Source organism: Haliotis rufescens, unplaced genomic scaffold (assembly GCF_023055435.1).
Source record: "Haliotis rufescens isolate VD_foot unplaced genomic scaffold, xgHalRufe1.0.p SCAF_1, whole genome shotgun sequence".
NCBI classification, from domain to species: Eukaryota; Metazoa; Mollusca; class Gastropoda; order Lepetellida; family Haliotidae; genus Haliotis; species Haliotis rufescens.
Genome location: NW_025963779.1, coordinates 71,987,650 through 72,059,151, shown reverse-complemented (window position 1 = coordinate 72,059,151; position 71,502 = coordinate 71,987,650). Strand labels below are relative to the sequence as shown.

Here is a 71,502-nt window from a genome sequence, read left to right as displayed (position 1 = left end):
GAGCAAATATAGAACCAAGGTTAGACAGTGCCACTGATCTGTTCATCCAAGAATACCAGAATTTTCTTGAGTATAGTGCGCACTTTTTTAAAAAAAAACCCAGCTGTGTAGAAGGGGGTGCGCATTATACAAGAAATTATGAGTTTGGATGTTTTTTCCCCCATGGAAAGACATTACCGTGAGCACGAAACACCGGAAATACCATGTCAACAAATCCATACTGAAGTACGCAAAATAATCATGTAATTACACTGTCTGGCTATAAAAAGTGTTCTTTGTATATCTGGACTTATGTTTGTAACTTATTTCATTAATTTTATTCAAAATTCCTTATAATATTGTTTTTATTAATAACGGCGAAATCGTGTGTGAAGCGATCGGAAGATCGCACAACTCACCGTTAATAGCAACCATGGTCAGAATACCGTTATTGACGCCTTGAAACGAACTTTAGTTGACAGAGAATGGATACATATATCATAAATGACATACTTTGACTCGTTAAAAGTCATATTTGTTTTTGTTTGACGATTCTATGTCAACATGAAATTCTTGCGATCACGTGCGCGTGAGCCTTGACGGTGACTGGTCAGACTGGTTCCATGCAAAAAATAATACCCGGCAATAGCGATCAGCTGCTTCGCTTAGGGTTATTATTATTTTAAATATGTTTAGTAAAGGCTGCATATAATTAAGAAAATAATGGAATATATTATTCCTGATAAAAAAAATAGTTTCAGATACAATTGTTGCCGATCCTTGCATTAAAAATCCTATAAAGTTATATCATTGGGTGTGTCTTGACCGAATCACCGGTCGATTCCAAGAAAACGTGTGTACAGTTGATTGCTGTTTCCAGCTTAGTTTACGAGAAAATACGCAAGGTAATCTTAATCCCTAGATATAAAACAATGCCTAGCAGAACAATAAATACTATTTAAACGGTAAATAAACATTTCTGGTGATTTTTTATCTCAAATTTCGAATTTGTACTGACGAGGTTTCTCAGCACCCGTTCGTTTGCCGGACTTCGCTGAAAGGGTACGGTGTAAATTTTTTCTGCGCATAATATTCAAATTTATTTTTTTCCAAAATATTGAACCCGCTAGAGGGGGGTGCGCATTATACATGGGTGCGCACTATACTCAAGAAAATACGGTAGTGAAAATCTAGAAGGACTAGTTGTCTTCTCTCCAAATCTGGTTATATACTCAGCATCATTATTGACGCATCACACAGATTATATGAGATAAAAGTATTAAAAAAACCATCACATTTTCAACTTCCAAGAGTGCAGTTTAGCTGCATCTGGAATGAACCTTATTATACCCACATTGACTGTTACTTGTCTTGTAGTTTACATGCAAGGGCTAAACCACTGGTTGCAGGCAGGAGTGTTTCGGGTAGCTTCTTCCATTACCTTCAATCTTGCACCCGTTTTTTTTAATGGTCATTTGTTTTATGGTCGTTTTTTTTATGTTCTTCAACTGTTAATTACACTGTCAACAAACTCGGACCTATTGACGCTTGTTGTCATATGTAAGTAAGTATAAGAATTTATGGATGAACAACTTCTTTATTACAATTTAGAGCAACGTTTCGGTGTAGGTTCTAAGACCGTTATCAAGCAAGGTGTTAGAACCTACACCAAAACATCGCTCTTATTGTAATAAAGAAGTTGTTCATCCATAAATTCTTATCCTTACTTAGTGCTCCAACTTCTAAATGCCTATCAAAGAAGTTGTTGTCATATGTTCATGATTTGTCACCCTATGTCCCTAGGTGTCCCTTCAAGAATGATCTGAGTATATTATATAAACCACTCTTCTGAAACGAGATGTGGACTAGTTGCATATGACCAGAGTAGGGCTGGGACGAGTCCAAATTTACTACCCGGATACCCGGATACCCGACCCCTTATTACTCGACCCTACCCTGTACTTGCTGTAGGTCTCAAGAATTGAGTACAAAATGTCCGATTGGGAATAGTTTGACATGTACTTGGTTATTTCACAGAGGCTCCTGATGAGTAAGACACATTCAGGATTAAATTGACAGTCATTCATTCTACATATTCCTATCATCTGAAGAAGCTGTAAATTATCCTGTTGATTAAAAAATGAAATAAAGATACTAGATTTGAGAAACTGGCATCTGTGAAGTATTCTGTATTAAGTTTGAGGATTTTAATATGTTGAATGTATCTGGTTACTTTCAGGGATCTGTTCAGTGAAGAGGACATGGAGTCAAAGGTTGAGGCCATCGAGGGAATCTCCACCCTGCTACAGGTAAACCTGACACATCAACACGTTCCCCCTTGCTACAGGTAAACCTGACACACATCAACACATGTTCCCCCTGGCTACAGGTAAACCTGACACACATACACACATGTTCCCCCTTGCTACAGGTAAACCTGACACACATCAACAAATGTTCCCCCTTGCTACAGATAAACCTGACACACATCAACACATGTTCCCCCTTGCTACAGGTAAACCTGACACACATCAACAAATGTTCCCCCTTGCTACAGATAAACCTGACACACATCAACACATGTTCCCCCTTGCTACAGGTAAACCAGACACACATACACACATGTTCCCCCTTGCTACAGATAAACCTAACACACATCAACACATGTTCCCCCTTGCTACAGGTAAACCTGACACACATCAACACATGTTCCCCCTTGCTGCAGGTAAACCTGACACACATCAACACATGTTCCCCCTTGCTGCAGGTAAACCTGACACATCAACACATGTTCCCCCTTGCTACAGGTAAACCTGACACACATCAACACATGTTCCCCCTTGCTACAGGTAAACCTGACACACATCAACACATGTTCCCCCTTGCTACAGATAAACCTGACACACATCAACACATGTTCCCCCTTGCTACAGGTAAACCTGACACACATCAACACATGTTCCCCCTTGCTACAGGTAAACCTGACACATCAACACATGTTCCCCCTTGCTACAGGTAAACCTGACACACATCAACACATGTTCCCCCTTGCTACAGGTAAACCTGACACACATCAACACATGTTCCCCCTTGCTACAGATAAACCTGACACACATCAACACATGTTCCCCCTTGCTACAGGTAAACCTGACACACATCAACACATGTTCCCCCTTGCTACAGGTAAACCTGACACACATCAACACATGTTCCCCCTTGCTACAGGTAAACCTGACACACATCAACACATGTTCCCCCTTGCTACAGATAAACCTGACACACATCAACACATGTTCCCCCTTGCTACAGGTAAACCTGACACACATCAACACATGTTCCCCCTTGCTACAGGTAAACCTGACACACATCAACACATGTTCCCCCTTGCTACAGGTAAACCTGACACACATCAACACATGTTCCCCCTTGCTACAGGTAAACCTGACACACATCAACACATGTTTTTAAGCAGATTTTTTGTCAACAAAAAGTTACACCAATATGTTTATTTTGAAAGTAAATTTCAGTCATTACTGAACAGGCTAGATTTTAATAATTTGTTTTATTATTGAAGAGTTTCCCATTTTGAATTTGAATTATCATATGGTCAGTCTGTTGGAGTAGCAGTGTTGTCCTGATTTCAGGGTCCATTTGAAGTGGGCAACTTGATCCTGGGCACACAGGGAGTCACACAGATTATGTTTGCCCTGGCCAACAGTGAGAGCAGGCTGCATCAGGTGAGACAGTCATAACTATTAGTCAATCAGTCTTTGTTTCTGCACTACAGATGCCACAGGACTAAAGTCCCGGCCAATTGATTAGTGATGACTGACACTTGTAATCACCACAGGTTCATTTACAACTTTGGAAATCTCTACCGTCATATTTATCATGTCGGCCATTTTGACGTCTAGTACTTGATGTTAATGTATTACGAAGTGCTGTTAGAGTGACTGACTTACAGAGGTAGTGGGGCGGTCGGGTAGCCAAGTGGTTAAAGCGTTCGCTCGTCAAGTGGTTAAAGCGTTCGCTCGTCACGCCGACGACCAGGGTTCAATTCCCGACATGGGTGCAATGTGTGAAGCCCATTTCTGGTGTCCCCCGCCATGATATTGCTGGAATATTGTTAAAAGCGGCGTAAAACCATACTCACTCACTCACTCACAGAGGTAGTTTTTACAGACCTTTCTCATGTTATAATGATATTATTTGAAGATGTTTGTTGTAAACAAACTACAAAAGATATCACTATAGAACAATATGGGCATACTCGGGGTACATACACTCGTGTCACCTCTCCTAATGAGGAACTACTTCATTCTGTGATACAGCTGGTTGTTGTATGGCTGTCAGTGTAAACATGAAGTCGCACATACTAAATAACATTGTAAAAAATAGTGATGTAAAAGATTATAAGAATTGACTTTTACTTTGTATGAGTTCATTGGAGTATGAACATTCTCAGAGTGAGGGTCACACATACAGTTTGGTCCTCAACTCACACAAAGTGAAAGTCAGTTCTTAAATGTTAATATATTCTTCTCAATTTAAGAAAATAATTTTGAATAAAATAATGATTTTTCCCAAATTGCTGCCCAGGGGCAATAATTACTTTTAAATCCTAAATAAATCCATATATGTGTCACTGTGCTATTTTCATTGTTCAGGGGCGGTCGGGAAGCCTAGTGGTTAAAGCATTCGCTCGTCACGCCGAAGACCTGGGTTCGATTCCCGACATGGGTACAATGTGTGAAGCCCACTTCTGGTGTCCCCCGCCGTGATATTGCTGGAATATTGCTAAAAGCGGCGTAAAACCATATTCACTCACTCACTTCATTGTTCAGTGTTGTGGGCCGAGAACCGCGTGTTATATAGAAAATGTAATCATATTATTTATATTGTTTGATCACAGAGGGTTGCAGTTGAAGCTATAGTCAATTCAGCCTCAAAGAAGGAGCGATGTTCTGGCATCCTGAAAGACGCTGTGCCCATTCTGAAGGGTCTGTACCAGTCTGCCGATGATCACATCCGAGTCCGAGCGCTTGTGGTAAGGACCTTCCAGTTAGCATCTTTAAATATAGACTGGATATTGACTATTGGTTTGGACGTCACTTGTTTTTCCATACTAACCTCTCAGGAGGTTTCACATTTTCCTAGTAAGACCTCATCCGATGTATTGGAGCGGTTGGGTAGCCCAGTGGTTAAAGTGTTTGATCGTCGCGCCAAAGACCCGGGTTCGATTCCCGACATGGGTACAATGTGTGAAGCCCATTTCTGGTGTCCCCCGCCGTGATATTGCTGGAATATTGCTAAAAGCGGAGTAAAACCATACTCACCCACTCACTCATCTGATGTATGAGGTTTTACTGTTTCCTTGAAAGACGTGATGAGTGGAGTAGCACATGAAATCTGGACTTAGTGTTTCAAATGTCCAATGTTCCAAAATCAAAGACAAGAATTGAAACTTTTTAATTATGCATGATGGGAATCACGACCACAACCTCCTGATCAATAGTCAAACACTGTAACCATTGCTCAAGTACTGCATTTAGTGTATATTTTCGATCTTCCCTAGGCAAGGGAGTTAACTGACTGTAAAGGTCCAGTTTTCACCCTTGCCAAACTATGCTAGAATTTCTGGTCTCGATCGTAGTGCCACCAGTGGCTATTACGAGTTATGTGCCTTCCATGTCCCTCCTATTGACTAATCAGATTCCACCTCTCATGTCACTTGCGTTTGCTCCAGACTATATGGTGGCGCCAAGTCAAGACAATCTGATCGATAATCAAGATCTATATTGAAATAAAACGGGTCTTTATTCGCAAAGTGCATCAAATCACAATAACCTTGATCATAAACATGAAAAGATTTGGAAATATCTGTTGACGCCAAGTTGTCGGTACACAATTGACCGAAATCTGCATGGCAGTTTACGAACCGGATGTTGATTTCGATAAGTGATTTTGATTGGGCTATGCATAGACTCGTTAGTCCAGCCAAAATTTAACTCCATAATTCCAGCCTAATTCGGCAATGGTTGAAACTGGACTTTTATAGTCTCAGGAAGGTGATATTCCCTGTCCAGATATATTTTACAAGCATTTCTTTAGGTTATCGTAGATTACTTTTATGATAAACAAATATTAATAAATGCTGTTTCGAAGGTTCATAAGTTGGATAAATCACAACTCCTAGGTTTTTGTTGCAATGGAAAATCTGGCCGAAGTGACCGAGTCTGTAAAACTTGGGGTGTTAGCCTGAAGATTTACAAGCCAGGTCTCTGCAGAACTCACATAATTATTAGAAATCTGTGACTAGACAGAAGCTTGTAAGAATATTTACATCAGGTCAATAAGCTTGGTTGATGATGGTTTATAGGCTTATACAACTAGATACGGTTGCTGGGCCCACTTGCACAAAGCATTCTTAGCGCTAAGATGATCGTAACTCCCATACTTTAACATAGGCTTACAATAGTCTTAGCGCTAAGATCGCTTTGTGCAAGTGGGCCCTGGACACCAAGCCTGTGCCAGAAACCTATTATCGTGTTTATGTTTCTTGATTTGTCAGCTCCATGCTCGTAGGTTCACCAAAGTGGCAAACATCTAAGACATGCACCATGTCAAGGTTATATAACTGACATGCTGTTCCAAGCGACGATTAACCCGACTCACTCACTCATTCACTTATATAGTCAAAAGGTTTGGCATGACCAGTCACAGGACAGTCCAGGGACTGGGATTAGCACATGCCCTTGAAAGAATGAATCTTTGTACATCAATATTTGTGTTTGAAGATGTTTATGCTGTTGGCCTTCAACATCTGGGATGCTAGATATTTCATGGTGGGCTTTCTTTCACAGGGTCTGTGTAAGCTAGGCAGTTTCCATGGCAGCGATGCCAGTGCTAAGCCAATGGCTGATGGATCCAGCTTGTCACTGGCCAAGTCATGCAGAAAGTAAGTCATCCATTCCACAGGGAAGCATCATTGCACAATTTCATTTCTTAAATTTATGTAGCTTGAAACTGATTTCCAATAACCAGATTTTTTTATCGATCAACACAATTTTGATTATCAATAATTAGAATATGTATCCTCAAATTGCACAACTTGACATAGATAGTAAGCAGATATAGAAGACAACGCAGGACTGTTCTAATGAATTATTTCAGATTACCATGACAGCTCTATGAACGAATGTGGTGTTGGTGTATTTTCTAGATTCTTGACCAACCCTGCTAAAGATGTAGACCTGCGGAAGTGGGCCACAGAGGGGCTGGCGTACCTCACCCTGGACGGTGATGTTAAGGAAGAGTTGATAGATGATGTCGAAGCCATCAAGTCCATCTTTGAAATAGCTAAGGTAATAGCTAACAGGCTTGTTACATAAAGACCCATGAAGATCCGGGGTAGAATAGGTCTTCATCAACCCATGCTTGCCATAAAAGGCGACTGCTTGTCGTAAGAGGCAACTAACGGGATCAGTTGGTTCGGCTCACTGACTTGGTTGATTAATGTCATCGTATCCCAATTGCGTAGATCGATGCTCATGATATCAATGACTGGATTGTCTGGTCGAGACTCGATTATTTACAGATCGCCATCATAGAGCTGGAATATTGCTGAGTGCGGCTTTAAACAACAAATAAACAAACAACATAAACAGGGTTCAATAACTATGCATGCTAGATGATACTAAAATAATACAATTATTAGAAACTGTTATTGTGTGATTACTGATTAAATGTATTGCATATTCTGTAACCAGTGCCCATCCCCTTGATAGCATTTAGCATTATGTTCCCCACCTGCCAAACAAGATAAAAAACTGCAAGAGATTGATGTACAGATACTTGAGTATGATTAATCTTAATTAAAAATTAATGTTTTGAACTTGTAACTGCCCCCTTGTTGATGATGAACTTGCAGATGTTGCTTGTGTTGATGTAGAAACCATTCCAGACAAGAGCATCTTAGTCATGCTGATGACATATTGACTGTGTCTGCAGGTTAAAGAGAAGAATGTGGCGTATGCCGCCATTACTATCATGGTGAACCTCACCAACAGCTACGACAAGCAGGACATCATGCCAGAACTCATTGAGCTAGCCAAGTTCTCCAAGCAACATGTTCCTGAAGAACATGAAAAGGTTTGTGGAATTGTTTTATGAAAGTTTGATTTGACTTTTTTAGCAATTTACGTAATTGATAAGCATCTTGCTGAAAAGTTGCTGTTCCGTGTAATACAGTAGAACGGGGATATAACGAACACAGATAGAGCGAAGAAACAGATACAAAAAATCCCAGATTAAACTCCATTATATTATCATATACAATTTACGAACATAAAGAACTCACTACAGCGAACTAACATATATAGCGAACAGATATCTGATCCTCCAACAAGCCCAAATACCACTAATTAGTGACGTGTATAGCGAACGGAGAAATCTCGTTCAGTGGCTATACGCAATCAGCGGCGAATCTACACATTCAGCGGTGACAAGTCAACCTTGTTTAACTTGCTTAATGTTAATCTTACTTGTACATGTAATTCGACTAATCTTGTCTGTAAAGCAAATTATGTGTATTTATCCAAGGTAGCTGATGTTTCAGAGCGAAAACATATGTAACAAACAACGTATATAACGAACTGATTTCTCCGGTCCCTTGTAATTCGTTATATCCATGTTCTGCTGTAGTTAGAGATTGAGTAACTTTGTTGGGATATAATGGTACTGATCCTGACAAAGATGTCGTCAAGAAGTACTGTAATAAGTAACAACAGCTGCATAAGAATGTCACATGGACAGCAAACACACTGAAATGGTTCACTGGTCCAAGAGTGACATGTTTTGTTCGATCCATGTTGTGATATTTTTTTAGTGGTTGGCTGATTGATGAAAGTGACACTTCGGCATGCATATCCACTATCCTTCTAAACCCTCAGGACCGCCTCCGTGGTCTAGTGGTAGAGCGTCCGCCCGGAGAGCAGAAGGCCCGGGTTCGATCCCCGGCAGCGTCATACCAAAAGACGTTAAAAGATGGTACTTGTTGTTACCCTGTCTGGCGCTCGGCATTAAGGGGCTAAAACAAGGACTGGTCGGCTCGGAGTCAGTATACTGTGTCTGAGTGGGGTATTCATGTTAAACTGCGGCATGGTATCTCAGTGAGCTAGCACTATAAATTGGCATCAGTCCGGACTAGTACAAGCAGCCACACAAACACACACACGTACATGCACGTCGCTATATAAGTGCAATAATCTTGGACGCGACGTTAAACCCCATTTCACCTCACATCACCTCTAAACCCTCAGCATCAATTATTTACAGGTCACTCTCATACAGCTGGAATATTTCTGCGTGCAGCATTAAACAACAAAGAAACATACAAAATATGTGGCATACTTGCAGGACAAGATGGAGTTTATCCAGTCTCGGATCCAGAAGCTGGCGAAGGCCGGCGCTGTGAACGCCCTGGTGGCCCTGTCGACCACGGAGAGCAAAAACAGCAAGGAGCTCATCGCCAGGTAGGCCTGTCAGAGAAGTGTAGCTGTGTCTTAACAAATGTGATCAATGTCAACCAGAAATAAATGCCTTAGACCTATTTTAACTTGTGAAATACTTACAAGATGTATCTTTTCTTTTGCAGAGTGTTCATGAGTATTGCTACAGAGGAGAACCTGCGTGGTCTCATTGTGCAGCAGGGAGGGGCCAAGGTGGGTGTGACTCAGAAGGATGTAAAGTTATAGAGGGGACTCGAGGGTAGGTCTCTAGTTCCTTATGGGGGATGGGGGGATTCAAGGGTAGGTCTCTAGTTCCTTATGGGGGGTGGGGGGATTCAAGGGTAGGTCTCCAGTTCCTTATGGGGGGTGGGGGGATTCAAGGGTAGGTCTCCAGTTCCTTAAGGGGGGTGGGAGGATTCAAGGATAGGTCTCCAGTACCAGTCAAATGCTTGTTTGTCTGGTCAAGATTTGCTAGTTGGTACATAGGTTTGGAAAATTCCTGAATCATCTCAATAAGCCCTTAATTATACCTCGAGGTATTTTTAGGTAGTATTTAGATGGTCCTATTATTTTGCAAACGAGTCCCATTAGCAGGCAGTGACAACCAACTGATTTAATGCAGTGTTGTAATTATTTTGAATGTTGCCAGGTACTGCTACCGCTTTCCCTGCAGAGCACGGACATTGGGGAGGTACTAGCGGCACATGCTCTCGCCAAGATTGCTGTGACAATGAACCCAGAGGTAGCCTTCCCAGGCCAGAGGGTAAGTGGGCACATACCCAGCATGTAGGCATGTCAGGCTTTGTCTGTTTAGGAATGTTGGTCATGTAACTACCCCAACTTCTATATATTGTGTGGAGGTCACATTTTGTATTGTTCTAAATGTGGTGATGTAGACCGCAGTGGACACCCGGTACGTCTTACTTTAAGAGAGATTGCCTCTGTGGATGAGTGGATAGTGCATCTGCCCAGAGAGAGGAAGGTTGTGGTTCCATCCCCGACTGCGTCATACAGTAATAGATTAATAAAGATGGTACTTGTTGTTACCATGCCTGTTGCTCAGCAATAAGGGGATGAAATAAGGACTGGTCAGCTTGGAGTCAGTATGCTGTCTCAGTAGGGTAGCCATGTTAAACAGCGACATGGTCTCTCAGTGGGCTAGCACTCTAAAACCAGCTTGAGTCTTGACTAGTACAAGCAGTCAGCTTGGAGTCAGTATGCTGTCTCAGTGGGGTATCCATGTTAAAAAGCGGCATGGTCTCTCAGTGTACTAGCACTCTCAAACCAGCTTTAGTCTTGACTAGTACAAGCAGCCACACACACATGCATGGATGTCACTGTATAAGTGCAGTAATCTTGAACATGATGTTAAATCCCATTTCTCCTCACCTAAGTTAGATGGACCACAAGAGTTTCTCGATAAATAAATAATATGTCCATTATAAAGAAGATGTGGTAGAAACATAGCTGGAATTCATAAACCCGATTGTGATATCTTTACTGTATACCATACTCTGTAGCATGTATACTACATGCTGGTATGTCCCGTGAAGATTCTGGGTTAGAATAAGTCTTCAGCAACCCATGCTTGTCAAAAGATGCGACTAACAGGATCGGGTGGTCAGGCACGCTGACTTGGTTGATGCATAGATCGTTGCTCATGATGGCAATCACTGGATTGTCTGGTCCAGACTCGATTATTTACAGCCCGCTGTCATATAGTTGGAATATTGCCGAGTACGGCGTTAAACAACAAACAAACAAATATGCTGTAATAGGCATGAAAAGATGACATGATTGATTATATATGTTATGTACATCCATATCTTGAGAGAGGAATTGTTTAACTCCTTTCAAGAATCCATGATTGTGATATCCATTGTCATTGTTACAGATGTATGAGATTGTCCGGCCATTGATCAGCTTGCTTCAAGTGGAAAGGTCCGGGCTGCAGAATTTTGAGGCACTTATGGCTCTCACTAACCTTGCCTCAGTCAGTGATTCCGTCAGGTGAGAGAAAGTTTTTATTTAATCAGATTTCCAACTTTGTGTGTCTTTTGGATCTTAGTTATATTTCCTGAGGGAATAGAAATCCCTACGTATGGCATTGGTTATCCTACTCTGTACATGTTGTCGGGGGGCACAGGTGGCCCAGTCGTCTAAGGCGCCGTGATTTGTTGTGCAGAGTTGCGTCCCTTGGGCACGCCAGAATCCTATGATTTTGGATTCGAATCCCGGTTGCCCTGATTATGTTTCTAGGTTTGTCAGCACCATACCCGTGCTCGTGGGTTTCACCGAAGTGGTAAACGTCTGAGACCTGCATAACTTCGGGCTTTCGTCCCACATTAAGCTGACACACCGTGATATAACTGGAATACTGTTAAAAGCGGCGTTAAACCCAACGCACTCACTCACTGTACATGTTGTCAGCAGGAGTAGGATGCAAACCAGTCAAGCAATCCAAACATACACTGAAAATAGATTCCTGACAATAAACCGCAAAATGAAAGGACTTTCTACACACAACAAAAGTGACTTCCTGTGGGGATTCTGGGATACAATTGGTCTCCTGCAGCCTATGCTAGTCTAAAGAGGCGGCTTTATCAGCTCCAGGTGGTCAGGTTTGGTGAATTGGATGATAGTGTGTCATCATATCTCAATCACTGGATTATCTTGTCCAGATTTGATTATGTGCAGGCTGTCATCATTTAGATGGAATATTTCTGAGTTTGGCTTTAGGCAACAAACAAATATTTCTGTGTTTGGCTTTAGACAACAAACAAACGTAAAAGTAACGCAATGCAAATACAGACAGGAACAAGTTTGTATGACATGGGCTTCAATGCATCAAGTGACCTATTCGCTAGTGATTGTGATACTCCCATGCAGAGTGATAGTAATCAATGCACACAGAACTGAAACATCAGGACAAGTGGCATGCTTCAGTCAGTAAGGATGGTTGTGTTCAGAGCTTCAGTTTATCATTAAACAGTGTGAGTGAATGTTGTTCAATGCGACAGTTCGCAATATAGCGGCTGTATCATGGAGCCTGTACATAATCAAGTCTGGACCATACAATCCAGTGATATCATGAGCACCATCCCTATTGGGGTATGACATCATGAGCATTGATCCATGCAATTGCGATACGATGACATGCGTCAGCAAGTCAACGAGCCTGACCCCCGATCCTGTTAGTCTTCTTACAACAAGCATAGCCCCCTTTACGGCAAGCATGGGTTGCTGAAGACCTATTCTACCCGGGATCTTCAAGGGTCTGGGGTATGATGGCACCCAGTCAACCTAGTTACTGAGTCTGGCCACCAGATACAATTCAGTTGCCTCCTATGACAAGCATAGGTTACTGGGAACCACTTACACCCTTTAATCCCCACAGGGCTTTAGACTTAAAAGTCATTCAGTTTTTAGGACAGTGTACAGACAAAATGAAAACATCAGAATATGAAAATGACACCTAGAAATATAAAAAAAACCTGCAAATGTGATCTTGAATTTGCAGGAAATGTGGATAAGATGTTGTGTAACAGACTTCTACCAAGTGTTAGTGAAGTACAGGAAACACTTGCACGAAATGTTGTGTTCCTGAAATATTGGTATTAGTTACCAAGTGATGATGATTATAATGATACCAACTTTTTTGTCTTACAGAAATCGTATTGTATCTGAAAAGGGAATCCCTGCAATAGATAATTACATGTACGAGGAACACGAGATGTTGAGGCGGGCAGCCACGCAGTGCATGTGCAACTTGGTCATGAATGAAAAGGTTAGTAGTAGTAGCAGCAGCAGCAGGAGTAGTACATAAAGTACCGGTAGTAGTAGTAGTAGTATAATTGTGTAAGAATAGTTTTGGGGATGAGTATGGTACAGTAATATACTGCTATGTTATTACCTGTGTTGTACCAGCAGAAGAAAGTAGAATGTCTGCCAGTAATTGTAGCAGACCGCCCAGTGTGATCTATTGGGTGCGGCACGTAGTCCTGTATGCAGTGCACAAATCAGGTGAAAGTGTAACTAGTATTGACTGACATCTTGTCTCAGGTTATCAAGCTGTATGAGGGGGAGAATGACCGTGTCAAGCTGATGGTGTTGTTCTGTGGGGAGGAAGACCCTGAGCTGAGACTGGCAGCCGCCGGCGCCATTGCCATGATCTCATCACTGCCCTCAATAGCCAAGAAGATAATAGAGGTGGGTACTTCAGAAGTGGCCTTGAGGTTCTTTCTTTCTAAGCATCATCTAAAAATCTGTCTTCTGACTAATCTGTTATCATTCAACAGTATCCAATCTCAATGAACAAACCAAGCGTTTGACACAAAACAAGTACTTATTGTGTAAAATGATTGTTGCAGGTTAAAGGTTGGTACGAGATCATCCAGGGACTGGCTGTGGAGGAAGAAATCCAACTCCAACACCGGGGCTGCCACATCCTCAAAAACATGATGGTCGACCGGGACACCGCTGAAAAGATTGTAGCTTCTCAGGACTTCGAAGTGTTGATGGCTATCACAATGTTGAAAGATCCCCAGCGGGAGGCCGCCACAAAGTGTGCGAAGGAGGCACTGGATTTGGCAGAGGAGCATGGTCTCATCAAACCCAAGGCCTCCGTAGAAACACTGGAGGAGGAGGAGGAGGACTGAGAAGGGCAGACATCTGTACAGCGTGTCTTGTCAGCAGAGGAAAGATGGTTAAACTGAAGTATTCCTGGTGTTCCCAGGGTAGCGGCCTTTGAGGAAAGTGCCGTTCCTGTGATGCTGCATCCACACTGGAGGGTCAGGGGATGGGTATTGTGCTCGTGACATATATTGAACTCAGCTTTGTCTCAGTATATTTAGAAGAACACAATTCTTTGGTAAACATCAACCTGGGCCTGCTGACGAGCAAAATTGAATTGGAAAATAGTTTCATTATTGGTGACACAAATTAACACTATTTTCTTCAATGGTGCGACTGTTCAATTGACTCACAAGATGTCAGTGTATCAGTCGATGGCCTGTCTAGGAAACAAGGCTGAAACAGTGTTGATCTAGTGGCAAAACAAACAGTCATGTTCCAAGAAAGCTTGATTTGCTTCAAGACAAATAGCATGTGCAATATATGTGACCATATTTTAGTGTGCTACTGAGATGATTTGAAACAAGTTAACAAGTTGGATGTGAAATAGGTCTCCCAACTTCACAACACACGACAACTTCACCATGGGGAGTCCAAACTTGGTACCAACACTTTCAGCAAGGTGTGTACAGTTGCCTGCAGTGACAGGGGTACCCAGCTGTCCAGCTTTTGCTGTTATTATACTGAGTGTAAATATTGTAGCATGAATCAAAAATGTGCCAAGAAATTCAGGATTTGTCCCTTACTTCTTACTGTGTGTACAGATGTACTGCAGTATTGTTATCAGTTGTCGAAACATCATTCTTACACCATTTATGATTTCATTGTATGTTAGCATACACAAGTATTATGAGAAAACTGACCGATATAATATAACACATCTTGATGTAGATAGGTATAACCTATGTGAATATTATTGAAAATGTACTTCATAAATAAAGCATATTTATATTAATAATGTTAGATATTCTGGAATAATGTATTCATTCACTTTATTATTTATTAATAGGTAAATCAATTGGAACATGCCATGATTTATTTATGTTGGGCTACCTACCATGACTACTCTATCCAGGACATGCGTTTCTTACTAATCAGTGCTATTTGGTAGCCATTTTGTTTTTTGTCCTTAACATGGTTTGATGGTATATTTTGCTCATCAGATTTTTATCATGTTAAATATTTTTATAGAAATTAATCTATGAAGCCCTTGAGTTAGGCATGGATACATGGTACCTCTTAGTGGATTATACACCAGTCTCTTGTTCCACCTTTTGTTAGTGATCAACATTTCTTGCAGTAGCCTTTCTTGTAGACAAGGAGATCAATATGATTGCCATGGAGATCAAGATATGTGTTCACTATTACTTCAGATCTGATCCAGACAGTATGTTTCCCTTTCAGTGCCTCATTTGTAGCTGTGTACATAGTCATCTATTTATCTATGCAAATATGAACAACTGTTCTGAAACCAAGGTAATCAGCTACAGACAAACCATTTGTTAACACAGAAATATGGCCCACGTATTCTTGCCTTCACACATACAGGGAATAGTTTAAATATGTACCGGTACTCTACAAGTGTACTGTGTTTTCTATTGCTCTGTGGGGGTTAAAGCGTTGGCTCGTCACGCCGAAGACCCGGGTTCGATTCCCGACATGGGTACAATGCGTGAAGCCCATTTCTGGTGTCCCCCGCCGTGATATTGCTGGAATATTGCTAAAAGCGGCGTAAAAGCATACTCACTCACTCACTCACTATTGCTCTATGGAAGAGCTGCCAGGACTTTGTTAATTGGTGCATTCAGGTCCCAAGGACAGGTCATTCCTACATTGAACCTGTTAGACAAGGATCAGTAGTATTTTCATGCATCTAATGTTTATCAAAGTCAAACTTTATAATGTAAAATGTTTAAACGTTTTTGCTTGGTCTGTTCAATTTGACAAGTAATGTTCATAAGTTGGTCAGTTCATGCCAAGATGTGTGTGCGGATATATGTGTACTGTTTTAGTGCAGGTAGTTGCATATTTTTAAAGTAGCATTAATATGTATTTATCTCAGAGAGGGCTTTGTTATCATTACAACAGAACTGCAGTGACCAGAAATTACAATGCATTTGATGAACTATGATTTGAGGAGTTAGTAGTTACCGTACTTCAATTTACCTGTAATTAAGTTGTAACGTTTTATTTTTCCTATCCAGCAAAAGCTCAAGCCAAAAATATTTCAACTACACATATTGTTAGTCTATTCTTGGTGATGTGGCTTTTTATGGTCAGTTGAATCAATAAACCGAAAAATGTTAAAGGTGTCAATATTTATCCCAGTTGAATGCTGTGTGTAGGTGGTCCCCCCTTTGCCTGGAGTGGGTTTGGTGGCCGAGTTCACCAGTTGGTTGTAGCTGTCCCACCATGTCACCGACTACGAGGCACTGCATGGTCCTGGTGCTCAATGAATACTCTACCATATTAGAGTGTATGCCATTTTTCATAGCATGTGTATAAAGTCTATCCATCATTGGTTGTGTGTGTGAATCTGAATGACTGAGCGTATTTATTATGGATTGTCAATAAATTTTGTAGAAACTGATGATTGTGTTGTAACTTACAATGGACATCTTTGGAGTTGAGTTAGTTCAATAGGAGTAGTCTCCCTTGATTGGCTGGACGTAGGCAGGGATACAATTTATCAATTTGATGACAGAATCGTACTACACTTCGGGAGGCAACTCGGTACAGTGAATACTTCCTAGGTAGCTGATTTACATCGGAAGAATCTCCACCTCTTTGACCAAACCCAGCTGTGGAGTGGTGAATACATACTCCACAGCACACAATACACATTCATTCATCAATGTCACGAAGTATACTTTGAAAACACAAAACAAACAACATACTATTTAGTATTTATTCAAAACAAAGTGTATAAAATTTCAAAACTCTAAGTTGATAAAAATTATATTATGCTAGAATTACACTGACACCTTCAAAACAAGAACAAAAACAAATTTATTCAAGGCACAGAAGCTTACATATATCAGTTATTAGGTTATCAACAATATGTCCCATGTCAAGGGAAATACCACCCCCAAAAAGTTCTACCAATGTGGAAGGTTTCCTTTCCGGAGTGTGGACGCTGGAAGAGTAACTACCCCTAAATATACAGGTTATGGACATACACTTTGTCACTGAACACATCAGGTCATGAACCCTCCAGTAAAGGGCACTTGAAGTGAAGAAAATGATGAAATATTTTGCGAATATCAATTTTCCTAGATACATTTAGTCAATTTCCGAGAGAAATATTCATAATATATTTGTAAAATGTTTTGTTAGTTTGTTTGTTGTTTAACGTCGGCCTCAGCAATATTCCAGATATATGACAGCGGTCTGTAAATAATCAAGTCTGGACCAGAAAATCCAGTGATTGACATCATGAGCATCAATCTACAAAACTGGTATACAATGACATGCATCAACCAAGTCATCGAGCCCGACCACCCGATCATGTTAGTATTCTAATGTCTAAGTGAAAGTGCTGAAATAACACATTCCGTAATCATAGCCTAAAGCTACCAGCGCAGCAGTGGCAACTGTTTTCATTGGTTATTTCGTTTGCCATGTTTAAATCTTTTAATTCTTAGCCATTATACATACATGTATACTGTTTCTGCTATTTCTGTTAATCCTACAAAAATAACAACATTGCATACATTGGTGAATGTGTGAAACGACCCTTGATCTTGACATTGTGAATAATTAGGATAAGAATTAAAGATAGGTAATTAGGGTTTTATTACCAACATCCTGTTTCGGTAATAAACCACCAGCTGCCCTCAACATCAGTGTTGTTACTGAGGTGACATAAGTTGTGGGCAAGGTAATCCAATGGATGAGCAGACAAAAGACGTGTACCACAAAATCAGGGAGAAGCAGGCAGACTGCATCAGCATTATCATCATCAATGTTGAAAATGTGCAGTGCGTCAGACACCAGGAACCCATTTTAACCTCCAGTAGGGGAGTTCCTCACCATGGATGAATTTTTCGTTTGAGGTGTGATTTCGGTTCAATCCCATTCTGCCTACATCCCAATTTGCTGACAGAAAATAATGTAGGCACAATGTGAACTCAGTTATATCCCTGTTTGTGTGAATGGACCGAACGACTATTGTTTGACTTATTTTTTTTTAATATCTGTTGCCCAATCAATCAGACTTGTACTGTTGCAGCTTCCTGTATGAAATGTTAGTCACTGAAAGAGTAGAGGAATAAACTACTTATTACTGTTCAAACAAGCCAGTTCTTAAGCTGAGCTGAGATATTAATAAATATGACTGTATTTAAGAGATCAATGCTCTTAACATTAGACTGAATATATATTTATTACTGTATAAACAACAAAATAATATAGAACCAATCACATCAATCGATTATTTTTCAGATCAATACAGTTTAAGTTCTAAGTAATAATATATCCGTGACCTTTATATGTGTTATGGTTGTTATTTCATTTCACAAGTGTTTCCCATTGTCCTACACTGTTTTGTTGTCTCAGTATGGAGTTTATCTCCTATCGCAGGTCAAACAGGAAACAGTCATGTTCACTCATGCATCACTTTCTGAGCATCCGACCGTATCATTTCATGATTTTACTGGAGGCAAAATGGGTCTGTAGGCACTTTGTGAAGACACCGTGATTTCACCTGTCGTTTATTTAAAGATAGAATTACTAAACATCCTTGGACGTATCTTTCAATACAGGAGAAAGGCTATGCTAAATACAGTTTCAAGCAATAAGTAAGCAACAATACAACAAAGCATACATAAGAAATAACAACTTCAATTTTTGTTCACCAGAAAGTTGTGAAATGTGTCTCACATTCAAGTTTGTGTTCCTTGACATTCTCGTTAAAGTCAAATCTTTTACTCTTTTACTCAGAGTGTTATTGTAAATGCTTCAAGTTAAGATGGCGAGATTCAAGTTTCTCTTAAGATGAAGTGTTTAAAGTGTTTGTAACTTGTTTGATAAACAGCCAGCTTCCAAGAGAGAGTTTGTGGATATCAACTTCTTTATAATGAGGAACACATGATGGTATGGTCTTGCTTGTTGATCATGTGTGTTAAAAAATTGCCTTGTGCTTAGGACTTTTTGATTTAATTAATGTGTGCCACCATCTATCTGCAGTGGTAGAAACTAACATTGTTAGTCCACTAGTCCCTATAATGATAACAAATAGAAAACCCTTAAAAATGGCAAACTTCTACAAGTCCTTATGATACCTTACCTATTGGGCAGTTTGGCAAGGACAAAAGGACTAGTGCCAGTTTCTAATGCTGATCTATGACATTACCACCTCCCAACCCCTATCAAGGCTAATTAACCACTGCCCTCCATGTGCCCATAGCTAAGTACCAATCAGTGCTAATTTAACATTTGGCTTCCAATGGTGCACCAATCAGCGATAATTAGCTGTTGGCTTCCCTTGCTATGTTTCCACCGGTTCTTTTTACATGTACATATATGTTCTCTGCACCTCAGCATCATTTACCCGATGAGGGAGCAAGCATAAAGTACAAAACATGTTCCTCATAACAAAGAAGTTGACATCCATAAATTCTCTCTCTCATGTCTTTCACTTCTTCCTATTCAAATACTAGTCAGCCCCCAAGTTAAGATGTGAGATTCAAGTATCAGTTTGACATGTACCGATACCATTTTATAATTTCCATTGCTAAAAACAGCAACTTTTCATGTGAAACAATTTCCTGGTGGGTGTGTTCTGACCACTGTTATCACTAAGGAATCCCGACTGCTTCACGGTGGTTCCTCATGGCATGGGCGTTCCAGTCCAGCTGTGCAATCAATCGGTTTACTCCCTTCATCATGTGATCATTCAGAGGGACGCCCTTTTCATCCAAGGCCTTGTGTACTTCAGGGATACCAAAGATATTGGACACACTCAGACAACCAAGCTCACCCAGAAATGCTCGGAGCTGCATGGCTGACCTCATGCCTCCATAAATACCTGTGGAGACATCAGTCAGTCAGTCCATCATGTCAATGTGTTTTGGTTTGTTGGTTGTTTGATGCCACACTCAGCAATATTCCAGCTATATGACAGTGGTCTGTAAATAATCGTGTCTGGACCAGACAATCCAGTGATTGACATCATTACCACGATCAACGCAAATGGGATATGATGAAATGCATCAACCAAGTCGGCGAGTCTGACCACCTGATCCCATTAGTCGCCTTTTACGACAAGCATCGTCTTTTACGTCAAGCATGGGTTGCTGAAGACCTATTCTACCCCGGATCTTCACGGGTCCAATAAGTTATGGAAAGGGAGGGGTGTATTTTGAGATCACATGTTAACATACAAGTGCTACATGAATGAAAACATTTCCCGCATTTGGTAGTTATTTTATTGTTAAATATATCACCGAATCAGTTAGACACAGTAGTGTAATATGTTCACACTCTCATATTGCATGGAATTTCGAAACCCAAGTATAGAAGCTGATTAACGTAAGGCTAAGAAAAATAAAAGTCTTGGTTCTCAGGCACCGCCCACATCATCATAAAGTCTGACGCACATTTTGTTTTTATTTCCATTTTCAAAACAATAATTTAAAATCCTAATACTTAAAAACAATGTGATCCAAAATAGCACACAGTTACTTCCCTTTACATGTGCAGTGCTTTACTGCGCATCTCATGTTATGGTCATAGCAGCAATAGGAGTTTGTAAGCTTGTTTATGTAGGGAGGCTCTGTCTCAGGTTGATGGTACACAACTGTTTATTTGGTTACATACTAGTTTGAACCAGCAAAAAAAACAACACCTACACGAAATATATTTTCAAAAATCATTGCCTGAGAACCAAATCTTTATTATTTTTTTAAGCCTAATAGAAAGCTTTTGTCTGTTTCCGGCTGCCTACTTCTATGAGAATCCCAAGACGAAAATGTTTCCAATAGTTTGCCAATACCTCCTGCTTTTCCTGCTGAGCACTGAGTTGTATGTGTAACCTTGGTGATCAACACTGTCAACACCTGGTTTGCTTGGAGACCATATCATTCACCGGCCTCAGTGATATCTCGCACACTGCAAACTGTGATGTAACTCACATACCGTATTTGCTACACTACAAAGTGTTCCACTCAAATAAGCTCCCCATGTCCGTCTTCTGCGTCAGCCTGTAAGTAATCTTTACCAGTGCCCCATAGTACCATCGAAAATTTACATGACAGTCCTTACTTTCTGTGCATATGACAGATTGTTTACAGAAAACAAACGAATGTGACTAGGAATATATACTACCAAGTAACTATTATAGAAACATTCATGTTTCATCCATGTCTGAACCAAGTTTGTTTTCTACCACATGATCTCTGACAATATTTTTAATTTCTTGTGTATGGTTTTTATACACACCGTCCTTTGTCAATTTTCTAAATAACCAGGGTGTTTATTACGGCAAATATTGTACTACTCATTCCATCCAACAAGTACTTACCAGGAGAATAACACACTATTCCACTGGGTTTATAGGAATAGCAGCTGCCCCCGAAGTGGTCCATCATATTGCTGAGTGCAGGGGGAATGCTGTGGTTATACTCCGCAGAGACCACCACATAGGCATCTGCCTCCCTCACCTTCGTCTCCGCCTCACACATCCATTTGGGGGCCTCACTCTTGTCCTTGTAGTGGTGCAACGCCTTCTCTAGAAGGGGGAACTTCATCTCCACAGGATCTGTAACATATGTTGTTGTTTTGGGGTTGTTTTTTTGTTTAACGCCACACTCAGCAATATTCCAGCTATATGATGGCGGTCTAAATAATCGTGTCTGGACCAGACAATCCAGTGATTGACATCATGAGCATCGATCTACGCAATTGGGATACGATGACATGCATCAACCAAGTCAGCGAGCCTGATCACCCGATAACATTAGTTGCCTCTTACGACAACTGAAACATAAATACTTACATACAATTCACATGAAACTTGTACTGATTTATTGAATGTTTCAGCTGCATTCTGCTCTTTTAAGTCAAACATGATTTATGCAGTGGATAAAAATGTACTGTGTACATGACACAGTGCTTAACACTTTTGTATTGCCCCATATATAAATTTACTGCAAAATTCAAAAATAACCTTTTGGCACTTAGCAACCAAAGTTGAATTATGCAGTGGATAAAAATTCCCCAACTGTTGACTAAAACATTTATTGTGAAAACATCAAACACTGAAGTACCTTTACTCAAACTGACTCAAACTGAAACTAAGATGCATGACAGGTGATTGATATCATGAGCATGGATCTTCGCAATATTGGTATAGGATGACGCATCAACCAAGTCAGCGAGTCTGATCACCCGTCACGGGCCCATGGATTTCACACAACGGATGGGGGTGTTTTCTTAATTCATGCTAATGTCCCTATTCCTTTTCAGTGTTTTCACATGATTCAGCAGGTTGGTTTTTCCTGACTGTCTTCTCTCATACAACACACTGATATGACTTTGTGAAGAACTGTGATCTGACAGCACGGTCCAGACTCGATTATTTACAGACTGCCTTCATATGGCTGAGTGCGGCGTAACAAACAAACAAAGCACTCCTCGTGTCTTGAGTCCTATCGTATGCCAAGTGTACACATGAAGACATAACATCAGAGACCATATATTATATGGTCTCTGATAACATGAAGGATTTACCGAATACTGCGACTTCGTGGTTGGACTTCTCAAGAACATTCTTCATAAAGCGGGCAACTCGCAGACCCAGTCGGCCCTCTCTGCAAGATCCCAGGAAAAGTACAACTTTCAGTTTCTGTCCCGTTGTTGCCATGTTTCTAGAAAGATTGCTGAAGGCAGCGTACATAACAGTCTATCCCGCTCCAGTTCCCAGCGTGCGGACGTGCGTGAATGTCTGTCTGGGTGACTGAAAAGTAAACATTCAGCTTAGTGAAAAAGTCGAGTCATTGCTAGGTGTGTCCAGAGATTGTCTCCCTTGGTTGCAGTTTCTCGCCCGAGACGAAACCAGCGCCATTTCAATATTTATTCCCTAATTTTATGATGCCAATAATGTATTTATTGGTATCACAAGAAGGAGTCACATAAGGCCTCGCTGTACGCTGGCACGATAAACATACTGTGTTTTCAATGTAGAGCCGCGTTACCTGTAGATTTAACCGCGCAAATTTGATTTGGAACCGAACGTGCAGATGTTTCAAATTTTAAATTTGGCGCGATTAAATCTACAGGTAACCTAGCCCTACATTGAAAACACAGTATGTTTATCTCCTATAGATATTGAAGTAAATTCTTTATTAAACAAAACATTTTTCAAAACAATGGTTACTTCCATTCTACCATGACTTAACATAACGCAAACTCTTTGGTGTTAGCAAATATTTTGAGTGAAGCGGCATGGGTTGAGTCCAGTGTTTTGAGTGGGTTGTCGATCGGAATTACGGACAACGTACAGTCTACAAAATATAGCGATCAATATGGTCAAGCAGTTTGTTTACACCGTAATATTTCACTCGAACATATGACAGGCATTGAAAGCATATGCGCACGGCAACTTCGTTATTACTAATTAGCTAGGTATAGGGCATGGACGGTGAACACCCCTAAAGAAAACAGCAAGTCTTGTTCTACACCGCACGTCACCATCATTACAGGGTTAGAAACTTACAGTTTTCGTACACTAGTCCTTATAATGATAACATATGGCAAAACGCTTAAAAAGGGCACATTTCTACTAGTCCTTATGCTACCTTTACCAGCATGAATGGTAGTTTGGCAAGGACTATGTACAGGACTAGTGCCAATTTCTAACGCTGTCATTAATATAAGGATAAAGCTATTTTTTAGGGCATTAGCATTTGCAGAAGCTCGAGGTCTTCCATTAACTGCCCGACGAAGGAGGGCGGTTGAAAAAAGACCGAGGGCTTCTGCAAATGATAAAGCCCTGAAAAATAGCGTTACCGTTATTATAGCTAAAAATGGATGGAATTTGTTATCAGATTAAAAAGAAACAACAATATCGGCTTGGAAACATTTACTGCAATCAGAGACCATAGGTCTCTGCTGCAATCAACACGAATGGCACTGACTCACTCTCCTACCCAGAGTTCCATGCGGCCGGCAGCCAGCATATAGACCTCTCCCACAGGCCAGCGCCTTATTGTTACTGTTTACTGTTCATTAAGAAAGTATCCTAATAAGTGAAAATCTACTTGTTTTGCATAGTTATCTTTTGTTTACATTGGCTGTACGGTTCCACGTGCTGTCATCGAAGCCCAACGGAGAGCTAGCGATACGGTCACTTTGATGTTTAAATATATATTGTCATGCAACTCACTCACACTCCGGCGCTTTTTCAGAAATCAGAATAGTAAAAGGGTAACGCTATTTTTCAGGGTCCTTCGTCGGGCAGTTAATGGAAGACCTCGGGCTTCTGCAAATGATAAAGACCTGACAAATAGTGTTACCGTTATTGTAGCTAAAATGGATGGAATTTGTTATCAAATAAAAAGAAACAACAATATCGGTTTTGAAACATTTACTGCGATCAACACGAATGTCACTGACCCACTTTTACAAATATGGAAACGTCATAGAACAGACCAGATGACGTCACTATTGAACGTGACGTAACGTATCCCTATCCTGTGACGTCACCTAACAACGGGCGTGAGAATGGCCCGTCGTCAAGTAATATGAGGGCATTATCAAGTTACAGTGGCCCACTCATTTCTGATAACATACGGGCGTTTTAATGATAATTCTATCCGTTTTAGCTTTAAAACAGACTAATGTAAGTATTTGGGGGCGCTTTACATATTGTTTTGCATAATTTTGTAGATATGCTACTAAGGACTTACCACTGCGCCGGAGTGTTTCACTGACCCATTTTTAAAAATATGGAAACGTCAGAAAACTAACCAGATGACGTCACTATTGAACGTGACGTCACCTAACTACGGGCGTGATAATGGCCCGTCGTCAAGCCATATGAGGGCATTATCAAGTTACAGTGGCCCGCTCATTTCTGATAACATGCGGGCGGTTTAATGATAATTCTATCCATTTTAGCTATAATGTCAGATAGATGGTGGTTGACGGGGTCGTCCTCCATTGATCTGAGGCGGGGAAGGGCGCATTATTACAATTCGGCTTTTGAAAGCTTTTCGGTATATATTTGATCTTCTAAAACAAGCGCTTTATCTGTAAACACATGAATCGTTCCAACTATAAACACAGTCAATAACTCTGAATAACTCGTTTATATCATAAAGTGTATTTTTATGAATGTATGTCGGTATGCCTCGTTTATATCATAAAACGATACGCATTTACGGTTTTACCGCACTCACGGGTAATCCGTCGATTTGGCACTCCCGGTACCAACAACAGAATCTCTTGATTTATGAGTTCGGCACTGCCGGTGTCCCGGTATAAACTCTCCCCCGTACAAATTCTCCCCCCGGAGATTTTATACCGGTACAGATTCTCCCCCGGAGAATCTGTTCTGAAATAAAATCTCCCCCGGGCGGATATGTTTCGCGCCCCCCTCAGTATAAAGTCTCCCCCCTGATTATTCGGTTTGTTGCAATGTCTTTAAGTACTATATTCTTTAAATAGTTATCTTTAATGTAAGGAGGGTTACTTTAAAAAATAGATTATGAAATATGGTCATAATGAATTGATATTTCAGCATATTTTATTTGGTAAATGTACCTTCCATCCTAAAATAATTATAAGACATAATCATACCAAACAAATTTGAATGAAATGACTTAATGTAACAAATACATGTACGCTTACTGTTGTAACAGAATTCAGAAACCTTTAAATCCTCGCAAACATTCGGTTTTAACACTAACTACGTAAAAACTGTCAATATATCCACGCGCGCCTCCAGCCCAGGCTGTCCGTTAATACTCTGATTTTAGATCTAAAATATATTCCTTAATACAGGCTACGATATGAAAATGGTATCAGTGTAATATCAGTGGCTAGAATATCATGGTGCAAGCAGGTTTCTGTTAAACATACAACATCATAACTATCTAATTCAGCACTGATAAAATCTACTTTGTCTTTAAGACTGCGTACGTTTAGATATATAATCTTTAAATCTGGACTATGCAAAGGTCCTGGATTCGGATGGATATCATCGCAGCCGAAGAGAAAAAGTAAAACTAAGAATGATAATCGGAAATTATATAAGCAAAGTAACCCAAAAAATAATGAAATGTGTATCATCTTCCCGAAATGATTAGCATGTAGAATAGATTCAAAAACACCCACTATCAGCCTGTATTGAACAACATCAACCGGCATCGACAAAGCAAAGTGATCATGTAATTGTTACAATCGGGCTGGCGGTGAATCTGAGAAGGGATTCATACGTTATATACAACTTAAAAAAAATATGATTATGAAAAACGAAAGGAAAAGTGCCCTCCCACACCTGAAAAGAAACACCCCCCGCAAAATCAATAAAAATAAAAATAAACAAATAAAAACAAACAACCACACACACAAGTAACTAAATGTATATTTAGATTAATATATAACCCAGAAAAAATAAAGGAGAGAAAAAAATAAATAAAAAATACATAAACAAATAAACATTAAAACCTAGAGGAATATGAAAATGTGTAATGCTAAAGCACGAAGACACGATAAACTGTACCAACATTACAATGTTCCCCGTTATGCATGCTTTACCTGGATTACATACGGGTGATCTAAGTTAGAAATATATGACTGATATAAATTCTTTAAACACGGTAATATCGAATATGCTTGGATTATCTTTTTTTTCAAATGTGCTCCATTCAAGAAAAGTTATATAGAATTATATATTTACTCTCCCCCATGTATTTTGCTCTTTTATGTAAAAGCTTTTTCACCTTACACATTTTAATTACAGATTCCTATGTTTTGATTTTAATGCAAACAAACCAGGCTTTTGAAATGCTATACAAAAACTATGCTTAAAAGTTTACAGAGTTTGTTGTTTCTAATACAGTTTTTGTTGTCTGTATACATTTTTTTAATATACCAGTTTGAGTCTACGTGTGAACACAATCGATGGTTGAAATGTAAGTCTAAGAACAAAACATGAACTAATTCTCAAGAACTCTGATGTATAAAGTTACCTTCATCTTTGATTGACTGATGTATTTTCAATCTTTATTCAGCACTGAAGAGGCCACAGGCCTATAGTACGAAGCATTAAGTTTATGAATAATCAGCATTGATTTTGACTCCATAAACTGTCATAAAGTATTCATAAAGTATCAGGGGTCATTTCAACTTGCAAAATTATTGACATACCCCTTTATAGAGCGAGGATTGGGCTGTTTTCCCACCCGATTGACTGATATTACAACATTCACATGGTTTAGAACGGTACAATGAATGGTAAAGCATGCAAATTACACTAATACACGATATTTCATAAGAAAACATCATATCTCCGTTAAAACATAAAACTAATATTTATGAATCTACATATTGATATAAGACTTTATCACTGTATCCAATCCCAAAATAGATATAAACTTTCGGACAGTTCAGTTCAAAATTCTTCAACCTTTAATACATCACAGGATTTGTAGCTAGACGACGGGAATCTACAGTCTTGACTGTGTGTTTTCTTTGATGAGAATGTTTCTCACCGACCTTAGCGTGTAGGGGTGTGATATCCTGGGCAGGAAATGACAGTGTTTTGACATTAATTAACGTGTTGGACATCCCTAATTACCCTTTACTAATTCATGTTAAACCAACACAGGATGTTTTCTGGAAGTGGACAATCGCGAATGCCATAGGGCTGACACGACACGTGTTAATAACTGTCCTAGAACTTCTAAAGTTACTAAACAATCTTTATACCTAACGACTAGCATATAAACTAAACATCGTCTCTATCAGAAGCCAGCTAAACAACCAAACAATCAAATTTCAAAAACAAAACAAATTCTTAGGACTTATTTTCGATGAACATCTCACCTGGGATGCTCACATCCAAAACCTAACTAAATGCAGTAAAGACCTAAACACCCTAAGATGCCTAACTGGCTCTAACTGGGGAGTTTGAATACTATTCCTGTTGTTTTTTCTGAGTTAAGGGAGAAGCCCCATTTGTCAGCCCATTGTTGTATTTTATTTAGAGATTTTTGGAGTAAATTTTGGGCCATTTTAATGCTTTTAGTGCAGATCATCCGCGAATTTTGATGTGTTTAGTTTAGGGGATAGGCCATCGAATAGATCGTTTATCATTATATTGAAGAGGGTGGGGCTGAGGATACTGCCACAAAACGACCGCCACAACACGACCCTCATCCAAGCACCCTACAGCCCACATGGCAACAACACTCCCCCACAAGCAAGCACAACAACAAAACACAAACACTAAGAAATCCACAGCTACACCCATCCCGCAAACACCTACACAACTCTCCACATCACATGCCTCCCCTATGGAAACTCAAACAGCTAAACCTAATCTTACCGATGACGAAGATTTCCTCCACTACTGAGGAAACAATAGACACTACTTCAACTAAAACAAACCAAACTTCCCTCTCAGCCCCAAAAAGGAAGAAAAAACTAAACCGCAATTCTCCCCAACCAGCTAACACCCAAAACCTAAATAACCCCACCTTACTCCTAGTATACATGCATAGTCCAAACTCACCAAAAGCTAGCATGAAATCCTTTCACAAAGTAGCTTTCAATCTAAAATTAACCCATCTTCCCTTCTTCCTCTTTAACCTCCATCTAAAAGAAGTCACCGAATAAACTAAAAACTAAAAACTAAATCACCAATCACCAATCACCCGAACCCAATAATGGAAGGACTAAATATTTTTCAGTGGAACACCAACGGACTCACCTCTCACGGCCATAAACTAAAAACGAAATTTAAACTAAATAAAGGCCCTCACATTGATTGTATCCAGGAAACCAAATTCTCAAAAAAAATCCAAATTCACACTACCTAACTACAACTCAGTTAGAACTGACAGAGCTAAACCAAAAACAAGAAGAGCCGCAGGAGGACTAATCATATTTATCAGGGAAGATATAAATTACGAAGAAATAAAAATAGACACGCCAAACCTAGAAGCCAACGGCATTAAAATCACATTATATAACCGAAAAATAAACATCATAAATATATACCACTGGGCGGAACAAAAGTCCAACTTGAGGATCTAAACAAACTACTCAAAATAAGCGATACATCTACTATATTCCCAGGAGACTTTAACGCTCACCATCCTACATGGAGCATAGATGATAAAATATATAATCATGGCAAATTAATTTCCGAATGGATAGAAACAAACGACCTAGTACTCCTAAATAACAACCAACCCACGAGGTACGATAAGATAAACCAAAAAATGTCGGCTATCGACCTAACCATATGCACCGCAGATCTAGCTCAAAGTACTCAATGGGAAATGCACGACGTCCCTCTAGGTAGTGACCACTTCCCCATAAACATAACCATAGGAAATACAAACGTACCAATCCAAACAGAAAACCAAGAACCAAAATTCCATTACAATAAAGCTAACTGGGACCAATTCCAAGATATCTGCAACGAAGCTAACTTAAACGAAATAGAAAATAATGATCCAGAAACCTATTGTAGAAACCTAACAGACTATATAATAAACAGAGCCAGAACCTCCATCCCCTTCAAAACATCTAAGACAGGCTAGGCAAACCCACGGTACCATGGTGGAATGAGGAAATAGAACAGACTAGACGAAAACGTAAATCAGCCTTAAATAAAGCAAAACGCGACTACAAACATCTAAACATAGCCCACGAACTAAACCTCCAGGTTAAAAAACTAGTCCAACTAGCCAAGGTATAAATAACCGTACAGATGCCAGAACGGTCTGGCGCAAAATCCAAGCTATTAGAGGCTTAAAACGACATAAAAATACCCTAACATTAACAACTCAACCAACCCCGCCCAAAAAGCAAATAATCTCGCCAAACACTTTTCGGCCGTTAGCAGTAACACCAACTTCAGCCAAAAATTCCAAGATAAACTTAAAACAAAAAACAAACCCACAAAAGAACCAAACAATAACAATCTAGAAATAAACCAATCCTTCACAATGGAGGAGCTCCTCTATGTAATCCAAAACAGGAAAAAGGGCACAGCCTTTACCAAACTTCTTACCAAATAATTAAAAATCTCCCGCTAAAACTACTCCAGGCACTACTCAAACTATACAATCTCATCTACCTAAACGGACAGGTTCCTACTCCCTGGAAACAGGCCCTAGTCATACCAATCCCTAAACCTAATAAACCAGCCAATCAAGCTAACTCATATAGACCAATATCCCTAACTTCAAACTTATGCAAAGTAATGGAATCAATGGCTAAAAATAGATTACAACATTACCTAACCCAAAATAACATCAACTATTGAACTGCATGGCAAGTATTTATAAAACGACCGGGGGGGGAAATATTCTGGGGGGAGACTTTATTTCGTAGGGTGGGGGAGAGTTTATTTCGAGAGGGGCGGAACTGTACCGGTATAAATTCGCCGGGGGGAGATTTTATTCTGGGGGCGAATATATTTCGTGACACCGGGACTATCTGAAATTCAGATTTGGCGTTCCCGGCCCATAACCGCAGGCAGGTATGCGACAACATTTCCTTGCGCCGTGTTGATCCTCTACCAGCTAGCTGCGTTCAAAGAAAACGTCACACTTTCATTCGTACATCCTTCGGCGTCGTTGTTGGTTCTTGTCACTTGATAGAAGTCAGTCGTGATGAAGGAAATATGTCTATACACTGTTTTGGAACACAGGATGACTTCACGTTTCTGTCGATAAAGACATGACTTTCTTTTATTTAAGAGCGGTGTGCATACTGTCAAGTCGTGAGAGTGGCTTCCCTTTGATTGTTCACACATGTGTTTTTTTGTTTTGGTTGATCTTTTCAGACTGTTCAGTAACTAATGATCAGTCAAATAGTTTTGTCTCATATTGGTACGGATTTGAGACTCATTATGTATTTTTCTTAAAATCATCAACATGAGACAGGTCAAATTGTGACAACTTTGATATCGTAGGCAGATCACAAGATTCGGTAAGTTTACCGTTGATATTAACACTGACCAACCCCCCCCCCACCCCCCAACCCCCAACCCCACCCCCCGCCGCCGTGTTCAGTGTAAAAATAACCTGTGCTATTTTGACCAGATTATCAAGATTAGTATATCTTACGTCATGTTCTGTTGTTAAGTCTCGTAACACATATTTCAACAGATATTATGTTCTATTAAGACTGCTTTGGTGTATACTGAGGTAGATTAAGAATTTTCTATAAGAACAATCTATAAATATGTTTTATCAGGAATGGCATTCTATTCTAGAAAACAGTTCAAGGTATGACTTGTACAGAACCTTTAAGAGTCTCATTCAACCAGAAAAATACTTATCACATTAACATCAAGAACCCTTCGATGTCCATTTATTCAATTTAGGCTTGGATTGTTAGATCTCATGATAAATGAAGGAAGAATAATGTCCACTGAAAGGTCAAAGAGGCTGTGCAATTATGTCATTCAGCTATAGAAAATGAAATTCATTTTACTTTTGTATGTCCTTATTATATTGTGATAGATAAGAGGAAAGTTTATACCAGAACGCTATCTGTCAAATTATCCTGAACCTGCTTTTATTTCTCTCCTTTCTTCAAAAGATATTATAACTGGCTATATATGTTAAAAATACACTTTCCCTCAGAAACAAATTGTTGAACATGAGTATATATCCAAATATGTAAAACTACTTATTTATAACTCTCTTGTTTATATGCCAGAGGCCTTACCTGCAATAAATATCTTTGACTCTTTGACACAAGTAACAAAATGAACGAAAACAGGTGTCAGAAAAGAAACCTGGTAACTGCTCAACCCTTGCACACCATCTCCGGATCTGCTAGTGCTGAGATCTTGTAGATTAAGGTAAAACATGGTCAAGTGCATTGTGTCCTCTTTACTTACTGGCACTGTTGTGTGCAATTGCAAGGTTAAAATAGGGCAATAAATCATTGTTATATTGTTATTGAGCTAATAGTTATACAACACTTTTTAATGGTAATCTCAGATATCTTGTATCAGTATTTCCAGATCAGCTGAGATCATGGCATTTGTGTCAGCAGCAAGAGTTGCCCTGCATAATGTCCTTCACCTTCATGGTCAAGTGAGGCTGCTGAGGCTGACCTACAGGAAGGCCAGTTTGCATGGAGTGTGCATTTCCCATGTGCGCTGTCTTGCATCAACGAAGAACGGTCCAAGTATCGGCAACAGTCTTCATAATGATACGACCTGTAACACGGATAAGATGACTCCAGATCAATCTCCCACTTCTATGGAACCACCTGGCATCCGCCATGTTGAAGAAACTGAGGCTGATTCTACAAACTCTATGCCATCGGCTAATGTAAGCCAAGCCCTGAACAGACGATTTGGTATGGAGAATCTGGATCACTTACATCTGGAGCAGACATCGAGTGATGGCACAGACAGTGATTCTGATGATGAAATAAAGTCATCATGGACATTTGAAGAAGAAAATAAAAGTGTAGAATTATCTAATGCAGATTTGGATAGAACAAATTTAAGACAGATTTCACAACATGTGGTGGAACCACAATACCATTTAGCTGCTTATGTCAGTGAATCCGAAACTCTCTCCCAGCTTGTGAGACTGGGTGTTGATCTGACTCAGCTTCAGAGAGTTAAGGGTGCGGCTGATATGATCATTAAGCTGGATTTTGAGACACAGGTTAAACCATACCTGTTATTTTTGCATGATATTGGTGTGACTGATTCTCACCTAGGAAATTACATTTCTAAGAACCCTAACATCTTTAATGAAGACTTAGAGGACTTGAGAGTGAGGATAAACTATTTGGAATCAAAGAAATTTTCAAAAGAGTCAATAGCCCGCATTGTATCAAAGGCTCATGTGTTCATACTGATGCCAGTAAAGATGGTCGATGCCAAGCTTGGGTACTTGCAGCAGGAGTACCGACTGACAGGTAATTAGATGGGGACCAGTTTAACATCATCCTTGATAGTCAAGTATATTAGCATGTTTACATCTCTTTTCTGTCAAGAAAGATACCCTGGAACCATTCTCAACTATAGCTTTGTTGTGAACCATGCTTAAAAGACACGCCGAAGACCCGGGTTTGATTCCCGACATGGGTACAATGTGTGAAGCCCATTTCTGGTGACCCCCGCCGTGATATTGCTGGAATATTGCTAAAAGCGGCGTAAAACCATACTCACTCACTCACTCACTTAAAAGACACTTCACTAAGAATAGACGTGCAAACAGATTACATTGATGAGTGAGAGAAATCCTGTGCCAAGAGAGATGGAGATGGTCAGGTCCCTTCTGAAAAGAAGCTTTGGTGGTGAATGGGTCCAGGTATTTCTCCAACAGAATGGAGGATTGGTGTAACCTGCATTATCTGCTGGAGTATGACTGTGTTGATGTTTTCTGTATTAAACTTAATGTAAATAGTTTGATGTATTGTTTGTACAACTTGTGTGTTCAGAGATTTACAGTATTTGTTTGAATGTGCCCATATTGCTGCCATGGTTACAGCACTGGTGGGAACCATGATGCTTGTTGAGTAAAGACTTTGAATGATATTAGTTGAAATGTAGAGATATTTGACAACTGAAGAAGCATAGTATAGTATAACACCACACTCAGCAATAATCCAGCTATATGAAAGCGGTCTGTAAAAAAATCGAGTCTGTACCAGACAATCCAGTGTTTGATATTATGAGCATCGATCCCTGCCACCACTGAGCCTGACAAGCCAATCCAGTTAGTTGCTTGTTACAACCGGGAGAGGTTGCCAGGGAACAATTTTGGGGATGGGGATTTCATTTTGTGGTTGAAGAAAACCCAGAATTTGTATTTACCAGAAAAGAAATGCCAGTTTTATGTACTTAATTATATGCTATCTACAAAAATTGCCATAGGCTTTCCCATCCCACAGGACTCACACCTTTTGCATCCGCTCACAATATTCTTCGCCCGGTAAGAATGTGTATGTAGGAGTTGTTACAGTATGATGATGTTAGAAGTCTGTTCCTGCTGTGTGTTGTCAGGGAACGAGGTGAGGGCTGTGATCACAAGACTGCCTAAGCTGGCCACATGGAATCTCCAAAAACTCAAGGTAAGTGGTTGTACGAACATCAGTGACCATGGTGACATCCTCTAGGTTTAACCTTTTTGTCCTCCTGAGGTTTTGTTTTCCAAACATGCTGCCCACAACAACCTGACCGCCGTCACAGTAGGGCTGGGACAAGTCCAAATTTACTACCCGGGTACCCATCCCCCTATTACCTGACCCTACCCAGGTACCCACTGTAGGTCTCATGAGATGGAGGGCGGTCGGGTAGCCTAGTGGTTAAAGCGTTCGCTCGTCACGCCGAAGACCAGGGTTCTATTCCCGACATGGGTACAATATGTGAAGCCCATTTCTGGTGTCCCCCGCTGTGATATTGCTGGAATATTGCTAAAAGCGGCGTAAAACCATACTCACTCACTCTCATGAGATGGGTACAAAATGTCCGATTGGGAATAGTTTGGGACACCTGTCAAAATGTATTTAGATACACGTATAGACCAATCTGGTCATGCATACACTGAAGTTGACTGTAGTTTTAACTTTATGCAAACATGTTAAGTCAGAAAGAATGGGTGCATAGTCAGAAAGATATGCAAACATTAGTGACTTGTAGTGAAACCATAGAGTAGTCCTGTGCGTACCTGGGTCCAACTCGTTACCCACCCGACCCGAGTACCTGAGTTACCCGTCCCAGCCCTACACAGGAGCTATGTTGGAAGTATTAGTATGGCCCCATTCTGGTATCAGTGTGTAATGTATCAAATGTCATATAAAGCAGTTTCATATTCAACAAGAAAATAAAACATTGAAACTCCTTTGTATGTGATGCAATCTCATTATGATCCGATCTTAGTTCTCGCTAAGGCTGAACAAAGATCTGATGACATCCCATTACGGGTCACGCCAGAACGACCTTTCATCCAAACAATCAAAGTGTCGCTTACCAGATCGTGAAAGTGACAGACGGAATATGTTTTCTAATCATGAAACCTAGAAAACGTTAACACAGGGTATTTGGAATGACTGTTGTTGCCCGTACGACTGATTCTGTCAAAATTATCGTCTATCTCTCGCTTCCAGGGGATAAAAAGTTGAACGGAGGAGGCGTTGCGCAGTATGGGAGAAGCACTGCCATACAATCGCAACCATATATTAGACATTCCGGAATGTTCTTTTGTTCAGTTTTCAAATTTTTATCAAGAACTGTGTCAACATATTTTTCAAGTGTACTCTGAAATGGAAATCGCCAGGTTGAGTTCCGTAAAGCTTGAGAAAGCTGCTTTCTAATGGGCTGATGTCGACAAAGTTCGGGAAAGTTTGTTCTGACGTGACCCGTAATGGGAAGTCCTAAGATCTTTGTTCAGCGGCAGCGAGAACTTAGATCTCATTTTAATGAGATTGTATGTGATGTGAAAATTTGTGAGGATGATCACCCAAAGGTTTCCATAGACTTGATCATCAACTTTGCAAGATCAGATCCAGACTTTTGTAGAATGTCAACCTAGTAGCCTCATTGAAAGTGTTGCTATGAATAGTTTGGAAAATGTTGCATGTGCAAATCTCACATTGATTTTCAGATACAAGGGTTTAAAATTCTTTGTTTGTTTGTTGTTTAACGCCGCACTCAGCAATATTCCAGCTATACGACGGCAGTCTGTAAATAATCAAGTCTGGACCAGACAATCAAGTGATTGACATCATGAGCATCGATCCACGCAATTGGGATACGATGACATGCATCAACCAAGTCAACGAGCCTGACCACCCGATCCCGTTAGTCGTCTCTTATGAAATTCTTTGCAGTAGAGTGTCGAGGACACATTTAAGTATTTTTTTTGTTTAAGTTTTGTTAAGCAGTAGATTTGAAAGTGATTTGAATGAGATTGGTAACCATAGAAACAACTGTCATGTGTGTTGCAGGATAACAGATTCTACATCAAGGAATTCCTTGGATTTTCTGATGCAGAATTAAAACAGATGCTTGTGAAATATCCCAAGTTATTTTTGACCAGTAAGTATTTCACTGAAATGTAATCCATTACTTTGTATAAAAATGAAATTAGAATTTCTATGTCACGATGTGTGAAGCCATTGTTGAAAGATGACTAACACGTCTTGTTTGGTTCTCGAGTTGTTCACTTTAACATGTTTAATGGTGGCTGTTAAACATGACATGTGATGAGGTTTCATACGTACATATTGCACGGTTAGAAGTAAATGATCTGCCGTCAAGTTTTCATCTACCCAAAAGTAAAAGTGGTAGTCCAAAGCCCTCCCTGAAGTTCAGTAATCTCAGACACTGGACTTGTGTTCAAGCCCTGCATCACATACACACTTGTCTGTGAAGATGCTAATGCACAGTCGAAGATGCCAGCAACATGTGGTTTGGTACAGATGCGACAGTGGATTTTCTTTCCCATTTGTTGATCCCGTGACTAAGGACACACTGAAGGACAGAACAGCCACTGTCAATCTCATTGTCAGGGTGACATGTTGACAAGTATGCAAAGTCAGCATCCCCCAATTACCAGCTGACAGCGAATGGGGAGTCGAGAAATGTATAGAGGGCTTGTGATGTCTCTAGCCAGGTCTTTCCACGTCTGCTGCAGAACAAAGACATTTTGTAAGGATTGCATGTCCTGTGTCACATGATTAGCAAGAGTCTAAAATGACGGGAGGTCTCTCGTAGCGGAATATAGATTATTATCATGATATAGCTGTCATATTGCTGACTGTGGCATAAAACAACATTAATGGATGTCTGGTAGCCTAGTGGTTAAAGTGTGGATCGTCACACCTAAGAGTTAGGTTTAATTCCAAATATGGTATATTGTGTCCAATCTCATTAAAATCATATCTTAATTCTCGCTACCGCTAAACCAAAGATCTTAGGACATCCCATTACGGGTCAAGTCAGAACGACATTTCATCCGACCAATCACAGCATCCCTTACCAGATCACGAAAGTGACAGTCGGAAAGTGTTTCCTAATCATGTAAACTTGAAAAAGTTAACAGGGAGTATTCCAAACGACAGATACAGGCTTTATGACTAAATCTAAGCCAATTATTAGCCATTCCAGAATGTTCTGTTTTCAAAATTTTAATTGAGAATTTGTCAAAATTTGTTTTGAAGCGTAGTCACCAGTTTCAAACTAGTGCTGTAAAGCATGAGAAAGCAGCCTTCTGATTGGCAAGTGTCAACCTCTTGTCAGTCATTCCATTGGTCGGTCAGGGTTTTCAAAAGATTGATCTGACGTGACCTAATTGAATGTCCTCAGATCTTTGTTTAGCGTCAGCGAAAAATAAGATCTGATTTTAATGAAATTGTGTATCCAGCCTGTTCTTGGTGTCCCCTGCAATTAGGAATGTCAAAAGTGGTGTAAAACTTCACTCACTCACTCACTATATTTCAGGCAAGCATGACCTAGGTAGAAAGTTTGACTACCTGTACAACACGATGGAGATGTCCCACAACACATTGGTGGAGTGGCCACAGGTGTTCCGCTGTCGTCTCCACATCATCAAACAGAGGCATCAGTTCCTGCTGAGTGTGGACCGGGCTCAGTACAACCCCACCAAGGAGAACTATGTTTCACTGCATGCTCTAGTCACAGGCTACGACCTGGCCTTCTGTGAAAATGTGGCCAAAGCCTCGGTGATTCAATACAACAACTTTCTGAAATCAATTTAGTTTGCATTGTGGCAGCATTGATTATCCAGTGCATTATATCTCCATTCTATTTTGATAATCCCCAGGACCAATTTGCTACAAAAGCTTCATTATGAGCGCATTTTGAAAGGCACAAAACTAAAAAAGCCGTGTATTAATGAAATTACATGAGCAAAGGATATTATGTACTAAGTCAGGGCTCCTTTTAGCTATATAAAACATACACAAGGGCAACCTATTATCCCCTGCCATGAAGTGGGGTGGGGGGTATAGGAACGGAGTTCGTCCATCTGTCTTTCCATCCATCCGTCTGCTTATCAAAAGGGAAATCTTTTCTCAAACACTATTTAAGTTAGAGAAATGAAATTTTTCTCTCTGATATTACAGGTCATGATCTTAAATGAGTTAACAAATTGTTGCTAAAATTCATGTTTTACAGAGATATGCCCCTTGCTCTGTGCTTTTCAACTTAGTGCATACTGTGTGAAATGGGGACAGGTTTTCTCAGAACTACTGAAATCACATGAATGAAAGTTTGCACGCTTATCTAAGAGATACTTGTCAAGAAAATTAAAAATTGGTGCCTGAAAATTGTTTGTTTTTTATCAGAGTTATGGCCCTCGCCCATGCTTTTCAACTGAGTGCATACTGCATGAAATGGATTGAAGTCAGTTTAACTAAAAGATAATTACCAGGACTGAGTTGGAGAATTGGTGCCATAAAATTATTTTGTCCAGGGAAAGGACCTTTTTGGTGTTTTAATTTCACATTTAATCATTCTTTCTGATGACAAAGCAACCCTAGTGCCTATCTCTTCTCAAGGCTATACAGGACTTTTATTCATAGTTTATCTTCACCATTATATGAACAAATAAAATTTTAACGGCTCCATGGTGGGGTATAGTGAGAACGCTGTTTTCGTGTTGAAAAATGCAACCCAAAATTTATGTCTACCAGTGCCAAGCGCACGCAAAAAAGATTATGTGCACATGTTCCTATTATGGTTTACAGCAATACGTCATTAATGTAGGTGGCACTGTCAGCAGACTGGCCTATTTTTCAACTTAAATAAAATTATGGGATGCATCCTGGTTTTTGTGTCAACATGCACCTGGTGCAAGTTAAATCAAGTTCCTTAAATGGAACGCTGTCAGTTAGAGATAGGAGTGATGAAGGCGGGGATATCACGTCTGTGGTGGCGCTGACGTCCATATTTATAACAGAATGGGTGATCCAAGCTGGTATTGTGGTTGAAAGTAGGGCTGGAATGAGTCCAAATTTACTACCCGGGTACCCAACCCCCTATTACCCGACCCTCTCTGTATACCCGCTGTAGGTCTCAAGAGATAGGTACTAAATGTCCAATGGGGAATAGTTTTTGACAGTAGCCCTGGACAAAATGTATTTTGATACACGTATAAAATGATCTGGTCGTGCATACACTGAAGTTGACTGAAGTTTTATCTTTATTCAAACATATGAAAGTCAGAAGGAATGGGTGCATAGTCAGGAAGAAATGTGAACATTAGTGACTTGTAGTGTAACCATAGTGTTCTAGATCAATTTTGTCATTAAACAATATATCACATGACTAACCACGGGTCCGGGTAGTCCTGTGGGTACCCGGGTCCTTCTCAGTACCCACCCGACCCGAGTACCTGAGTTACCCATCCCAGTCCTAGTAGAAAGACAGTGTGTGTACGTCAATATATTGAGAAAAACGCCAGCAGCTGAAAGGAACCTCAGTTAACAAGAGTGAGTGAGTGAGTGAGTGAGTATGGTTTTACGTCGCTTTTAGCAATATTCCAGCAATATCACGGCGGGGGACACCATAAATTGGCTTCACACAATGTACCCATGTTGGGAATCGAACCCGGGTCTTCGGCGTGATGAGCGAACGCTTTAACCTCTAGGCTACCTGACCGCCCCTAGTTAACCAGAACTTAGCTGCTGAGAAGGTCTGCATAAATGGAACAAGACATTACTGCATACTGCAACTAGGATTCCGTAATCCAGAAAGAGTGTAGATCCAGACGATTTTACTGTCAACTGTACGCATGGATAGACAGGGTTTCATTGGAATCAACATAACTTGTGTGATGCACTGAGATACATGTGGTCAGTGACAGTTGGACATTTTTGTATGTGAAAAGTAATAAAGTTATGTTGACATTTGTTTTCTCATTTCTTCAGTAGGCATATCAGTGTATGGCAATGTGTGATGACTTCAACACCCGTCAGAGACAGGCCATTGGGTAAACGACACAGATTTTTTTTAGACAAGGTTTGTCACTGATGACCTTCCTTCCTTTATTTTCCCTTTGGAGGGCACGGGTGGCCCAGTCGTCTAAGGTGCCACGATTCGCTGTGCAGAGTTGCGTCCCTTGGGCACGCAAGAAACCTATGATTGTGGGTTCGAATCCCAGTTCGCCCCGATTGTGTTTCTAGGTTTGTCTGCACCATACCCGTGCTCGTGGGTTTCACCGAAGTGGTAAACATCTGGGACCTGCATCACTTCAGGCTTTTCTCCCACATTTAGCCGACATGCCGCGATATAACTGGAATACTGTTAAAAGCGGCGTTAAACCCAACTCAGTCACTCACTATTTTCCCTTTGTGAAGGTCAGATTTGTGCCTGGACTAATGCAACCCAACATGGCCATGGATGGCAACCTTGACATCTGGAAGGACTATTATTCAGAAGTGTCCATATGGACTTGTTACCATGGTACCAAATAAAAAATCATTCACAAACAAATACTTTTCCGAATGTTTACTGTGAAAAAAGTATGTAAAAATCAAACATGATATACACAAACATGTAGATACACAAAGGGAAAACTGTTTCTAAAACCAGCGTATGAGGATTGCCACAAAAAGTCACCAGTTCCTAGACTGATGGTAAACACCAAGAGTAACGCTGGTTGAGGAGTGAGTGAGTGAGTATGGTTTTATGCCGCTTTTAGCAATATTCCAGCAATATCACGGCGGGCGACGCCAGAAATGGGCTTCACACATTGTACCCATGTCGGGAATCGAACCTGGGTCTTCGGCGTGACGAGCTGACGCTTTAACCACTAGGCTACCCGACCGCCCCACTGGTTGAGGAAGGAGTAGTACTGTATTAATGCTTCAGTAAGCCTCCCCTGACCATATTCTAGACCAATATAGTCTTTATAACCTCACCCTACATAGACCAAAAATTTACATGACCGTTGTATATGTTCTTGTGTTTTTTACAGATTTTTTATTACAGAAAACAGCGCAGATGGGGTATACATGTATTTTTGCCTAATAGCTATTACTGAAAATGTTTTGTTTCATAGACATTTGAACAAGTTTGTTCGCTACTACTTGACCTCTGAAAACAGATTAACCGCCAATTTTTGGACTTTATATGCACCCAACAACTGTGTAAATTTTAAGAGCCCAGGACACTTGTGACGGCAAATACTGTATCTCAATAATGACTGACTTATGAAAAGTATTTCCTCTATGGAGAGCCATCCTCTTTTCTAGTGTAAGGTTTTTAATGAGTGAGTGAGTATGGTTTTACTCCGCTTTTAGCAATATTCCAGCAATATCACGGCGGGGGACACCAGAATTGGGCTTCACACATTGTACCCATGTCGGGAATCGAACCCGGGTCTTCGGCATGACGAGTGAACGCTTTAACCACTAGGCTACCCGACCGCCCCTGTAAGGTTTTTTAACATGACGGATGAACAAGGATCACCCTGACCCAGCAGGGATCACAGGGTTTCACAAGGCAAGGCACAGAAATGGTATCTCAAATGTGTAATCTGGATAGAAAAACCTGTGAAGGTTGCAGGTAACAGACTGTAATGGCGACCAGTCTAAAAGTAAACTGGTTTATGAGCACAAACATAAAACTAGTAGCTGTATGCTGCTTTCATAACAGATAGTTGTAGTCTTAATGTTAAACCCCCTTCTAAGAAATAAGAAATTCACTGTCCATGAAACATAAATACCGGTAGTTTATCTTGGATGCACAAACCTATTTTGCTCATCATCTAACAGCTTCCGATGAAGGCTTATCACAGAAGGTATATAGGAAGAAATCCATTTTCTGTTACCATGTTTAACATGGAAATATTGTTCCTCCTTGAACCATCAGAAAATAGACTAAGTTTCTGTTTGATGAGACGCAGGGTTAGAATTGCTCCACAGCAACCTCTGCTGGTCGTAAGAGACGACCAAACAGATCAGATGGTCAGACTTGGGGATTGTGTGTCATCGTACCCAGGCTGTGGTAAATTATCGTCACAATATCGATCACTGGAATGTCTGGTCCAGATTCGATTGTATACAGGCCACCATGTGGGGTTAAACAACAAACAAAATCTTATACATGTACATGCAGCCTGCTGCTGTTGCTAGATGTCGATGATGACGAAGAGTTCATGTTGACCCTCCTTGTCGTGTATCTGCATGTTGGAGTATGTGATGGCCTTGACCTCTGTCCCCTGCAACAACAGGACAGACTCACAGTTTCCACACACATCATATCACCTTTAGCTGATTTCACTTCAACACTTCTTCTTCCTGCTGTTTGACATGCATGCCCCACACAGACACACTCTGACCAGTCCTGGCCTGTCCCCTAAATGACGAGTGCCAGACAGGGTTACAAAAAGTACCCCCTCTTAACATCTTTTGGTATGACATCCGGGAATTGAACTGTCTCTGGGCACATGCTCTATTTACTAGACCACAGAGGCAGTCTAATCAATAATGATACACTGAAGGATCAGTGCATTGTAATATATTGTGCCAAGTATAGTATCACATTGCCATGTATGAATGTATTGACAAGAGCACCGATGCATACCCCATGAAGATTCCGGGGTAGAATAGGTCTTCAGCAACCCATGCTTGCCCTAAAAGGTGACTATGCTTGTCGTAAAAGGCGACTAACGGGATCAGTGGTCAGGCTCGCTGACTTGGTTGATACATGTCATCGATCCCAATTGCGTGGGTCGATGCTCATGATATCAATCACTGGATTGTCTGGTCCAGATTTGATTATTTACAGACCGCCGTCATATAGCTGGAATATTGCTGAGTGCGGCGTTAAACAACAAACCAACCAACCAACCGATGCAAGTTTGTATGAGGGTGGGATCTGTGGCAGGTTAGAAGTTGTAGTATCAGTGAAAGTGAGGTGAGGTGAAATGGGGTTTAACGTCGCGTCAAAGATTATTGCATCTGTGTGTCTTTTGGTTTTTTAAACCAGTTGTTGTTTTAGCCCCGAACGCCAGACAAGGTAAAACAAATACCATCTTTTAACATCTTTTGGTATGACGAGGCCGGGGATCGAACCCCGGACCTTCCACTCTCAGGACGGACACTCGACCACGGAGGCGGTCAGCATCAATGAAGACACAGCTGACTGATGGCTTTCTACTTTATTCTTTCAGTGTAATGTTTTGGTACAGATGCAAGTTCCTTTATCAGTCTTCATCCACTTTGATAACAATCTCTGCTGCAGCGTTTAACAGCAGGAATATGTTAAGTGAGTGAGTGGCAATATCTCAACCACATGAACAAATATAAAAGCTGTCAACAATGGACAGTAAAAAATCACCACACATCAAAATTAAGATGTATTTTGGAAACTACAACTACTGCATTAGAAGGACCAACTACAACATGTACTTCATGCACATAGTCACATTATGACCTGTCACCATTGTAACACACCAAGGACCATCTTCCCGAGGCAAGAGAGTTAACTGACTATAAAGGTCCAGTTTCCACCCTTGCCGAACTAGGCTGGTATTACGGAGTTACATTTTGGCTGGACTAACAAGTCTATGCATAGTCTAGTCAAAATCGTGCAATGAAATCGAAATCTTGTTTGTAAACTGTCATGCAGATTCGATCGATCGTAGGATTTGCAAAGCACGTGCACCGCCAACTCGTCAACAGATATTTTCCCAATCTTTTCATGTTTTTAATCAAGATGCTGATGTGAGTTGATGCACTTCGCGATGTTAGACCCGTTTTATCACATTATAGATCTTGATTATCCATCAGATCGTATTGACTGGACACCGCCATTTTGTTTTAAACAAATGCAAGTGATATGAGAGGTGGAATCTGATTGGTCCATACGAGAGGCTTAGAAGGGACATGACTCGTAATAACACTGGTGGCGCTACGGTTGAGCCAAGGAATTCCAGCCTAGTTCGGAAACTGGACTTTTATAGTCAGTTAACTCGCTTGCCTTGGGAAGATGACCAAGGACATGATGTAGGAACTTACCTGGGGATGCTTAGATATATCGAATGATTCACCATAGCTGCAAAAAAATTAGAAACATGTATCTTGCTGTTGCAAAATGTGAAGCACAGTAGTAAAGATAAGGAATATATCATCTGAATGAATTTAGCATGTCAATCGTACTACATGTGACCATATCAATCGTACTACACGTGATCATAACAATCGTACTACACGTGACCATATCAATCGTACTACACGACAAAGGGAACACAGACAAATGTTCTGAGCAATTCTTGCTTCTGAATGTTATGCTTGGGATTACCCTATTCGACGTAATAAGCACCCAGGGCGCTCTCAAAATTAGAAAATAGGGGGCTCTTATTAGAATATTATTTTGGTGAAAAAGAAAACAGAGTTGAAAGATAAATTTCGTGGTTTATGCTGACAGCCTGAAATGTTTATGTACGACATATATATTTTTCCAGAATTTAATTACCCATGATTAAGGGTGCATATAACACAAGAGTGCATATTATACGCGAAAAAATAAGTCTTTTGTACGTTGATCAATCGGAAGGGGTGCTAATTGGGATTGTTCACTAGCCAATATCTTAGCAAATGTCGATGTGGGCGCTTATTAGAGCGGGGCGCTTATTACGTCGAATACGGTAGTACTGCTAACATGGTAGAAGAGACTCCTGCAGTGAATCACTACAAGTTCACCTACCCTTCAGCTTTGATCCTAAAGTTTTCTACATCAAACTCTGTAATTTTGACTACCTGAAAAATAAGACACAAAACAATAATTGAACATTCATGATAAAATAAATGTTATGATTGAACATGTTGAATGGTTATTTCTGTGGGGATTTCAGAGTAGCACATGTTCTCCGTACCCCAAGCATGGACAAGTTAGTAAGAGCTGGTGAAAGTGAGGATTGGGTGGTCACAGTGTGTGACCTGACTGATTGTGTTCTTATACACCAGTATTGTTGCTCATGCTATCTGTCACTGGTTTGCTTGATTTTTATAACTGTGAACCCATTCACTCATTCTGTTCAAGGTGTAACAGTTGCTGGACCTGATGCCTAACAGTACTTTACCTCAGATGGACATCGGTTTCATTTTGTTGATAGTCAGACTTTTAACCGATAGAAATGCTGAGCAAGGAGTGAGTGAGTATGGTTTTACGCCGCTTTTAGCAATATTCCAGCAATATCACGGTGGGGGACACCATAAATGGGCTTCACACATTGTACCCATTTCGGGAATCGAACCCAGGTCTTCAGTGTGATGAGAGAATGCTTTAACCACTAGGCTACCTGACCGCCCCGCTGAGCAAGGAATCACACATTTCATAATTTCATTATTAAAAAGCAAGTAGTAAGGATTGGTCCAACTTACAGTACCAATTACAATATCTTACAACAAAACAAAGCACAGTCAGCAAAATTTGTAATTGAAATTCTGGGCAGTGCATGTCTTTGCATCATACTTTCTGTATCATAGGGTAATGCTTTCAGGAGCTATAGTGACTTAGTCAAGCACCTTTCTTATCGCAACATTATATTGGCCAGATTGTATATACATGTATTCATCCAATCACGAATCATGACTTTTGCCATTGACTTATTACATTTCTTGAGTCCGAGTCACTGACCTATATATACAGCTTTTTGAGTCAAAATCACTGTACATGGAGCCTCCAACACAGACTATGTCATTGTATCGGCAGATTTGGGGACAATTTTGTATTGCAGAAGGCGACACTCGGGTTTCATGCATGTGATTTCCATTGTTTAATATATAACAATTGTATTTGTCGTTTTAAGCTGCACCCAACACTATTCCAGGTATATCACTTTGGGCCAGAGAAACCAGTGGTTGAAATCATGAGCATGTCCCATGCTGTCAGGGCACAATGACATGCACCAAGGCCACCAAGCCTGTGACCAAACTAGTGTGCGGGAATCTATTTTAACCCAAGTCCCACAGAAGTATTACAATTGTAACGACTAGTGAATTGAAAACATCTCACCCTCGGTATGATATACGGCTCAACAGAAAATAAGTACAGGAATTCGTCGAGAAAGTGGAATAAGAGTGACATCATATCTTCACCTGCAATAACCACACAAAATATACATTGCAGATTGAGAAACACTGTGACACACCATGGCACATACAATCCTGGAGTTGCAATGCATCAATCACAATGGAAACATTTGATACTGATATAGAAACACTGGCTACATAGTAGACACAACATACTTTGCATCAACATCTGAATTAAGAAACTAAGTCATAAACCACAGAATAGGGAAATCTATAGTTTTCAATGAGTTCAAAGATTAAATAATAAGATTCCACTCTGTTGAACATTTGTATGAACATTGTCTACGTTACTTCATATGGTCTATCATGGTTCTGTAGCTACGGCTGTATGCATTTTTACGTTACTTCATATGGTCTATCATGGTTCTGTAGCTACGGCTGTATGCATTTTTACGTTACTTCATATGGTCTATCATGGTTCTGTAGCTACGGCTGTATGCATTTTTACGTTACTTCATATGGTCTATCATGGTTCTGTAGCTACGGCTGTATGCATTTTTACGTTACTTCATATGGTCTATCATGGTTCTGTAGCTACGGCTGTATGCATTTTTACGTTACTTCATATGGTCTATCATGGTTCTGTAGCTACGGCTGTATGCATTTTTACATTACTTCATATGGTCTATCATGGTTCTGTAGCTACGGCTGTGTGCATTTTTACATTACTTCATATGGTCTATCATGGTTCTGTAGCTACGGCTGTATGCATTTTTACGTTACTTCATATGGTCTATCATGGTTCTGTAGCTACGGCTTTATGCATTTTTACATTACTTCATATGGTCTATCATGGTTCTGTAGCTACGGCTGTATGCATTTTTACGTTACTTCATATGGTCTATCATGGTTCTGTAGCTACGGCTGTATGCATTTTTACATTACTTCATATGGTCTATCATGGTTCTGTAGCTACGACTGTATGCATTTTTACATTACTTCATATGGTCTATCATGGTTCTGTAGCTACGGCTGTATGCATTTTTACATTACTTCATATGGTCTATCATGGTACTCGAGCTAAGGTTGTTTGTAGTTGTGGAATTGATTGATAATAGTCTTCTCAAAATGGGTTATCTCCCCTCACCTTCAGCCTCAATCTCGTGAACTGCCAGCATCTCTACAGTGTCATAATCTGTGGTCATGTAGTTGAACATTGCAGTGGCAATCTGGATAGGAGGTAAACAGAGTCAGGAAACACATTACACAGTTTTCTCATCACAAAAGTTGGTATGCTCAATGCTCATGGGGTTTGTTGGTGTTCTACTTGAATCTAGAGCCCTGAAAAATTTTAACATTAGGTTCATGACATGGGACCCTCTTGCACACCTAACTTCAAACACTGCATTGTCACAGTGAAAGTCACACTGTTGTCGTTAAAAATCTTCCAACAGAGTTTAGACTAATAATGGCCATCAAACAGTTTACCAGTTATCCTATGGTGGTACATCTTCCCGAGGCAAGGGAGTTAACTGACTGTAAAAGGCCAGTTTCTGACCTTGCCAAACTTTTGAAAACCAAATGTAGTATTTAGTAGGGAGTAAAATTATCTGCAAATCTGCCAGAGGATTTTGATGTTTTGGACCGCTCACTTTTTAAAATGCTGGATCTGCCCTTGCCAGCAAACCAAAATGGGAGGTTTTAAGTTGGGATTCAGAGGACAGATGCTGAAAACAACCTCCACGCAAATCAGGGGGGTTCACATTCGTGTGACAAAGAGGAGGAATTACCTGTTCAAATGCTTCTTGTAGATTATCGCCCCCTGTCGGTGTTAAGGATAGCACATACGGCAGTTAAACAAACATAGTATCCACTTCCAATCCAATACCTAAAATATGAGAAACTATAAACTGCACTAATAAATGACCATATTCATAGTATTAAGCACCAATTGCTCACCTTGACCAACTTCTAGAACAATCTATCAGTGATCTTTATAGACGCCCCCTACTAAGCCTAAAACTTTGCAACACTGTCCATATTTCTTTGTGTATATTACAGATTTTTTTACAGAAAACAGCAACATCTCTGATAACAAATTTAACTTACGTATGGTAAAAGAGCCCCCCTTGTCATTTTCGTAGCTCCTATGAAGCTTATTATGGCAAATACAATATATCTGGTCTGCATATTTTTCATAATACCCCAACTAAATATGTCAGTGCAAATGATCAAGTGTCCAGTTGTTTAGATATTTTTGTCTGTGTTTACACTCATATCTTATTCTAAAGAATCAGATGTTATTTTGTCCACCCAAAAAAAATTTAAAAGAGCTAAGTCAAAGAGTTCCCATCACAAACTGATTAGTTTTGGGAATTGTTACAGCCAAATCAGGCTCTGTGAGAAGGAAAATGTAAAACATTATTCCACATTTGTAAACAAAGTAAAAAGATAATAACAGGCCCTGCACATAATCATGCATGATAATGATGTTGTTTGTTTATTAGTTGTTTAACACCGCACTCAGCAATATTCCAGCTATATGAAGGTAATACAAATCATTTAACATTAAGGCAGGATTTTTCTCATTAATTGATATTTTGACAAAATAAATCTGTAAACTAACTAATCACTCAGCTATGTGTTTGCACTGCCTTACTCATTCTGCTTAATATGCATTATGAAGGATACATGTATGCAATCTGAAAATAAACAAAACATTGTCATTATCGTTAAATCTGTAAAATATATACAAATTCATCCAAATTAAGGAAATAACTTCTTAAATATGTTCCACAAAAAGTGTTTCAAAATAATCTACACAATCAGTATCATTATATTGTGTAGCACCATGAACAAATCATGAACCATGTTGTCATCCAAATTACCAGACAAATATTGAAGTTAGACCCTGCATTAATACTTGATTAAAATTTATTAACAGTGTCTATAGTCACTGTATGGAACTCACTGGACATCAGCCGTATGGTCCAAATCTGAAACAATCCAAAACTACTGTTAGAAAGTTTAACATGATTCACATAATGTCATTACAGGTACTAATACAGTTTACTAAAACAAAATATGCATACCGGTATACATGTATGTTATTAAACCAAAGTACAACATGATAAAGTACCACCAAAAAATCAATTTAGATTAAACACATTCTATGGCAAACTGCCAATCATCCTCTATATAGTCTGTGCTAGCATTTTGGTAAACCTACACTACCCCCTGGATCCATTCCTGTGGTTCTTGCAATCTGAAAATACCCGCCTTTGATTTTCATTAACATTCTACCTACCAATCAAACGTTGACACAAGGGAAAGGACCAAACTCGACCATAATGAATGGAACTGGCCAACCCAACACTGAGGCTGGTTTGTAACTTGCATTCTGATTGGTAGGTTAGATCTAGTCTAGCCAATCAAATTGGCAAATGGAGATTGCGAGAACTAAGTGAATGCTTTATTGTATATTGTATGTATACATGATAGTAAATGTATCAAATCACATTTATATTACCCTGCATGTAATCTATGATATGCATATGTAACTATATATGCAGGTTCGGTATGTTTGTGACATAGAATTAATTAAGTGTTGATGCAAAGTAAATGTAAGTTTATCTATTAACAGTTATAATATTTTGTATATGGTCCAAATCTTCTTGTTGTGTTGAGTGGGGTGAGGTTTGGGTCAGTCATTTCATCACAGAATACATCACAATCATTTTTACAAAAAATTATGAACGGCCCCTCATCAAACATAATATAATTCTTTAAAACTAAAATTTGTTGAGTGGTAGAAGTAAATAAACTTATAGCAAAGTTGTGGTCCATTAATACACGTTAAGATCACGAGAGTCAATACATATGGTTTGGTCAAATTTTCTGCAAGTGCCATAGGTTCTCATTTATATCATAATTTACCATGGGAAACATCATACAAAGACTTTGGGTATCTCACTGTCACGAGAATATTGAACAAGAGCGACTAAGAGACGATACGTAACATGATCGAAAAAGGGACAGCCTTGTCACATTGCACAACCTCGTGTAAGATTATAAACGATCATACGGCTAAACTGAGGTATCACTTTCCAGAAACAATACCAAAACTTCAGACAATTGATTGGTCGACAATACAGCATAAAACGAAGCTTACATTCATATTTAACTTCTGCAATTTCGGGGGCCTCTCCCTCTTGCAGTAGCCTTCCTACATTTTCGTCGTCCATCTTGAAACCGGAAACCGGAAACTGCATGTGCGTGGTGTATTCAAAAACTTGTCATTGAAGTATACTTTTTGTGTGATGTTTTCAACATACCCGTACATAATCACAAATATATAACTCATTTAACTGTCGATAGTCCGCCCGATAGTATTGTTGGATATAAAAAATTGTTTAACTCATCTCTATGTTTTGCTATTTATATTTTCGTATTGTGGTGATCCCGGAAGTTTTAGTTTTGTAAATAACTTTGTTCCCCGGCTACCAACGCTTGAAAATGGAGTGTATTTTGAACGACTCTTGTATCGACTTGGAGAATTATGATACATCGTCGATAATAAAGCTACAGGTATCTCACATAGTTCGTGAGAATAAGATCTATGTTAAACCTCATAAAGAGAGGTACAGGATGATGAGAGATAGTTGTGCAAAAATACAAAACATGTTGACACAAGTTAGGCCTACAACAAAAACAAGGTTGCTTTTCTTTGGTAATTGTAGGAAATATTGTAATTGCTGGTGTTGCAATGAAAGATATACAACATATTACATTTCAGTATATGTGCTTGTATTCCACTATTACTTTACCCTTACGGGCGCAGTTAACTTAATGTGAAAACAGCTTTGAAGTTTTAAGTACTCAATTTAAACTGAAACTGTATTTAAGAGGCCTAACATGGTGCTGTCAGATCACAATTATTCACAATGGCCTTTCGATGTGTTGCATGAGAGAAGAATGTCAGAAAACAACAACATGCTGTGATAACTGTGACCATGTAAATAAACCATATATATTACTACAAAAATCGTTCTTATCCTTATTAAAAATAGAGGTGCCGTTTTCGCCCGACACATAGTAGCCGTTTTCGCCAAATGCGGTGCCGTTTTCGCCAGAGAAATCGGTGACGTTTTGTTGGGGGGCCGTGTTAGCCTGCACCCGTTAGAATAGGTCCAAAACACATTTCCTTTTCCCGGGTGGTCAGTCTCTGAGTACTACTCTGAGTGGGGCTGGGACAGGTAAATCGGGTTCTCGGGTCGGGAGGGTACTGATTTGTACCAGGGTACCCACAGGACTACCTGGACCCATGGTTAATCATGTGATATGTTGTGTAATGACAAAAAGTATCTGGAACTCTATGGTTACACTATAAGTGACTAATGTTTGTATTCCTTCTGACTTCATATGTTTGCATAAAGATAGAACTTCAGTCAACTTCAGTTTATGCATGACCAAATCATTTTATATGTGTATGTCAATACATTTTGCCAGGGCTACGGTCAAACTATTCCCAGTCGGACATTTGGACCTATCTCTTGAGACCTACAGTGGGTACCCGGGTAGGGTCGGGTAATAGGGGATTGAGTACCCGGGTAGTAAATTTGGACTCTAACTTATAGTATCCAAATGACGTGGTACATTGCTCATAATATTAACCACTGGTTTGTCTGGCCAAGACTGGATAAGAATACCTTTTGTTCCCTCAACCTGTTTTCTTTTCATGATTTTACCTATCCACTCAACAGGTTTATATTAGAAAGCAAACAGTTCAGGGAACAAAAGTAACTCTTTCCAAGGAGATATATGAAAGAATTCTTTAAAGAACTATTCAGTATGATAATTTCCTGTTTACAACAATTGCCGTCTGCCCTTTGAAGATTGTTCTAGCCACGCATATTGTGATTCCAGGTTAGACACACTCTGATATTATTGATTGTTGGCATGCAGTTAACAATTCGTTTTCAAACTTCCCCAAATACCATGCATAAATATATAGTTGTAGTGTATTATTGCTAACTCCATCCTACATGATAAAACAGCATTCACTCCCTCTGATTTATTTCTTGACATCCACTTTCCCTTGTATGTAACCTAACATCTTTACATATTTTTGTTTCAGGCTCAATTTAGAGGTTATCTTGTCCGAAAACAAATGAAGAGTTTGAGAGACAGCTACCTTGGCCTTGTGAAGCATATTGAATCAAACAAGACCCCAACTGTCATATGGGAAAGAGACCGGCCTTCTCTTCCTAAATTTTTTAAGCATAAGAAATTGGTCAACTTTGACCACCCACATGATGCTTCATCCCCAGAATTCCACAGTAATCGAGTTATAATTAGAGATAGCCAGGGGGATATCACAGATAGAGTTTGTGATCTTGATACTAGAGTGAAGTCAGTTGAAATACCAACCAGTCATGAAGCTGATAAGCTTCCTCAACTACCTCATGGCACAGACATTTGTTTTTCACATAATGAAATGTACAACCTAAGTACAAATGGGACATGTTCAAACTTAAATAACCAAGACAATACATCACCAATGGCTTGTCTGTTAGTTGATCCACCAGTGCATGGATCAGCATCGGAACAACCAGTGAGATTGCACTCCCAGAGAACTGCACATGTGATGGATGGAGAGACTTCACATGTTGCCAGTGTTCCCCACCTCGGAGACCATGACGGTGAGAGTGACACCTCCTCACTCACTGAGGTCACATCAATCTGGGAAAGTCAACTGGACTCCAGAATGAAACCAGGTTAGACATGTTTCTCCTTGGAATTAATTTAACTGAAACCTAATTATTTATTCATAATTAAGAATGTCTTCTGTATAGTTTGACATGACATTTTAGGTGAAGTCATTATGTCTTCGTATCACATTTATCATGTTTATAATAGAGTCGACCCCCTGGCCTTAAATATCTGACAAATAGTTTGACTTATCCAGTGTTAGGCACATCCAGTGTTTGACACATTTGACTGATCTTATTACCGTCTGAGAAGTGAAACATTGGTTAAGACTAGTCCTTTTTTGGATTTCCCAGCCTTGTTTCTATCCGTTTCTACCCATTTCCTGTCTTGGATGTTTCATGCCATATCCTTGCTTAGGCCATTTATATAGTAGTTGATACAAGTTTTTGTGCTAAGTTGTGTTTTTAAAACTTTTGAGTTCCTCTTATCAGGCTATGTTTACACTTACCGTGTCTTTTATCTCTTGGGGACACTTCAACTTTCAATTCAAACCAATAAATTCCAATCTGTAAGTAGCAGTATTGTGACCAGGGATTTATCTGGACATGCTCAGAATCTAATAATCAGACCCACGTTTGCAGCAAATGTCAGTAAAAATTCCCAAATTGGAATAATAAATATCCCAATTCATGTAATCTTAAATAATGTTACAGCTTTTAAGAGGCTTTGTCGACTTGTATTACACTGCAGGAGCAATATAGAGGAAGAGGCTTAATGCTAAGTTTTACATTAATGCAGTGAATCAAATGTTAGAATACAATGGCAAAATAACTCTAAATCAAACAAATAAGAAATTTAAGGAAAATCCAGTTTTGAACAAATATCACTTTATTTCCCAACTTGCCTGTCCATGGAATGCATGAATACCCTTGGACCCCACTTTTGAAGACTGGGCCACCCCAAAATTATTCTTCAGGTACGCATGTATATCATGGTATATGTCCAGGTAAAACCATGGGTAATTATTATGTGTTAATGCTAGATGGATATACCTTAGAAACTTGAGTTAGAACATGTAGAAGGCAGACAAAGGGAATTCCTCCCAGGACTACCATTCTAGGACCCAAACTACAATAGTGAAATCAGTGAAACAGATCGACCCATGGACGTATGGTACTGGTGTATGATTATGTGCTGTTGTACACTTTCAACGTTTCAGAAAGGGAAGAAATTAAAGACATCAACTCCGCATCCATACTGGAGGTCAGGAAGAACATCGCCATGGAACTGCTCTGGGTGCAGCAAGCCATCAACTCTAGGAAAAATGTGAGATGAATAAAGATAATTCTGGGTTTCAGGCTCAGATGTATCAGAGAGCAATGATCATGATGATATATGTTGTTACTGTTCTGTCTTGATCATCATTGCATCTTTTATCTTGAAATTGCCACTACTCATGATATTGCATATTACATAGCTGTACTGAAATTGACATAGGTTGATTATACTTACATCATTGTAATTTTGAAATGAACATACTGCGACTTAAGTTGATGTCATTCATGATAGTAATTAGTTGAGAGGTAAATATGCATTATCAATGATGACAAGAATTAGGATAAACAATTGTTATCTTCTATGTTTTTTTATTTCAGTACCTGCGGTTGAAATCACAAATGGAATAACTTACTATAAGCTACAAGGACAAAAGATAGATCATGAAATATGTAAAATAGAAACCTCAATAAACATATATTACAAACATGAATCTTGTATGTGATGTTTTACACTCTTGGACACTGTACCTTCTTTTGACAAGATATCTATAGTCTCTCTTATGTAAGGTGTTGTCATAATGGAACACACAAGAAAGCTCTGCATTACGCTATGCAGTGTTTCATTCTACCCAGACTGTGGATCGTTGTTCATGCGGTCATCTACCATTTGTCTGGTCCATACTTGATGTCATGATGCTGTTTAGATGCCACCATTCACCCAACAACTCCGAGAATCTGATTGAACATGGCATGAATTCTGAATGAATGTCCTCATGATGACCAAATCTTTTGCATTTTTTTAGAGTATGGTAAAAACAGTATCATCCTTAAACAAGTATCCTAGCCAAAGGATTATCTCTTCCTTCATCATTAGTGTCATCATTAATGGTACAATAAAGCAATTCTACCTGAGAGATGATAATTTACCTCGAGTTTTCTTAAAATCATAAAAAGCAAGTAACATTTGATCATAGTTTCATGCACATAGCTTAGAGAGTTCAGATATAATTAAAGATATGTTTGATTAATCATGATGCTGTAGAAGATGGGTAATCCTTCTGGTTAAAGAGTTTTCTTATCTCCGGGAAGACCATGTTCAGTTCTCCAAGTGAGTAAATGTGTGAAGCCATTCTTGGTGCCACCTTTCATGATATTGTCAGAAACTCCAAACATCACCATTACATAACATTATACTCACTCAGCCAGGTGTCTACATGATGACATTTATGACTCAGGAGAAATCCCCCGTAATGATTCAGTGTTAGAAAGACCCCAGCAGCCGATGCTGGTCATAATTAAGATGCGACAATGGATTGGGTGGTCAGGCTCAGTGACTTGGTTGATTGTTTCAAAGCTGATTGTGTTTCATAGTACCCTGTCGCATGGATCATGGCTCACAATATCAATCACTGGATTGTCTGGTCCAGACTAGACTATTTACAGGCTCTTGTCATACAGCTGGCATTTTGCAGAGTGCGGTGATGAGCAACAAATGCACAGAAGAAATCAACAAACCGAATCAGAATAATGTGTCTTTTTGGAGCAGTTCAATGTAGCGTCACACATCAAAGTGACCATACCACTTGTATATCACTTGCTCTCGGTATGGATTCGATGACTGGACATGGCGGATAAATACGCAAATGGAAATAGTTTTTTACATTTTAGGATATATTGTTTGATAGGCATTACTTAGAAATTGACGGATGACAAGGTAGACACGTCTTGCTTGACAACAGTATAAGGATCTATACCGAAATGTCGATTTTACTGTATTCAAGAAGTTGTTATCCATAAAATTGTGTCTACCTTGTTTTAGGATATTTTCTGAATAAAAATTAAACATTTCATGACATATGTTTATCTTAATATGCAGACTCGTCCAAAATGAAACAGATGAAAAACACATGAAAGGACTGTGTGAGATATGATGATGTGACAGAGGTACTCGGCTGGCCACAAGGAACTCTGGGTAGGAGAGTGATTGGCTTTATACGACTGAGGCATATTTGGATTGTAAGCTAGTGTTGATAATCACTTGCTTCTAATCTTATCAACCTGGCAATCTGTATTTTTGAATTTATTACCAGGCAGCAGAAAGTTTGTAGACTGTGTCTCACAACATTCACTCAATCACTTTTCAGGGATAGAGTACTTTTATCCTCTCTGAAGACATATGGGTCATTTTCAGAATTTGTCAGATTGTCAAGACACATTTGACACACAAAAAAACAAGCTTGAAAATATTCAGTTTTATTGTGAAGGAAACCAGAAACATTGTTTAATTGTTGTAAAAATACTCAAGTGTCAGCTTATTCTTAAACAGTAATCAGTTTAATTAGTCATAACCAATTATCAATGATTAAATATGTCAACATGGCCATGGTAATGCAATTATGACGGGAAACAAAAATTTCACGTGAAGGATAACTTTCTTAACTTTAAACCAACTAAACATACAGAAAACAAGGACTTGATACATTTCAAAAACAATATTCATCTGAAAACTAATATTTTAAGTGTTTTATTTTTGCAATTTATTCTCATATAGATCTATCCCTTTTTCTTTTTTTATCGGAAATGTTTTTTTTGTTAAGTTATTTCAGTAATTTTATTAACTGTTATTCATAAGAGTTTTGATAAAAATTGATATGCATTCAGGTATTACACAGATCTCTACATGTATATAGGAATAAAAAAAAAAGGTGCAATACCGACATTTGTGGTTACAGCCTGGACATTTTAAAATATCATCCACCTAATTCAGGGAATGAAAAGTTTTATAAGGATTGTAAATGAAAAGTTCACATTTTACAATGTGTTTTAGTGGTATTCTTTAAGTAAACAAATATTAAACCAGGCCTATTTAATCATTTGTTTTAGAGACCCGCCAATGACTTTTAGCCTTTTTAAATAAAATATAGACTCTACATTAATTTCACTGTGGCTTTATTTTAATTCTCTAGTATGGTTCAAATATGGAAATAAAAAGTAAATGCAACAAGATGCCAAATTGTCAGTTTTTATATATGTTTAATTTATAATAATATTCAATCCGTCGCCCTTCTGCTATATCCTAGAACTTTTTGTTTTCGTTTCTTAATTTTGCGGCAAATAGCCTACTCCAATTCTTTTAGCGGATGAGCACTAAGAATTACCTCCCTTCCACAAGTTGGCGGTGGAAACAAGTTTTGCCGAGAGACAATATAGTGTATGCAGTGTATAGATCCTTTTTATCGGGCCTTTATCTATGTTGTGACGCGTTGTATTGTTGTATTGTCGTAATCACTGTAACAGTCTAAACAACTGCAGGTATTACTTTTCTCCATATTTTGAATGCACGGGTAATTTTGTCCTGTTTTCGATCATGACATTACTGTAATTACTGTGTCAAATCATGTATGCTATATCGTACCCAATGGGTGTTTCACAAGCTGGCATGTCACTTTGGCAATATTTCGTTTAGATATTGTTTGATTATAGATATTTACAATAATTAGAAAGCTAAGATACAAGCATAAGTGTTTTCTATGCATTCATTCGTTCCATCAACTCTCATTCATAGCACATGAAAATAATTAGTCCACATACTCCACATGCCGGAAAGCTTCATATATGAACATGAGTTCGAATCCCAGATTCGCTGCTTCTCTTGTACATTTTGTATAAAAAATATTTGATAATTCTGTTGAGGCATAACGATGATATAGAAAATAGAATTACTGGACGTTTTAGTTGTGACAAGTGTCAGTTCAGCAGCTACATGATATGCAGTCAATGAGCAGTGTACTTTCATATACTAAACATAGCTAGGTTGTCTAATAGTCAGTAAGCTTGTTTTTATTTCATATTTCAGAGTGAGAATGTCACAAAATCAGCCACATTTTGCTGTGGTAGAGCAGGCAATCAACACAGTAAAACAGATTCAGCAGTACATCAATGTTGGCATGGAAACTACAATAGATGTTGCCATGGATGTTGTAGAGAATGATAAAGGTAACCGTGATCAGGCCTCTCTGTGAGTAATGTGTGAAAAACACCATACAATTATCTCCATTTTTCTCATGTTCTTGCCGCGTATAGCTGCAAGATTGCTGACTGACTGACTCATGTTCTCATGTTATTTCTGAAATATTCTGTGTACAAAGTTAACTGTGCAAAAAACTTTGATTTGTGTGAAGCTATGAACTAATACGTGTGTTTCTGTCCATGGAAAAAAAATAAGCATATTTCTGTTATAACGCGACGACAGAGAATCAAAACAGTGGAAATAGAAATTTTGGGTCGACCAACTGTACCAAGTTATCGGCTTCATCTAAACAGCATGTGCCATATCATCACACTCACCGCTCAGTTATACAAATTACATTTTCTATTTTCTCTGGTATTGCACTCAATTTTTATAATCATTACAATTAATAAGAAATGCTTTTATCAATTTGTCGTTGGCAAACTTTCGTACACAATATTTCTACATTCGATTTACACATGCTTATCCTCAACACTATGTACTATGGATTTAACGATGTGTACAGGGTTATGCATTTCTGGAAAAATAGCTCAATTAGGTTTTATGATTGTAATTTGTGTAAGAAATGACAGGCATATTAAGCCATTACAGACCTGAACGTGCATCATCGTGTTTTTGAATTTTTCTTGACGCATGAATTTATCACGAGACACCACCTGCGTGTCTCTTCTAAAGATGAATTTGAGCAAGGTGATTTTATTGCATTTTTTAATAGTTCCTCACAAGAAACAGTTTTGTTCATCATTTTTGGAAAAATATTTCTTTCTTCTAATGAAAACGAGCAAAAGTAAAATGAGATGTGATCACGAGTGCCCTATAACGGAGAGTTGTGATAATTGGTCCTCGTCAATAACTTGTCGCTAGCCAGTATGTTATTTGTTGAATTGCACACCAAAGACCAAATAGCTGAAAACATTAATTGATGAAATCAGAATACAGGATAGTTTCGCTACTTTCGCACTATTTACTGCATCAATTATAGGGATGTGCGGTTTTTATCGGTGTACCAGTATATTGCAATACAAATTCATCACGATACGTTTTTGGCGTATCGGTTTTTCCCTCATTTTTCAAACTGTGACTGACATGTATATGCCATGATGTATAGTCTTACCTTATTAAATCAAAACAAAGACAAAACAAATGCTTCACACTCTTTATTTGATTGTAGATAAAAATAATAGTACAATTTATCAAAATTGGTTCATAATTTTGACCAAATTGTTAACATTGCAGCTTTCATATTAATATTTGTCAAAGGGATATGAAAAAAGCTTTTCTCTTGGTAGAAATTATTTCCCAATATATTGCAATAATATTGCAATATGTTTTTGAAATATTGCAATATATCGCAATACACTTTTTGATCCAATTCCCAACCCTAATCAATTATGAGATACCTAGCACTTGGAAAAGAATGCCTAAAAGGTAATTGGGAAGCTCTTACTGACACACCTTGCTTCAGATACAAAAATAAGATACATTATCATAACTATCAATGCAAAAAATCTTGAAGAAGGTTGTATATTTTGACTATCTAATAGTATCTAAATAAACATTTTCATGAACATTATGTAAGGGTACACTCCTAATTTCATTTGGTCTTTGACCAGCGGACTAGTGACTAGCAGTCTTTGACCAGCAGACTAGTGACTAGCACTCATTGACCAGCAGACTAGCGACTAGCAGTCTTTGACCAGCAGACTAGTGACTAGCATTCTTTGACCAGCAGACTCACTACTAGAAGTCTTTGACCAGCCGACTAGTGACCATGTCTGACTCTGCGTATTATCATGCTTTGTTTCTGTGAGAAAGTTGTGTTTGCCGTCCCCAGAGAACCAGAAGCAGGTGGACGAGCTGAAATCTGTGATGCTGGACTATGTGTGTATGGAGCGAGACCTGGAGCAGTTCTTGGCTGCTGTCGACCACACCAAGAATAAGGTCAGCACTCCTATCTTCTCATGCTTCAGACTGGCATAATAGTTGGTGAATGATGTAATAGGTAACTTGTAAACGAAGGTGCTAGATGCAGGAGTCTAAAGTAAAGTACTCATTATTGATGAGGAAATCCTCGATTATCCAGTGTAAGTTTCAATAACCTGCAACATGAGTTCTATAGATCTTTGTGTGTAGGCCCTGGAGAGTGGTGAGGTGAGCAGTCTGGAGCGGGACTTGGACCTGAAGCTGAAGGAACTGCAGGTCGAGAACAGGAAGTCAAACCTGAAGCAGCATGAGAAGTACACCGACCTGGAGCAGAAGATACAGGAGCTCAAGAACCCAGGTCCTAGAAAATCCCAGTCTTCTCATCACAACATCCCTGCAACCTCAGTTAACAACATCCTGCAACATTTCATGACAACATCCCTGCAACCTCTTATTACTAAATCCCGCAACATCTCATCCCACCACAACATTCACCAACATCGCATTAAGATATTCTATGCCTCATCACAACATCCAATAACACCTCATCACAACATCCCATAACACCACATCACAACATCCCACAACACCACATCACAACATCCCATAACACCTCATCACAACATCCCATAACACCTCATCACAACATCCCATTACACCTCATCACAACATCCCATAACACCATATCACAACATCCCATAACACCACATCACAACATCCCATAACACCACATCACAACATTCCATAACACCACATCACAACATCCCATAACACCACATCACAACATCCCATAACACCACATCACAACATCCCATAACACCACATCACAACATCCAACAACACCTCATCACAACATCCCATAACACCTCATCACAACATCCCATAACACCACATCACAACATCCCATAACACCACATCACAACATCCCATAACACCTCATCACAACATGCCATAACACCACATCACAACATCCCATAACACTTCCTCACAACATCCCATAACACCTAATCCCAACATCCCATAACACCTCATCACAACATCCCATAACACCTCATCCCAACATCCCATAACACCACATCACAACATCCCATAACACCACATCACAACATCCCATAACACCACATCACAACATCCCATAACACCACATCACAACATCCCATAACACCTCATCACAACATCCCATAACACCACATTACAACATCCCATAACACCACATCACAACATGCCATAACACCACATCACAACATCCAACAACACCTCATCACAACATCCCATAACACCTCATCACAACATCCCATAACACCACATCACAACATCCCATAACACCACATCACAACATCCCATAACACCTCATCACAACATGCAATAACACCACATCACAACATCCCATAACACTTCCTCACAACATCCCATAACACCTAATCCCAACATCCCATAACACCTCATCACAACATCCCATAACACCTCATCCCAACATCCCATAACACCACATCACAACATCCCATAACACCACATCACAACATCCCATAACACCACATCACAACATCCCACAACGCCACATCACAACATCCCACAACACCTCACCCGTAAAGATCCAGGTTTGAATAGGTCTTCAGCAATCCATGCTTGCCGTGAAAGGCGACTATGCTTGTCGTAAGAGGTGACTAACAGGATCAGGTGGTCAGGCTCGCTGACTTTGTTGATGCATGTCATCCATCCAAAATGCATGGATCGATGCTCATGATATCAATCACTGGATTGTCTGGTCCAGACTTGATTATTTACCGACCGCCGTCTTATAGCTGGAATATTGTTGAGTGTGTAAAACAACAAACCAAACCAAAACCAACACCAACAACACCTCATCACAACATCCCATGACACCACATCACAACATCCCATAACACTTCATCACAACATCCCATAACACTTCATCACAACATCAACCAACCAACATCATACATTTCAGAACATCTCACCACATTTCACAAGACATCAGAACACCCCACCACAACATCCCATTGCAACACCTCATCATATCTCATCACAAGGCCCTGCTGCAACACCTTATCCCAACATCCCACAACATATCCTCACAATATCTCATCTTAATATCACATATCAGCACCATACCCGTACTCATGGGTTTAATCAAAGTGGTAAATGCCTAAGACCTGTATTTAAACCTAGTCAGGAATGATGGTTGCTCTCAATGTGAGGCCATGGGTTTGCTATTGCTTGTTGCAGATGTTGCTGGTGAGCCACAGCTATCGATGCCGTCAACATCTGCTGAGGATGATGAGATCTGTATGACAGAGGAGACAGTCAACACCATGTGTCCCTACACACGGCAGGAAATGAAGTTCCCCATGCAGAACAAGCTGTGTAAACATAACTATGAGAAGGAGGCCATCCTTGAATACATCAGTCGCCGCGGCAAGAAGGCCAAGTAAGTTGTTGAGGAATAGGTCAGTTTCTGTGGCAAGAAGGCCAAGTAAGTTGTTGAGGAATAGGTCAGATTCCGTGGCAAGAAGGCCAAGTAAGTTGTCGAGGAATACATAAGTTGTCTTAACAAGAAGGCCAAGTAAGTTGTTGAGGAATAGGTCAGTTTCTGTGGCAAGGTCAAGTAAGTTGTCGAGGAATACATCAGTCACTGCGGCAAGAAGGCCAAGTAAGTTGTTGAGGAATACATAAGCTGTCTTAACAAGAGGGCCAAGTAAGTTGTTGAGGAATGGGTCAGTTTCTGTGGTAAAGTCAAGTAAGTTGTTGAGGAATACATCTGTCACCGCAACAAGAAGACCAAGTAGGTTGTTGAGGAATACATCAGTCACCGCGGCAAGAAGGCCAAGTAAGTTGTTGAGGAATACATAAGCTGTCTTAACAAGAAGGCCAAGTAAGTTGTTGAGGAATGGGTCAGTTTCTGTGGTAAGGTCAAGTAAGTTGTTGAGGAATACCTAAGTTGTCTAAACAAGAAGGCCAAGTAAGTTGTTGAGAAATAGGTCAGTTTCTGTGGCAAGGTCAAGTAAGTTGTCGAGGAATACCTAAGTTGTCTTTACAAGAAGGCCAATTAAGTTGTTGAGGAATAGGTCAGTTTCTGTGGCAAGGTCAAGTAAGTTGTTGAGGAATACCTAAGTTTTCTTAACAAGAAGGCCAAGTAAGTTGTTGAGGAATAGGTCAGGTGCCGCGTCAACAGGCCAAGAAAGATGTTTGGGGATACATCATTCACACTGGTATGAAGGCCAATTTTGTTGAGGGAGTTCACAACATTGCAAGTTTTCAAAGATGCTTGTTTATGGAAAGCAAGACAGGCAATGAAAGTTGGTAAAGCAGTGTCTTCAATCAAGGGAACTAGTGGGCTCCTTGAGGTTTGCTGCAATAATAATAGTAAGTATCAGTACACCACAAACCAACTCATTCCTGAGAGACCCCAGGACGTTAAGTTTTAATCTTCATATGTATTTGACTAGTGTTTTGGATGTTGCAGGTGCCCAGTGTCGGGGTGTGCCAACAATAAGCCCATAGAGCAGTCCGACCTCGAGGACCACAAGACGTTGAGGCGATACATTGAGCGGGCCAACAGACAGGCAGGGAAGAGGACGAAACACTAACACAACACGTGTTATGTTACTTGACACAAGACTGGTTGTAAATCTTGTGGAATGCGCTTCAAAATGTGCCCCATCTTCCTGAGGGAAGGGAGTTAACTGACTTTAAAAGTCCAGTTTTCATTCTTGTCAAACTAGGTTTGAATTCCAGGGCTCGATCGTAGCGCCACCATTGGTAATTATGAGTTATGTCCCTTCTAAGCCTCTCCTATAGACCAGTCAGATTCCACCTTTCGTATCACTTGCATTTGTTTAAAACAAAATGGCGGCGCCCATCAATAATCAAATTCTATATTGTGATAAAACAGGTCTTACGTCGCAAAGTGCATCAGATCTCGTGAGCACCTTGATCAAAAACATAAAAAGACTTGGAAAATATCTGTTGACGATTTGGCGGTGCACATGCTTTGCAAATTATGCAATTGACCAAAATCTGCACAACAGTTTACCAACCGGATTTTGATTTTGTTGCACAATTTTGATTGGACTATGCATAGACTTGTTAGGCCAGCCAAAATGTAACTCAATAATACCAGCCTTGTCCCGCAAGGGTGGAAACTGGACTATTATAGTCAGTTAACTTTCTTGCCTCGGGAAGGTAATGTGCCCACAATCATCCAGGCATTTTGACCATAGAATGCTATGTCAGTTGCCAGATTTACATTCCTCTGTAAAGTTTAATAAAAACTTTGAAACAATACAAATACTTCAAATACACGCAGATGATGTCCTGCTCAACAGCAGACTAACGTTTAGTCCGAGGAATAAACTTAATATATTTTAAAATAAACAATTATCGACAAAATAATAAGTAAAATCAAAATGGAACCCAGAACAAGGGTAAACTCCTAGAGCTGAGGACATCTAGACTTAAGTTGAATTCAATATAAATGTATTTTCTAGGGTGTGGGAATGTATTTTCTAGGGTGTGGGATGTATTTTCTAAGGTGTGGGAATGTATTTTCTAGGGTGTGGGAATGTATTTTCTAGGGTGTGGGAGACATTAAGAGTTGTAAGGTCATGTATCTGACTGACACAGTACGTTTCCCATTTCTGACATGAAGGTCAATGGTGGGAGAGCATTTATTTGATTTCTAGGGGGATGGGTGGAGGTAAATGAACAGTTTGTACAGAAGTATGCCGAAAATGAATAGTTTGTTGACAGTGGTGAAAAACACAAACTTTTGTGGAAAGGACCCAAAAGTCAAATGTTTTGTGTTAAAAGTGGAAATGAATAGATTGTTTAATGGAGCTCAGTTAAAAATTAGTTTGTTGGATATAGCTGTGAAAAAATAGATTGTTCTGAATAAGATCTCTCTTTTGGTCCCCCACCTCCATGGATTGATGCTCATGATGTCAATCACTGGATTCTCTTTTCCAGACTCGATTATTTTACAGACCGCCGTCATATAGCTGGAATATTGCTGAGTGCGGCGTTAAACAACAAACAAACAAACAAACTTCAGCTTGACGAACCACAATGTGTCACCTATTATATGTTTGAGGTACCAAGAAACATACACAGGTTAAACCAGGATTCGGGGCGGTCGGGTAGCCCAGCGGTTGAAGCGTTCGCTTGTCATCCCGAAGACCCGGGTTCGATTCCTGATATGCCATGCCATGATATTGCTAAAAGCAGCAGAAAACCATAATAACTAACTAACGAACGAACGAACGAAAGAACGAACGAACGATTCAACCCAGGATCGTAGGTTTCTTGCATGTATAAGGGAACTGCAATGGATTCCAGCGACTTAAATGTGTGGGCCAGCATTATGCTGTTTGTACTATGTTTGCTGTATCTTTTCTAACATGTTTGGCATTACATCTTTCAAAATTAAGTCTTAACAAAACCATTTGGTTCTGGAGCTATAACTCTGCACCCAGTTATCCCAAAGTTGTCATAGAAGGATGGGTGCAAATTTCTTGAAAACATATATCCTATACAGAATTTTTATTTTACTTCTTTTATTATGTGTGACGTTGCCCAAAGTGAACATGATCTACAGCATGTGATTGGCTTACAGCTAATCCCTTCTTCCTTGAACTTGTTTACATCCTGCTCTGTTATTTACTGAGAACCACAACCCATGACCTAAATGCAAATGCAAAGACATAATTGCATCCGTGATATGGACCACTTCAGCCTTTCAGTGTATTCACAAAAGAAACGACGTAACAAAAAGTTATGTAGCCCCCATATAAATCAGTCCAGGACCTTTTCAGAATTTCACCTTGACCTCTTTTGCAAATGTGACGCAGATGATGTATCCGGACTGATGCTAGCTTGCTTGTCCACGCCTTGATTTTACAATCTTCAAAAATATAGGAGAGAAAAAACAATCAGTGAACCCTTTTTCTCGGAGCCCTTATTTAATTGTTTGTTTGTTGTTTAACACCGCATTTTGATATCACTGCCATTTTATATGCAGTGTTCCACTTTAGGGGGATCCTGGGGTCATCTAGGTCCCATGTTTGCTGTCACAGTACTTGAATCATGGGTACTCAGTTGTTAACTTAAAACATTCGTGTTATGAGAAGGACCCTTGATCATGTTGATGCATAAGTTTGACATTCATAAACACGTGCAGCATACAACTATACAAGTTGTCCAATGACAAGTTTTGTTTGTTTGTTGGTTGTTTAACGCCACACTCAGCAATATTCCAGCTATATGACGGCGGTATGTAAATAATCGAGTCTGTACCAAACAATCCAGTAACTGACATCATGAGCATCGATCTACGCAATCGGGATATGATGACATGCATCAACAAAGTCAGCGAGCCTGACCACCCGATCCCGTTAGTCGCCTCGATAAGCATAGTCGCCTTTTAAAGCAAGCATGGATTGCGGAAGACCTATTCTACGCCTGATCTTCACGCGTCCCTTTTTGAATTAGATCACTTCCTTTGTAGCCAGCTGTCGATTGAGGCATGGCCCTTATTCCTTTCGTACACGTGAAGATAACGGACGGCTTACACTTACAGTTTAGCAAACGTTGTGGTATTCAAATGTAATGGGGTGGCCCAGTCGTCTAAGGCGCCGCGATTCACTGTGCAGAGTTGCGCCAGAAACCTACGATTGTGGGTTCGCCCCGATTATGTTGCTAGGTTTGTCAGCACCATACCCGTGCTCGCTCGCTCACTCACTCACTCAAATGTAATCGGGAGAAAGTACAGACCGGACCACGAACAGAAGTTAACGATGCTCACGAGTCCAAATTTACTACCCGGGTACCCAACCCCCTATTACCCGACCCTACCCGGGTACCCGCAATAGGTCTCAAGAGATATGTACAAAATGTCCGATTGGGAATAGTTTGACCGTAGGCCCTGGCAAAATGTATTTAGATACACGTTTTAAAAGATCTGGTCATGCATACACTGACGTTGACTGAAGTTTTACCTTTATTCAAACATATAAGTCGGGTGGAATGCGTGCATGGTCAGAAAGAAATGGGAACATTAGTGACTTGTAGTGTAACCATGGACTTCTAGATAATTCTTGTCTTTAAACAATATATCACACGACTAATCACGGGTAATGATTTATTATATTCAAGGACCAATGTTGTTTAACGTTTGTAACCTTGACATTGGTCCTTGAATATAATAAATCAACTGGTAACATTGAATTACAAGTTGTTACAGAGCTAGTAGGGCTGGGACGGGTAACTCGGGTACTCGGGTCGGGTGGGTTCTCAGTAGGACCCGGGTACCCACTACCCGGACCCGTGATTAGTCGTGTGATTTTGACATGTGATGAGTTGGTATGCGCGCTATTTCAAATGCACTGACAGTAAAGCTTATTTCCCTCCATGTTTATTTATTCACTTATTTGTTTCCATCAGTATACATCCAGTCTTTCGTCAAGGTTGGATTCTGCCCTCGCGAACAACAGTCCATCTGGTACAGTGCGTAGTACATGATGACAGATGTGATCTATTAAAACCCAACACATGATTGTCAACACCTAGAGAGTAAATTTTATTCGATAAACGTTCCGAAAAAAACCAGGGCAAAACACCAGAATGCGTGACAAAAGAGGCCAGTTACCTTCAACATTTTCAATATTAGGGTAATTTGTTGGGATGGGGGAGGCAGGGGATATGTCTCAAGACTTATGGAATTAAGCTTTTTATCCGACATTTAATTTTTGAACGATTCAGTGCGGAACAGTGAGAAATGGGGATCATTCGTGACGAATGAAATGGTTATATCACCGTTCGCTGGTTCTCGCGGTCACTCGGAAATACACGAAAACAGAATCGGGAGAGTGCCGGGAATCAGCGAAAACAACCGAATTTTTATTCGATGGTGTTATGTCCCTTTGTTTTATTCTCTTACAGCTCGTGACGTCACCGTTATATCCACATCATCTAAAACAGAAACAACATCACTCTTTTCTGTGGTTAGCTTTCATTTACTACTAAGTTTCGTCAACTGTTCAGTGTGGTCTGCTCAAAGTAGCTTCTCCAAATCAGGAACAATCTATGTTGGGTATGGTCTAAGTTGGAAATTGTCATGTGAGGAAATGTCCTACACTTAAAAAAAAGATGCAATCTTTTGGACACACCCATCAGAGGGTGGTACATACAGCAGGTTATATATTTAGGTGCATAAGAATTTGCTCTAAATAACCCGTATAAGTACTGATGTCAAGGTGCATGATATTTACAGCTGATTCTAAGGTTAATATGAGTGTATTCATACTTCCACGTGCGTACCATCAGAGGGTGGTATATACTGGGTATAAGGTTGATATGAGTGTATTCATACTTCCATGTACGTACCATCAGAGGGTGGTATATACTGGGTATAAGGTTGATATGAGTGTATCCATTGTTCGACATACGTACCATCAGAGGGTGGTATATACTGGGTATAAGGTTGATATGTGTGTATTCAAACTTCCATGTACGTACCATCAGAGGGTGGTATATGCTGGTTATAAGGTTGATATGGATGTATTCATACTTCCACGTACGTACCATCAGAGGGTGGTATATGCAGCTTGTTATAAGGTTGATATGTGTGTATCCATACTTCCACGTACGTACCATCAGAGGGTGGTATATACTGGGTATAAGGTTGATATGTGTGTATTCATACTTCCACGTACTTTCCATCAGAGGGTGGTATATACTGGTTATAAGGTTGATATGAGTGTATTCATAGTTCCACGTACGTACCATCAGAGGGTGGTATATACTGGTTATAAGGTTGATATGAGTGTAGTTATAGTTCCACGTGCGTAGAATTAGAGGATGGTATATACTGGTTATAAGGGTGATATTTGTGTATTCATACTTCCACGTACGTACCATCAGAGGGTGGTATATACTGGTTATAAGGTTGATATGAGTGTAGTAATAGTTCCACGTGCGTAGAATTAGAGGATGGTATATACTGGTTATAAGGTTGATATTTGTGTATTCATAGTTCCACGTACGTACCATCAGAGGGTGGTATATACTGGTTATAAGGTTGATATGAGTGTAGTTATAGTTCCACGTGCGTAGAATTAGAGGATGGTATATACTGGTTATAAGGTTGATATTTGTGTATTCATAGTTCCACGTACGTACCATCAGAGGGTGGTATATACTGGTTATAAGGTTGATATGAGTGTAGTAATAGTTCCACGTGCGTAGAATTAGAGGATGGTATATACTGGTTATAAGGTTGATATTTGTGTATTCATAGTTCCACGTACGTACCATCAGAGGGCGTGAAATGCAGCTGGTTATAAGGTAGGTCGGTGGTGTAATGTATAGGCTAAAGAAATGGTTTAAATGTTGCCTTTAGAGGCCTGTAAATGGAGTCTAGGCAATGCAAGGTAATGAGTGAAAGAGAAGCCCTGCTATCAGCCCTCTCATTGTATGCAACCATCTTCATAAGTCGACTCTTCAACAGTAGGACAAGCAGGGGACGCTTGGAACTTACTGTGACCCGTATGAAGGATATTTTGTACCTTTACTTGCTTTTCAGCTTAAGTTTGATTTTTGTGCTTATTCAACTCTTTGTACAATACCGTGGGAGAGACCAATTGGTCCCATATCCGTCGTCGGCCATCTGGGTACTGACCGATATTTTGGACAATATCCAATCATGAAAAGTCTTTTTATCCGTGAAGATCCGGAATAGAATAGGTCTTCAGCAACCCATGCTTGTGGTAAGAGACGACTAACGGGATCGGATTGGTTGATGCATGTCATATCCCAATTGCGTAGATCGATGCTCATGATGTCAATCACTGGATTGTCTGGTCAAGACTCGATTTTTTACAGACCGCTGTCAAATAGCTGGAATATTTTTGGTTTGGTTTGGTTTGTTTTTTAACGCCGCACTCAGCAATATTCCAGCTATATGACGACGGTCTGTAAATAATCGAGTCTGGACCAGACAATCCAGTGATTAATATCATGAGCATCGATCCACGCAATTGGGATCGATGACATGTATTAACCAAGTCAGCGAGCCTGACCACCCGATCCGGTTAGTCGCCTTTTACGACAAGCATAGTCGCCTTTCACGGCAAGCATGGGTTGCTGAAGACCTATTCTACCCCGGAATAGCTGGAATATTGCTGAGTGCGGCGTTAAACAACAAATGAACAAACAAAGAAACAAATTAAAAGTCATCCGATTTAACTCAAATCAAAACCTCCAAAAACGCTATTGTATCGAAATTCTTGAAAATAATGGCTTGAGTGGCGATTCAAACATGATGTTTTGAAATGAGTAAATATAAAACATCAACGGCAGAGAATAACCAACCAGTCTCGATTATCCGCCGAAGTGGATTCCATTTGGCTTAAAGGCGTAATAGCTGGGAAAACTATGCGAATGGATCGCTGAAAATCCGTGAAGATCCGGGGTAGAACAGGTCTTCAGAAACCCATGCTTGTCGTAAAAGGCGACTATGCTTGTCGCAAGAGGTGACTAACGGGATCGGGTGGTCAAGCTGGCTGACTTGGTTGATCCCAATTGGGTGGGTCGATGCTCATGATGTCAATCACTGGAATATCTGGTCCAAACTCGATTTTTTACAGACCGCCGTCATATAACTGGAATATATATTGCTCAGTGCGGCGTTAAACAAAAAAACAACAACAGTGAAGACACCAGGTGTTCACGCTTTCATGGAGCAATGAATCCCACTATTGTTGCCCTACCTTTCTTTGGCTGGAGCCATGCTAAAAGCAGGTTTAAGGTCACACTCACTCCATAGAAGCAATTTACTCAACATTGAACGGTGCATAATTCATTAACCCCTACCAACCACGACCGCATGCATGGCGTTAAGAAATCACTGGCCAGTACACTACCGGAAATAATCATTCCGAAAATAAACAAAGATATCATAGCGCTGCCACTGTCGTGACTCACTGAACTATAATGAGAAATATATTGAAAAGTTGGAAGTTGAAATGAATCAGCTGTGAAGCTTCTTAGAGCAAGGGCGTTACGGGCCGTGATCTCATATACTGGAGACTAACGACACGGAACTAGTTTCGATGGTTATGATGACAGAGATCCAGATAAGCTGCGTATCTGCGTAAAATACGCATAAGAATTGCAGAAATACGCAGTAAAATAATATCCAAGCGTATCA

At 39.7% G+C, this 71,502-nt stretch overlaps 6 protein-coding genes and 1 long non-coding RNA gene across 11 annotated transcripts in view; 4 read left to right on the top strand and 3 right to left on the bottom strand.

Moving 5' to 3' along the window:
* The window catches only part of LOC124139719 (protein unc-45 homolog B-like), a 24,910-nt gene extending 8,200 nt beyond the window's left edge, over positions 1-16,710 (top strand). Inside the window, exons 9-21 of the mRNA XM_048400558.1 lie at positions 2,219-2,288; positions 3,624-3,716; positions 4,892-5,026; positions 6,843-6,937; positions 7,202-7,343; positions 7,990-8,130; positions 9,397-9,512; positions 9,635-9,701; positions 10,138-10,251; positions 11,383-11,498; positions 13,158-13,275; positions 13,551-13,697; positions 13,859-16,710. Of these exons, the coding sequence (XP_048256515.1) occupies positions 2,219-2,288; positions 3,624-3,716; positions 4,892-5,026; positions 6,843-6,937; positions 7,202-7,343; positions 7,990-8,130; positions 9,397-9,512; positions 9,635-9,701; positions 10,138-10,251; positions 11,383-11,498; positions 13,158-13,275; positions 13,551-13,697; positions 13,859-14,146 (1,642 nt within the window). The 3' untranslated portion in view covers positions 14,147-16,710. The remainder of the gene's footprint in view (positions 1-2,218; positions 2,289-3,623; positions 3,717-4,891; positions 5,027-6,842; positions 6,938-7,201; positions 7,344-7,989; positions 8,131-9,396; positions 9,513-9,634; positions 9,702-10,137; positions 10,252-11,382; positions 11,499-13,157; positions 13,276-13,550; positions 13,698-13,858) is intronic.
* Positions 16,711-17,014: 304 nt separating this feature from the next.
* On the bottom strand, positions 17,015-23,148 carry LOC124139718 (quinone reductase-like). Its single transcript, XM_046507005.2, has 3 exons — positions 22,851-23,148; positions 21,643-21,879; positions 17,015-20,148 (listed from the first exon to the last, which is right to left on the bottom strand). Exons 1-3 carry the CDS (start codon positions 23,014-23,016, stop codon positions 19,919-19,921), a joined length of 633 nt encoding a protein of 210 aa, XP_046362961.2. The 5' UTR covers positions 23,017-23,148; the 3' UTR covers positions 17,015-19,918.
* Positions 23,149-24,855: 1,707 nt separating this feature from the next.
* On the top strand, positions 24,856-39,328 carry LOC124139716 (transcription termination factor 3, mitochondrial-like). Of its 3 annotated transcripts, none has more exons than XM_046507003.2 (5): positions 24,856-24,960; positions 32,326-33,248; positions 34,339-34,406; positions 36,282-36,372; positions 37,777-39,328. In XM_046507003.2, exons 2-5 carry the CDS (start codon positions 32,348-32,350, stop codon positions 38,052-38,054), a joined length of 1,338 nt encoding a protein of 445 aa, XP_046362959.2. In that variant the 5' UTR covers positions 24,856-24,960; positions 32,326-32,347; the 3' UTR covers positions 38,055-39,328. The 3 variants fall into 3 exon arrangements, with proteins under 3 accessions (XP_046362959.2, XP_048256497.1, XP_046362958.2); XM_048400540.1 differs by lacking the exon at positions 24,856-24,960 and adding an exon at positions 31,074-31,289 and having other exon boundaries at positions 32,312-33,248; XM_046507002.2 differs by lacking the exon at positions 24,856-24,960 and adding an exon at positions 31,075-31,289.
* Positions 36,480-37,942, bottom strand: LOC124139717. The gene is made up of 2 exons (XR_006861810.2): positions 37,809-37,942; positions 36,480-36,964 (listed from the first exon to the last, which is right to left on the bottom strand). It is a non-coding gene; the product is annotated as an uncharacterized LOC124139717 (long non-coding RNA).
* Positions 39,329-40,791: 1,463 nt separating the features above from the next.
* On the bottom strand, positions 40,792-50,629 carry LOC124139715 (protein archease-like). Its single transcript, XM_046507001.2, has 9 exons — positions 50,509-50,629; positions 49,309-49,333; positions 49,029-49,039; positions 48,128-48,159; positions 47,485-47,566; positions 46,321-46,403; positions 45,010-45,062; positions 44,322-44,358; positions 40,792-42,520 (listed from the first exon to the last, which is right to left on the bottom strand). The coding sequence occupies exons 1-9, from the start codon at positions 50,606-50,608 to the stop codon at positions 42,431-42,433; spliced, it is 513 nt and encodes a 170-aa protein (XP_046362957.1). The 5' UTR covers positions 50,609-50,629; the 3' UTR covers positions 40,792-42,430.
* Positions 50,630-50,826: 197 nt separating this feature from the next.
* Positions 50,827-54,812, top strand: LOC124139713. 2 transcript variants are annotated; one of them, XM_046507000.2, is made up of 4 exons: positions 50,827-50,924; positions 52,474-53,113; positions 54,268-54,374; positions 54,704-54,812. In XM_046507000.2, exons 1-4 carry the CDS (start codon positions 50,853-50,855, stop codon positions 54,731-54,733), a joined length of 849 nt encoding a protein of 282 aa, XP_046362956.2. In that variant the 5' UTR covers positions 50,827-50,852; the 3' UTR covers positions 54,734-54,812. The 2 variants fall into 2 exon arrangements, with proteins under 2 accessions (XP_046362956.2, XP_048256482.1); XM_048400525.1 differs by having other exon boundaries at positions 50,829-50,977.
* A 2,660-nt stretch (positions 54,813-57,472) lies between these two features.
* LOC124139712 (E3 SUMO-protein ligase NSE2-like) lies at positions 57,473-64,155 on the top strand. 2 transcript variants are annotated; one of them, XM_046506998.2, is made up of 6 exons: positions 57,473-57,637; positions 58,182-58,321; positions 60,190-60,296; positions 60,489-60,636; positions 62,526-62,727; positions 63,763-64,155. In XM_046506998.2, the coding sequence occupies exons 2-6, from the start codon at positions 58,189-58,191 to the stop codon at positions 63,884-63,886; spliced, it is 714 nt and encodes a 237-aa protein (XP_046362954.1). In that variant the 5' UTR covers positions 57,473-57,637; positions 58,182-58,188; the 3' UTR covers positions 63,887-64,155. The 2 variants fall into 2 exon arrangements, with proteins under 2 accessions (XP_046362954.1, XP_046362955.1); XM_046506999.2 differs by having other exon boundaries at positions 57,477-57,536.
* Positions 64,156-71,502: the final 7,347 nt, after the last annotated feature.

Excerpts from the sequence above, each read along its gene's own strand:
- LOC124139718 (XM_046507005.2), bottom strand. The coding sequence starts at position 23,016 with ATGTACGCTGCCTTCAGCAATCTTTCTAGAAACATGGCAACAACGGGA. Across the intron at positions 21,880-22,850 it reads CCACGAAGTCGCAGTATTCG|ATCCTGTGGAGATGAAGTTC; the intron begins GTAAATCCTTCA and ends CATATGTTACAG. Across the intron at positions 20,149-21,642 it reads AATAGTGTGTTATTCTCCTG|GTATTTATGGAGGCATGAGG; the intron begins GTAAGTACTTGT and ends ATGTCTCCACAG.
- LOC124139716 (XM_046507003.2), top strand. The coding sequence starts at position 32,348 with ATGGCATTTGTGTCAGCAGCAAGAGTTGCCCTGCATAATGTCCTTCAC. Across the intron at positions 34,407-36,281 it reads GGAATCTCCAAAAACTCAAG|GATAACAGATTCTACATCAA; the intron begins GTAAGTGGTTGT and ends TGTGTGTTGCAG. Across the intron at positions 36,373-37,776 it reads TCCCAAGTTATTTTTGACCA|GCAAGCATGACCTAGGTAGA; the intron begins GTAAGTATTTCA and ends ACTATATTTCAG.
- LOC124139715 (XM_046507001.2), bottom strand. The coding sequence starts at position 50,608 with ATGCAGTTTCCGGTTTCCGGTTTCAAGATGGACGACGAAAATGTAGGA. Across the intron at positions 47,567-48,127 it reads TACAAGAAGCATTTGAACAG|ATTGCCACTGCAATGTTCAA; the intron begins GTAATTCCTCCT and ends CCTCCTATCCAG. Across the intron at positions 42,521-44,321 it reads ATATATCTAAGCATCCCCAG|GGGACAGAGGTCAAGGCCAT; the intron begins GTAAGTTCCTAC and ends CTGTTGTTGCAG.
- LOC124139713 (XM_046507000.2), top strand. The coding sequence starts at position 50,853 with ATGGAGTGTATTTTGAACGACTCTTGTATCGACTTGGAGAATTATGAT. Across the intron at positions 53,114-54,267 it reads GGACTCCAGAATGAAACCAG|AAAGGGAAGAAATTAAAGAC; the intron begins GTTAGACATGTT and ends TCAACGTTTCAG. Across the intron at positions 54,375-54,703 it reads CCATCAACTCTAGGAAAAAT|TACCTGCGGTTGAAATCACA; the intron begins GTGAGATGAATA and ends TTTTTATTTCAG.
- LOC124139712 (XM_046506998.2), top strand. The coding sequence starts at position 58,189 with ATGTCACAAAATCAGCCACATTTTGCTGTGGTAGAGCAGGCAATCAAC. Across the intron at positions 60,297-60,488 it reads TCGACCACACCAAGAATAAG|GCCCTGGAGAGTGGTGAGGT; the intron begins GTCAGCACTCCT and ends CTTTGTGTGTAG. Across the intron at positions 60,637-62,525 it reads ACAGGAGCTCAAGAACCCAG|ATGTTGCTGGTGAGCCACAG; the intron begins GTCCTAGAAAAT and ends TGCTTGTTGCAG.